The sequence below is a fragment of the Squalius cephalus genome (genome assembly GCF_949319135.1).
Source record: "Squalius cephalus genome assembly, chromosome: 24".
NCBI classification, from domain to species: domain Eukaryota; kingdom Metazoa; phylum Chordata; class Actinopteri; order Cypriniformes; family Leuciscidae; genus Squalius; species Squalius cephalus.
The window spans coordinates 6,031,645-6,097,614 of NC_137145.1; the positions used below are offsets into that span (position 1 = coordinate 6,031,645).

Genomic DNA, 65,970 nt, shown 5'->3' on the forward strand with positions numbered 1-65,970 from the left:
TTAGCACCCGGACTCTTCTACGACGAAGCCATGCTGTTGTTATAGCTGCAGTATGTGGTTTTGTATTGTCCTGCTGAAATAAACAAGGCCTTCCCTGAAATAGACGTTGTTTGGAGGGAAGCATATGTTGCTCTAAAACCTTTATATACCTTTCAGCATTCACAGAGCCTTCCAAAACATGCAAGCTGCCCATACCGTATGCACTTATGCACCCCCATACCATCAGAGATGCTGGCTTTTGAACTGAACGCTGATGACACGCTGGAAGGTCTCCCTCCTCTTTAGCCCGGAGGACACGGCGTCCGTCATTTCCAACAAGAATGTCAAATTTGGACTCGTCTGACCATAAAACACTATTCCACTTTGAAATAGTCCATTTTAAATGAGCCTTGGCCCACAGGACACAACGGCGCTTCTGGACCATGTTCACATATGGCTTCCTTTTTGCATGATAGAGCTTTAGTTGGCATCTGCTGATGGCACGGCGGATTGTGTTTACCGACAGTGGTTTCTGAAAGTATTCCTGGGCCCATTTAGTAATGTCATTGACACAATCATGCCGATGAGTGATGCAGTGTCGTCTGAGAGCCCGAAGACCACGGGCATCCAATAAAGGTCTCCGGCCTTGTCCCTTACGCACAGAGATTTCTCCAGTTTCTCTGAATCTTTTGATGATGTTATGCACTGTAGATGATGAGATTTGCAAAGCCTTTGCAATTTGACGTTGAGGAACATTGTTTTTAAAGTTTTCCACAATTTTTTTACGCAGTCTTTCACAGATTGGAGAGCCTCTGCCCATCTTTACTTCTGAGAGACTCTGCTTCTCTAAGACAAAGCTTTTATAGCTAATCATGTTACAGACCTGATAATTAATCACTAGATGTTCTCCCAGCTTAATCTTTTCAAAACTGCTTGCTTTTTTAGGCATTTGTTGCCCCCGTGCCAACTTTTTTGAGACCTGTAGCAGGCATTAAATTTTAAATGAGCTAATTAAGTGGATAAAAGTGTATAATTTCTCAGTTTAAACATTTGCTACGTTATCTATGTTCTATTGTGAATAAAATATTGGCTCATGTGATTTGAAATTCCTTTAGTTTTCATTTTATTAAAATTTAAAAAACGTCCAAACTTTTCCGGAATTCGGGTTGTATCTAATAAGATATTAAACAGTACTGTTAGACAGATCGCTAACTAATAAACACAGAGAATGCGAGCATTGTTTGCTCTGGCGTTCTCAGCGCCGCCAAAATAAAGGTCCGTCGGACCGTCGCGCCGTCAAAATAAAAGTCACCGTGCTTGCGTCACTCCCTTACCCCTCCTACCAGTTCCTATGGCCACTTGACCAGTGCGAACGCAAACAGCAAAACCGAGTTTGGGGGAGAGTAGTTCTTAGAACTGTTTAGAAGTGGACAGTTCCTAGAACTAAGTTCCTAGAACTACTTGGTCGGAAAGCGGCTTATGAGGGAGGCTGGGCTACGAGTAAGGCCAAATTTTAGTCGCTTTACCGTCGCCTCGAGAACCTTCATGGAGGTGTGGTGACAAACAAAATTCTATCACTGAATAAGAGACAAACATTTCCAATAGTCTTTGATGAGGTGTATTTTCTTGCAAGAAAAGGCCAGCAGTCGTACAGTCACACAGAGTGTTTATATAGTGTGACAGTGAAGGGAGGGCATCCTTTCTCCTTTATAGTCTTGACTCCCAGAATGTTATCTTTCTAGGCCAATGATGGTATTTCAACCATATGTGGAACATTCTTAGACATGTCCATCATATTGTCTTCTTGAGTGTAGGCCCTCCTGTTACGTCCCAACACTCTTTACCATTCCAATACAATTCCATATTAGAATAAGATTTGTGTGTGCTCTTTTACTGTGATATGATGGTCACACACATCTTACTGTAAGTAAATAAAAAAAAAATAGAGGAGAGAGTAAAAAATATATATATATATTTGTGTGTGTGTGTGTTGTACTGTGTAGTATGAATAAAAATGTGCAATGTATCCATTGGTTGTGTCTTTTGTGTTCATCATGTGAAAAGGTTTGTGATGGGAGGAACCACAAGCAACATAACTTACCAGTTTTGGAAATGTTGTTTTGAATTTATTGACTATGTTGTAGTGTGTGTGATTTTGAGGGCTTGTGTGTCCTGTCTGAGGGCAAAGTTTGGTTTTTCAGCAAGAGTGAATGGTTTTGAGTGTAGAGCTTCATTTTGACCTGAAAATAGGATGTTTGGAGAATTGGGTGAGACGTTATGGATTTGTGTTTACAGTTTTGAGAATACGAGGCATAGTTTCAAGAAATGTGTTTAAGCAATCGAGAAAAACTGTAATACTAAAATGGGACTTTCATGGGACATTGCATCAAGCTTTTGCATCATGCTTTTATATTTAAATGACAAAAACCCTTTTAAAGCCATTACATATTTTTATTAATTAAAAAATCTAAAGATTCTTTCATAGTGTGTGCATGTCATATTCTGGTTTGCAGTCCAGTTCTGAAAACCATCTTGAATATGGTCAGCAATGAACTTCATGTTCAGGGTGTCGTCTATGTACTCATTCTCTTATTTCTAAACTAATCATGAAGATTTGTTAATATCAACTAGCAGTTCTCTTATGAGCTGTGTTCACTGTTCAGAGCAAATGACAAACAATCTGTTAACATGGTCTTTAAAAGACCTTTATGTTACTAATGATGTGTTTATTGTTAATACAACCATCTACAATAGGAAACGAGTTCCCAGTGCACATCATCAATATTTATGCTGAACTGTGCTTTACACTCAGTCAAATAAATGAATAATTTGTGAGGGTTGTTATACTAAACATTATTCTCATCTCAGTGGAGCGAGCAAGCCGTGGCATCCCTCAGGGCTGGATTCATGCCCAACAAACTGATTAGCATTGCATTCCCCATCCTGCCTGCAGTAATTATTCGTTTCAAAGGGAAACAATTGATTTTCAGAACGTGCTTATATTAGAAACCTTCACATTTCTGTGTATTAAAAATTCCCTTGAAATCAAAAATCGAGATGTTTAGTCCATATCTGTTTGTTGGGAGGCCATATGCATATTAGTGTACTAAATTGACTTTTAAAGAGGCCATATTATGTCTTGATTTTGTTTTTGGTCAACTAGAATAGGTTTTCATACTTGAATGTTCAAAAAGATTATTTAAAAAAAAAACTTATTTTTCCAGTCTGTCAGTAAGCAAAATCAAAGAACGAAACTGATGTGACATCATTTCGAACAAAATAAGGCCAAAACGAAGTTTGTTTTGTGTTGGTTTCGGAAGTTCGAAACAGCTTGCCAAAGCGAACTTTCCGGAAAAGTTCTCTCTGGGATGTATTTTCCCGAAAGCACCGTTATGGTCACAAGTTCTGTCGTTATCAGCATAGTTCTCAGCATAGTTTCAATGAACATTCGCAAACAGCATCGCAAACTTGTGTGGTTGGACTTGGAACGACAGCTCTCGACCTGTGGTTAGAAGCTTATAGTTTCTTGTTTGCATGATATGTCGACTTAATAAATCCTTATCTTGATCAAAATAAGCATCTTTTATTTTGAATATATACAAATGTCATTTACATCTTTTAGTTTGTCAAGAGATTTAAAGTGCCATTTTTTGAAGAGTGTGCATGTGCGAAAAAGTGCTCTAGTACAAAAGAACAAAGCCTACGATTGAATCTGCAAATAAAGCAAAATACGGAGAAAAATGAGAATTTGTGCTCAGATGCCATGTCTGTAATTTATAGCAAAACATCTAGCATTAATTCGATCTCAAACGGATTCATTAAAAAAAGTTATTACTCTATCACCTGCGTGACATCATTAACCAGCGTGGTTGAACGACAAATTTGCAACAATATGTTTCAATATTGTGACGAGCTAGTTGATTCCTTCAATTATGCGTTGTACTCATAAGCCGCGTTTCCACCGCAGGAACTTTCCCCAGGAACTAGGAACTTTGGGCTGGTACTCGATGTGTTTACACCGCAGGAACCAGGGTCTAAATGAAGTTCCGGGTAAATATTTGCCCCTCCGATAGTCCCTGCTCACGAGGTAGTACTTTTTCAAAGTTCAGGAACTTTCAGGGGTGGGACTTGTGCGCTGCACAAGCTGATTGGTTGTGTTCACGCCGCATTTTGGTTGGATGACTCCACGCAGCATTTTCTTTATTTTTAACCTCCCTTTTAAAAAGTGGCTTCATGCAGTAAAGTTGTCTGTCTGCAAATATGGAATTTAATAAAAAAAACTGGGGGACTGGCGACGAGTTTCAGGCTTTATTATTTGGGTATTTGTGGAAGAGGAAACTTTCTGCGCGTTCGTCACAGCCATCTCACGGCCAATGTCCGCAATAGCTGATAACATACAATTTTATATCTAACGTTAGCATTACGAGCTCTGAACACGCTTTATCAGTGCTCGTCTCTTTTCTGCCACAGCTTTTAATATTAAGTCATTATGTTTACACATTGTCATCTATTGCAAGGCAAACCATGTTACAAATTTACTATAACAGGATTGAAATAGCGCATTGAGGTTGGTAACAAACAACTATTTACAAGACTGTCACTATTTATGATTGATAGACGGGGTTCAGGCTTTTTTTAAGAGTATTTGCGCAAAAGGAAATTTTTGCGCGTTCGTCCCAGTCATCTCACAACGTAGCCTACCCTTGTCTAATTTTATACGCATACGAGCTTTCTGAACACGCTTTAGTATCAGTGCTCGTCTATTTTGTTATGTTAATTAGCCTACCTCGTTAGTAAACCAATAACTGCAGCACAGTTTGAATCTCCTCCATACTTATAAATGTGGCGCTCAAAACTGATTACTGTCCGTCGCAGACTGGGAGGAGCAGTTGCGCGCAGTTTACCTTCCCGGTACTTTAGACCGCGGTGTAAACGCAGAAAGCAACCGGTCTGGGGCAAAAAAGGTTCCTGGGAAAAAAGTTCCTGGGACAAATTGTTCCGGGTAATTTCGGTGGAAAAGCGGCTATAGACTGTAAAAAAATAGGTTGTACTATGGTAGTGAAGCAGCGAGTTACATCGTTGTACGGAAAACAACGTTTGAAAACAAACCTTTGAACTACCATTGGTCCATGGCGATAATGTAATAGGTAGGTGTGGCTCTCAGACTCCGCCTTCTTTGATGTGGAAATCTTCTCTGCTTCATTTCTTCTGTTCAGTTCATCGAGGGTCAGACGTCCGCGAGTAAAAACATGAATACACAGCAGAGTTGCTTAAATGAAGATTGTAGAAGTTGTAATTTTGAAAGAGAAACTGACCCAGTTTTTTCATGTTTAATACTGTAAAGCTGCTTGCTTTAAAGCATCTATTGCATAACATGTTATATAAATAAACGTGACTGTACTTGAGTACTGAATTGCAGAGCTGGTGCAGACAGATACACATCGCTATTATCAGATGTTTACTTAACTGCTGTTTTCTTTTTGCATATAAACTAACTAAATGCTAAACGCCATTCTCAGGAGGATGGACAGCATCATGGAGGTTCGCTATCTGTTCACTTATTTTGAACTTCTTTTTACCCGTACAAGCTTACGAGTATATCGGGGCCTTAACTCTCTTTAGTTCCTGTCTCTCTGAAGCCCTTCCTTCCTATAAGCGCATTGTGCTCTGATTGGTCAGCCGGACCAGAGTGTTGTGATTGGTTTCAGAAATGTCACGCCTCTCACTAAGTTTCAAGTTCAACACACTACTAACGTAACTCAACCAGGAATTATCTAATGAGGAATACTATGATGTGTTCGTTCACTGAAGAAAACTCAAGTCTACAATGGAGGCGTTTCAGGGAGTTCAGAAACAGTGCGCACTGATATAGAGAATAACTCCTTTTGGAGTGACTTTGCAGACCTTTTTATGCTCAAATAGCAACATTACACACTAAAGAAAGTGAATGTAAAAAAGTAAGAAATCATAATAGGTCCTCTTTATCAGAGTCTTTAACATGAGGTGCACTACAAAAGAGTCTGGCTCCTCATAATTCACCCTTATTTCTATTTATGGTCATTCCCACAGATTTACAGTCTCTTTTTGATAACAACACAGGAGGACACTGACGCACAGTGTTCTTTCCATTATCACTCTGGATAATTGCCTTGGGCCTGTTTCTTTAAACTTAAATTTTTGCAAGCAAAACCCTGTGGAGTCAAGCGATCTTAAGGAGCTTCTTTCAGTTGGAGTGTAATGTTTGATGAAGCACATATTCATGGACCATTGTGCACGAGGTTCTGTTATAAACCAACTTTTATTTCGAACTATGCGCTGCTTCATTTGTTTTAATTAACTTGTTTACAATTTGTGTGGTAGATTTTTCTGCTGCTTGAATCTGAATGCAAAACAGCTGCTGCCATCGTAATGTGATGACATGATAATATTTCTGTTGTTGAATTATGCATTAAAACCGTCCGCATTATGGTCATCAAAACCAATTTGGTGTGAAAATGTATGAACTCTTGGTGGTCTGAAAAAAAAAACATTAGTTCACAGTGGAATTGGAAAATCTGGAGGAGTACAAAGCCAGCATATGTGCTACAGGTAATTTATGAATAGAAAATTTGAATAGGCTAGAACAGACAGTAGCCTAGCCTATAGGCTACTGCAGAAATAGTAAGAGATGAAGATTAGTATGGTATTTCGAACAGCTTTTGAGTATGTTAAATAAACCATTTGAACTTATCCACCTTATTTTGCAACACATAAGCTATTTTCTGTGAATGTGTGTGAACTTCTGATTCATTAGCTGCTATATAGCCTATTCTTATGCTAAATAACCAGAAGAATAACAAATGCAGTAGCTTATGGTAAAATCATTTACAAACCAGTGTGTTTAAACTTTATGATTACGAATACGATAGTAAATGAATAAATAAATGAATAAATTTCAAACAATACCGTTTTGGCGCTCTTAAATGTCACGTGACAGATCGCTGTCGCGCACCCTATGCGCGCACCACAGTTCAAGCGGGGCGTGAACCGTTTGGTCATCTCTTCAGCTTTACTGGTTAATAGTAAATAAACATGAATGAACGTAAGATGAAAGATACAATACAACTTACCAAAATTAATCATGTCTCATATAATCGCCCAATCAGTGTTTCAACCGCAGAAAGACGTCAACAATACAGCTTGTAAACAATAAGTCACTTCATGTTACATTTACCTAAAGCCATTTAATGACCATAGTATGCTACTGTTTTTAGCTAGAAAAAATATAACTATAGAGAGGAATATTTTGCCTAATATATGCACTATAGGCTACATATTTATTATATTTTTACTCATATCATTAAAAATATAATAATGTTATTATTATAAAAAACACATTAATTTGAGTTGTTCATTTTAACCTTTAAAAATAACAGCAGCTGGCAGGACTCCATGTATGTTTTATTTGGGGGAGTTTTTTCCTTGAACATGCAACATGCATCTACTGTAGCCTAGCCTACTGATATTTATCCAAACGAATCTAGGCTACATTGAATTAAGCTCGGAATCAAATCGCAAGCTTATGAATTGAAATCGTGGAATTTGTGTCAAGCACTAATACAAACAGTAGTTGTTTCGTTACCAGATGTTTTTACAATTACACTTAGACTTACACAAATACACTTATTTTAATGCAAGGTGTGGGGTGGGGTTACAATTTGTTAGCATCTAGCTAAATTTATTAGCATATCACTTAATGTTTAGGTTCATACAAATAAAATCTCAATTAAAAGCCCTGATTTGATCATTCTTATTTTACACTCTATTTAGTTAATACAATATGAATGTTTTGTGATGGGAATAAGTGCACTAAAGTCAGTTTTGTTTTCTCTCAGCAGTTGGTAATAGAAATGAGCCTGTGGTTGCAATTAAATCAGTTTTCAGTGTCTTTTAATGTTCAAAATGATATAAACACAAGGGAAAAATTACTGCGATTTCAGTCAAATCTGAGAAAATGTCTTAGTTTATGGCTGGCCAGATTTCCTCTTGTCTCTTCAGACTTTATAGAAGCGCATTATCATTATCAGTACAATAGCTGCTTCTGGCAACATCTCTGTTTGTCTATTCCAGTCTAGACAGGATAAACGACAAACAAAGTAGACAGAAAAGCGTAATGGAAATAAATCTGATCATTTGTTGCCGCACAGAATAAACTGCCTGAACTTTGAGAGGGTTTGTAAAAGGGCAGATGCTTAAACCCACTTGCGTCATGAACTTTTCTCTTTGATTCGAGTAGCTACTTTATTCAGCAGAAATGTACCAGAATGTTAATTAAAATGTGTGGATTAAGCCACAAAGTTGTATATTTAATCATTAAATAACAACAGAAAGTATCTTTACAGCGCCACCTGCTGGCCTCATTAATCACAACCTCGGTTTGAATGTAATTTGTGCTAGAAAGTACTGTGCTGATCAGCTGTCTCCAGTGTTTACAGATATATTTAACACCTCACTGGAGATACGCCATGTGCCAGCCTGCTTCAAGAACTCCACCATCACAAGTCTTAATGACTACAAACCTGTCCCTCTGACATCTGGTAATGAAGTCCTTTAAGCGCCTCTTTCTGTCCGACTTCAAATCCATCACAGACCCTCTCCTGGACCCCATGCAGTTTGCCTACAGGTCTGTAGATGACTCCATTAACATGGTCTTCCACTTCATCCTCCAGCACCTTGATTCACCTGGAACCTACGCCAGGATCCTGTTTGTGGATTTCAGCTCTGCTTTTAACACAATCATTCCGGCTCTGCTACTGAGAGTGCCTGATTCTACTTGAAGGTGGTTCACTGACTTTCAGACTGACATGAGGCAACACATGATAATGGGAAAAGATGCTAACCCTTCTCACCCTGGACAGAAACTCTCTGAGATACTCTCCTCTGGCAGGAGGCTGCGGTCAATCAAAACTAAAACCATAGCACTTAAACTTAAAACCACAAAAACAGATTCTTTCCATCCGTAATTGGCCTCATCAGCAATACTGCAGGACCCATTTTCTCTTATCTGCCTCCATGGACGAACTCTGGGTTTTTTATATCTATTACAGTAATACACACAACTCATACACATTAATGCACACATAAAGTGCACTTTCTGCACTAATGTACAGCTAATGTGTACATTTTTATTCTTCCTGTTTATGTTTACTTCATATTTATATATTTTTTTCATTTCTTTATAGTTATTTATGCTTCTCTTTCATAACTTTGTTTTTGACCTTCCTATCTTACCTTACAGATGTCTATCTTATTAATATTATTTTATTCCTTGTTTTTTTTTTTAAACTATTTTTAAGCACCAGTACACCAAGACAAATTCCTTATACATGTAAACCCACGGTACTTGGTAATAAAGGTGATACTGATTCTGAAATTATGACTTAAAATGTCATAAATATGGCAGAAAAGTCATAATTTCTTTTTTCACAATTATGTTATAAAAAGTCATAATGATGATTTGGTATGTAATAATTTCTACTTTTGTGTAATCATAACTTTTTAATCTCATAATTAGAATGTCACAATTTCAGCTTTATCTCAGTTTCAACTTATAATGTCATAACTTCGACTTTTATGTCATAATTTAGACTGTCATGGCAAAAAGTCAAAATTATTATAGTGTCATAATTGACTTTTTAAATCTCATAATTATGATTTAGTATATTATAATTATGACTGTCACAGTTTCGACTTTATTACATAATTTTGACTGTCTTAGTTCTGGCAAAAAGTCTAAATTAATCATAATTTTGACTTTTTAAATTAAGACAGCATGATTTTTTTCTTCTTATGTGGCAGAAATTGCCTTCCATATGAATCAGATTTTCAAACTACAAATACCATAAACATCGGGGGACCACCATAAGGGGATGTGTCAAAAAATATGGGTTTCAACTGGCCGATTCTTAAAATATTACCCCAATCCATAGTCAATATGTGGTTAAAGCCTCGGAAAAGTACCAATGGCTGTTGTTTTAACCTTAACACCATTTGCATTATTAACCCATGTTACAGTAATACTTGTAGTGTCATTACACATAATTGTGAAAAAAAAAATCACTTTTCACATTCAAAACTTGTTTTGTTACATTCAAAATGTTTTAGTGTTGAATCTTATCCAACATACATAAATTATGTTATAGTGATTTTAAGGGAACTCACTCAGTTTCAAACAGATTGGTTTTCTTCTCAAAAAATACCATCAGGCGTCTTCACAAAACCTTATTTGTTCTCAATTAATAAAACAAATTCGCCAGCTGGACTGAGAACTAAATCAAAGGTTGAGTTGAAATGGCCGTTTGTTCAAAACGATACTCATATGATGTGACCCACCAAGAAAATGATCTGGAGTGGTCGAGATAACATCAAAGCCATTAGTTGCCCATTAAAGGGGTGGTTGAATATGATTTCACTTCTCTAACTTTAGTTAGTGTGTAATGTTGCTGTTTGAGTATAAACAACATCTGCAAAGTTACAACACTCAAAAGTTCAAAGCAAAGGGAGATATTTGCTTTTAAAGAAATTGCTTTTTAAGGACTACAACAAACGGCTGGTTGGGACTACACAACATTCCTCCAGGGTCAGTGACATCACTAACTCTAAAATTTACGTAAACATTTACATAAATGTATAGATTATCAAGACAGAATATGCTAATCAATGACAAAGATAAGTCAAGTCAAGTCACCTTTATTTATATAGCACTTTTTACAATACAGATTGTATCAAAGCAGCTTCACATTGATAACATGAAAATAATACAACAAAGTTTGTTTCTTGAAGAAAATTAAATAAGGCAGATCAATAATATTGTTGAATATTAAATAACTACACATAAGCTCCATAAATTCACCAACTAACCATTCAGAAATGTTGTCTACATATTGTCACTTCTTCTTGAGTCTCTCCATCTTTCTGACTTCGGTTTGAAATTTTCAGTGTATGTATGTGTGTGAGGTAAAAGGACACAAGCTGTTGAAGCTCCGCCCTCTGCGCCGGGAGCAGCAGCTGATTTGCATTTAAAGGAACAGACAAAAACGGTACGTTTTTGCTCACCCTCAAAAAGTGACAATTTTAACATGCTATATAAAAATATCTGTGGGGTATTTTGAGCTAAAACTTCACATACACATCAAAGACTTATTTTACATCTTGTGAAAAGGACATTATACCACCCCTTTAAGCTTGATGCAAACACTTATGTGATCCTGTAGACGGCAAACTATTGTGTAAATGTAGTATATTGTGTATAACAGGTTTTTCCAGCCAAGTTTTGTTTATCATGTTGATAATTTAGAGGCCTTATAAATTTGTGTATCAAATATTATGCAGTCTTTAGGGTTAAGACTTGTGATTAGATGTGTTTTCATGCATGCACTAATTAAATAGTCGCCTTTGCACCATTATTAAAAATGCATATATGCTAAACATCATGTTTCCAAAGGGATCTATCTATATAGTGCCCTTGTCTTGAGGTCAACCACTGTTTAACTTGAAATGCATCATGTAGTGCCTGTCATATCTTAGCACTCTCATTCACAGAATACCTCATCCGGTTTTATAATTCAGTACATCTTTCTTTCTGAGCAAGCATTTATCAGTCTGACAACGTGAAGCAACTCACCCAATATGTTTGTGTACGAAATATATGAAAGTGTATGTAAAACAAAATGTTACCATTCACAGCACAAAACCAAGAAAAGACACATACTTTCGAAATCTAGCTGCATTCTTTAAAATGTGCGTCTGGATGGCAAATAGCTCAGAGACCTGTTTTATGAGCTATGCAGACGTTTTAATTGTGTAACTGAGAAACAGAATCACTCAGGAGACAGCCTGTCTTTGTTTTCTTTACGGCCCTGTTGTGTTGTCCACAGCATATATATTATTTTTAATATGGTCATTTTAAGACACTGCTGAGAAGGTGGACCCTCTTGCAAACAGACAGACATCGTAAAGGCCGTCATTACCTTTGTGTCGTTTCAGTAATTACAGTTTTTCTTGATTGCAAACACACTATAACTGATTCAAGTGCATGGCCCAATCTCCCAAACCATCCCAAACTCCTGTTTTCAATTTTCACATGTTCCAGTTTTCTGCAAAACTCTACTCAAAAATGTCCTGATTTTGTACAGGTTTAACCATTTTCTCATTCAGAAAACACAAGTACACAATATAGTTAACTCAAGTGTCACACTGTGAACTCAGATAGCACACATTGATTTATCCGTGTGTAAACATTAAGTAGCAAAACTGATGACACTTTCAGAATCTTAGGATATTGTGTTGTACACCCTAACTCGTATTGTCAAACTGATTTGTATCCAAGTACTTCTTATATTTGGTATTTTTGTAGCACTGAGAGACGACTGCCTGGGGAGGGAGAGAAAATCTTGTTAGAAGACTAAGAAACTGGTTTAGTATGAAAAATATGGTCCTTACCTTACCCAATGTTATTTTTACAATTGTAATTGACAGTAGCCTGCATGTACTGTATTGTATTGCATTGCATACCAAGTTCATGTTAAATTCTTTGGTGTTTAAAGTTTTCTTTTCATCCACTGCAAGATCTCTTTACAGAAGTGCAAGGAAAATTAACATATATTAAAGCTTATTGTTGAATTTCACTGTATCTGCACCCCTCTATTCATGCTGTATAGCCTACTGTAATAGACATTGAGCTGTAAAATGATTCCTGGTTGCCAAAGGGAGGTTTTTGTAACAGTATTTTGAACTGATCTCACTAGTGTTCTCTAGGCATCGTCTGTGTATTTGTAGGTTTTGTGTGCCATATGAGGCCAATGTTTGATTCTGATAAAAGAGGATAGGCTATGTTTTTGACTAAAATATTTGAATTTGAAGTGGAAGTTTGAGGTTTGTAAAAAGCTCTTGTGTAGTTTTGTATGGATATTATGTTTAAAGTTGTGAGAAAATGGTGAATTGTTTCATTAATTGTGTGTTAGCGATCAAGATAAACTGCAAACGAATGAGTGTTATTATTGAAGAGACCGTCTTTAGGTACTTGCTGACACCTGTTGGACAGAAAAGTGAATTACATGAATACGTTTCAGTGCTTTTTAGACTGCACATTACAAATTTAGTAAATAAATAACTTTGGGATATTCAATATTATGATGCCATGCAATTTATGTATGTCTAAATTATCATCCTTTATTATTATTATTATTGTTATTATTAGCCTATTAGGGTTATTGGATTTTTAAAAAAAAAAATTGTTTAATATGTGTGTCATTTTGTCATGTTTAACTGTAATTGCTATATATATAGGTGTGTGTGTGTGTGTGTGTGTGTGTGTGTGTGTGTGTGTGTGTGTGTGTGTGTGTGTGTGTGTGTGTGTGTGTGTGTGTGTGTGTGTGTGTTAAAGGAATCCATAGTATCCAATTGTATGAATGGCTTGGGTTACACGGAAATAAAAGTAAGAATTCTCCGTTGATGCCCATTCAAATGTAAGGACGGAATTTTTTTTTTATTTATTTTTTTTTTTTTTTTGGGACTAATTTTTGCACTAAAAAGTGTCTTTTAAGATCTATTAATTACAATGATTTGTATCTGACATACAACCGCTACATTGAATGATTTGTTGGCCTACGAACTGCATTATCCAATTGACTGTGATTGGTCCGTTCTGACCAGCGCGGAGAAAGGTTACAGGAACCACAAGAAAAATGGAAACGGGCCGGGCCTCTAAGCTCCGCCCATTTAGGTCCCTGTTTTTCGTTTCTGTGGAAAAGGCTTTCTCTGTACGGCACTTGTGTCGTCCTCCAGTCCAAAGGGGGCAGTAATGCTCCGTTAACAGTCCCGTATCATCATAGAGGAAGACAGCAGCGACAAAACAACAACAGCGTTTGCCAGCTGTGTAGTTATTGCCTAATGTGCGATATCAAATTAACATCAAACATTATAAACTCACTTTGATGTATTTGTCCACCCCCTCGTTGTGTCTTTTAATAGTTAATGGTGAGTGAGATGTTATGACAACCTGATTATATTATAAAAGGAAGTTGTTTACATGTGTTGACTTTTGGAGCTCGTAGTATGTTGTGATTGCAGCTTTAACATGTTAAACCGCTGTCTCCTGCTCATCCAGGATGATCAGATCTAGACCATATTACTGCTGAAGATATCAGAAAAGCAGCGGTCAACTCTTCTGTCACATCATGGCCCAGCAGAGAGGAGTCAACAGCCTTCAGTTCAACCAGGACCAGAGTGAGTCTTAACACACTTCCTTTCAGAATCATTCTGCTTTATAATAACTAATGCTGCTAGACTATCTATCTATCTATGTTGAGTACATTTAATAAAGGTATTCATTAACATATAAGTAGTGATTGACCATTTTTAATTTTGATATTTTAGTGAGCACAGTAATACCAGCATATTTCATGATTGCAATTATGTAACCTACATTTTTTTTTAATCAAATGAACACAGTACAGGTCAAAAGTTTGGACACATTACTATTTTTAATGTTTTTGAAAGAGGTTTCTTCTGCTCATCAAGCCTGCATTTATTTGATCAAAAATACAGAAAAAAATGTAATATTGTGATATATTATTACAATTTAAAATGAACTGTTTCCAACACTCATAATAAATCATAATATTAGAATGATTTCTAAAGGATCATGTGATAGACTGGAGTAATGATCCTGAAAATTCAGCTTTGCATCACAGGAATAAATTATAATTTAAAGTATAATAAATTGAAAACCAATTATTTTAAATTGTAATAATATATAATATAAAAATTTCTGTATTTTTGATCAAATAAATGCAGCCTTGATGAGCAGAAGAAACCTCTTTCAAAAATATTAAAAATAGTAATGTGTCCAAACTTTTGGCCTGTACTGTATGCTTACACAATGTTTACTCCTGGTTCACATTTTTGAAAACATTAAAAACTGCATTAATTATTGACAAGGTAGATTTTGAAACCAACTAAAGGGGAAATAAAGCCAATAATCTAAAAAATAAAACATATCAGCCAAAATACTATTAATGATATACTAATGATCTGTACTGTATTCATGTTCTGATTTCCATGTTATTTAGGTTGTTTCTGCTGTGCCATGGAAACAGGTGTCCGCATTTATAATGTAGAACCTTTAATGGAAAAGGGCCATTTAGGTAAAATATTTTTTATTATTTTTTTATATATTTTTTTTTTAACAAAACCTATGTGTAGAGTTATCTATTAAAGCTAGTTTACCAAAAAAATGAAAATTCTGTCATTAATTACCCACCCTCATGTCGTTCCAAACCCGTACGACTTTCTTTCATCTTCAGAACACAAATGTAGATCTTTGTGATGAAATCTGAGAGCTTTCTGTCCTTCCATTAACAGCTACGCAACTGAAACTTTGACGCTTCAAAAAGTTCATAAAGAGATGTGAATAAAAGCTTAAATTCAATCGTTTCATCATATAAATTGATCGAGTCTCTTCAGAAACTAAACCGCTCGATTCATATGGATTCATTTTACAATCTCTCTATGAACTGAAGCGTCAAACTGGTAGTTGTGTAGCTGTCAATGGAGGGACAGAAATTTTCATCAAAAAGATCTTCATTTGCGTTCCAAAGATGAATGAAAGTCTTACGGGTTTTAAACACGAGGGTGAGTAATTAATGACAGAATTTTCATTTTTGGGTGAGCTATCCCTCTAACCGTCTGTGATTTGATTGTATATAGATCACGAGCAGGTGGGCAGCATTGCCTTGTGTTCAATGCTTCATCGATCGAACCTCTTGGCTGTAGTGGGAGGCGGCGTCAACCCCAAATTCTCTGAAATATCAGGTACACTGAGCACTTTAATTCTTGGACTTCCCTCTTTTGAAGCTGGAATAAACAGTTTTCCTCAACATTATCCAATGTTTCATCACATCTTTGGCAGTATTAATATGGGATGATGCTCAGGAAGTGCGAGACCCTAAGGACAAATTAGTTCTTGAGTTCACGTTCACCAAACCGGTCCTCGCTGTGCGCATGAGACATGACAAGTAAGATACACGGCCATCAAGACAATAGTGCTTCAAATGTTGTTTGTGTTAATAACATCATATTTCCTGTCCTTGTATGTGAAGAATCATCATTGTCCTGAAAAACAGGATCTACGTTTACAGTTTCCCCGAAAACCCTGTCAAGCTTTTTGAGTTTGACACTCGAGATAACCCAAAAGGTATTGAGAGCATTGCTTGTGAGAGGCTTTACTTGTTTTTGATGTATGGATTATTTTTAATCACTGTATTTTGGGGTTTGCAGGTTTGTGTGACCTTTGTCCTAGTTTGGAAAAGCAGTTGCTGGTTTTCCCTGGACACAAATGTGGCAGTCTACAATTAGTGGTAAGATTTATGTGAAACTTATATAATATCATATTACAGTGGTAAATATTATATATATATAATATGTTGCAAACTAAATTTTGCATACTAAAGGGATAGTGATGAAATTGAAAATGCTCTCATTATTTATTCACCCTCATGCCCTCCCTGATGCATATGACTGTCTTTCTTCAGATAAACACAAACAAAGATTTTTAGGAAAATAATCAATCTAAGAAAGTAAGTCATATACATTGGAATGGCTTGAGGGTTTAATTTTTGGGTCAACTATCCCTTTAAAACTTTACTAGTATTATTACCATTATTTAACTATGTTTATGACTCTTTGACAGGAACTTTCCAACACAAAACCTGGCACCTCTTCTGCCCCTTTCACCATCAACGCCCACCAAAGTGAAATCGCGTGCCTGGCACTGAACCAGCTGGGCAGTGTGGTTGCGTCGGCCTCCAGAAAGGGCACGTTGATCCGTCTGTTCGACACTACAACACGAGACAAGCTAGTGGAACTACGAAGAGGAACTGACCCTGCTACGCTCTACTGGTAAAGTGTTCGTGAACTAGCTCTGCTCGCTCTGGACGGTCTCTCAACTTCCTGGGACGCTTTCTAAACCGTATCGAAGGAGTTCACATATATGCTGCTTTTCCTTCACTGGCCCATCAAACTATCTATTTAAAGAAATTAATATAATCAATTTATATTTATCTTTTGATTTATATTTTGTATTCATAATTAGTGATTGACTGATATGAATTTAATATAGATATCTAGACAGCAGAGTGGCCAATATTTCAGATCAAAAGGAAACATAATTGGGTTGTGTTTAACTTCATTATTGTTATTGTATTGCTGTTTTTATTTTTTTGTAAAAGAAAAACAACTCCAATTCTGCTTATAATTTAATTTAATTATATTTATTGACAATATTTATTGATTTATATATATACATATAATATTTATTATATTTATTATATATATAAATAATATATATATTATTTATTGAATTCTATTGTTTTCCGGTATTAATTTCAGACATGACTAAAACAATTTTTTATTTTTTTTATTTTAGTAATTAATTGACTAATTTAGTTTATATTAAAATGATAATTAATTATTGAATTCTGTTGTTTTCCAGTATTAATTTCAGACATGACTAAATTTTATTTGATTATTTTATTTATTTGATTAATTTATTTTATATTAAAATAATAATAAATTATTTAATTCTGTTGTTTTCCAGTCTTAATTTTTCAGCTAAGACTAATATTTTTTATTATTATTAATTTAGTTTATATTAAAATAAGTATTTATTGAATTCTGTGTTTTTCCAGTTTTAATTTCAGCCATGACTAAATTTTATTAATTTTGTTTATTAATTATTTGATTCATTTAGTTTATATTAAAATGAGAATTAATTATTGAATTCTGTTGTTTTCCAGTATTAATTTCAGCCACGACTCATCCTTTCTGTGTGCGTCAAGCGACAAGGGAACTGTGCACATATTTGCTCTGAAAGACACCAAACTGAACCGTCGCTCTGCGTAAGATTTTCACAAACATTTCTAGTTGAACATGTTACTAATAAACACTCCATTCATTTCATTAGTGTTCGCAGTGTTTTTTAGAAATATCCTAGTAGTTGTAGTTAGAGAGTCACTGGCATTTCTGGCTGGCTTCTTGTCTTCTGTAGTTTGGCACGCGTAGGAAAGGTGGGTCCGGTCATCGGACAGTACGTGGACAGTCAGTGGTCTCTGGCTAACTTCACGGTGCCGGCTGAGTGCGCTTGCATCTGTGCCTTTGGGAAGAACACCTCCAAAAACGTCAACTCTGTTATTGGTATGTTGTGTTTTGGTTTTTTTCCAAGACCTTTGATTGAAACATTATTGATCTGTCAGGTTTTCTTATCACATGTATCTCTCTTTTAAAGCCATATGTGTTGATGGGACATTCCACAAGTACGTCTTCACCCCTGATGGAAACTGCAACCGCGAGGCTTTTGACGTGTATCTGGACATTTGTGATGATGATGATTTCTAAGGCTGGAGATTGAGCATCTTATGTAAAATAGTAGTCACTTTAACAGTGAACTCTGCTGGTTGAAATCTTCCTGTTGCTTGTTTCTGTGAGTTTGTCTTACTGCAATGTATAATCAAATGTATATAAAATCAGTCTGTGTGAATAAATGTCTTGTAAACTTTGATCTTATCGTTATCACTCCACATGCAGACGTTTCAAAGTCTGTGATCATTTGTTAGTCCTTCAGAAGTACCCAACCTTTGAACACTTTTTAATGATTTCTCATCATTCTTTGTCTTCTTGGTTTGCTGTTACTCTAGAGGAATAAGGTCACTTACACTTTAAGGAACTTTACTCATGAGATCAATACATCCTTTTGGAAGTGGATTTTGGGCTGTGCTGTTGTTATTTAATAGATGGAACTTCTAAAATGATAGATCATAGGTTTTACAAATGATCAATTCAACTTATGCATTTATTATACACTGTTATATAAAGACAAAATATGACTAGTTTTCAGTGCATATACTACAGTTCAAAAGTTTGGGGTCTGTAAGATTGTGTAATGTTTTGGAAAGTATTATCTTGTGCCCAACAAGGCTGCATATATTTGATCAATAATATTACAATTTAAAATGAATATATTTTAAAATAAATTAGATAGAAGATAGATCTATCTGCACTAAAATATTAAGCAGCACAACTGTTGTCAACATTGATGATGATAATAAATGTTTCTTGATGATAGATAGATAGATAGATAGATAGCAGACATAAACATCACAGATATGCATAATACACGTCTGCATTTTATTCTCAGTGGTTATGCTCGCAGACATACAGACATAAACATGAGTGTTGGGTATTGAGCTGAGTCAAAGGGAGGGAGCGTTTGCTGCTCATTACTACACACGGATGTGCTGAACTGTCCGTGACAACCATACAAAAACACGCAACACGACCCAAAGAGTGTGTCCAGAGTCATCAGAGACGGTGGAGGTGTCGTGTTTGCTTGTTTGTGTTGTATGACAGCTGAAGATTGTTGCACCGAAGGTGGGATTTCTCCTCAGAAAGTGAGTTTTTGTCACGCTAGCATGCTAGCCGTCTACGCTAACACAGCAGAAGTGACAAGTGAAAAATATTGAAACTGTCTTTTACTGAAAAGCTCTAAAATATTTTTAATCTGAGATTTAAACATTTTAATTGAAAAAAAACAAACGTGCTTATTTATACAGATAGAATGTGTAAATATGTTAAATTTACGGGATGTTTACTAGCTTTTATTAGCTCTTCATAGCTTTAGCACAAATCTGAGATGCTAAATTGATTATTGAAAAACATTGGGCGGGCTTTGGATTATTTCGTTAGGTTAATCTAAATCAGAAATGTCTTGTAAACTTCAATACTGACATTTTAATATTTTACAGGACATTTGCAGCTGCTTAGCATGGATTGAAAGCTAATATTGACGTTTGCTCCAAGCATCAAAATTATTTTGGCACCAAGCATATTTTTAATGTCAATAAATGAAAAACATTCCACGGCTTATATATTACAAGCAGTGTGGCAGATTTAACACTTAGGCACATGACTTGACATCTTGCAACCTTCCCTTTTCAACATGTGTGTGTTTGGCAATCACAGCCACTGCATGTCATTTGCATAGACGTTGCATACTGAAAGACTTAATTACATATTAAATTGAGTTGTACAGTTATTCTTTTTATTTTACTATTCAGGCACAATTTAGTCCACAAGGATGGCTTCTCGTAAAAAGGTGCTCCTGAAGGTGATCATTCTTGGGGATTCTGGGTAAGTGATGGTCTTCTGAAACAATCATGCCTGACAATGTTATCTAATTAGGTTTTGAGACATAAACTTTTAGATTATACAATAATTGCTCTTCTACTTATGTCCAACAGTGTTGGGAAGACCTCTCTGATGAACCAATATGTCAATAAGAAGTTCAGCAATCAGTATAAAGCCACTATCGGTGCAGATTTTCTTACCAAGGAGGTGATGGTGGATGACAGGCTGGTGACAATGCAGGTATGACTCTTTAAATGTTACATTTTGGTTTAGCACATTTTATTTATATATAATTATGTTTTGTTTTATTACCAGAGGTCCATGTACAATAGTCAAGAAGACTTTTTACAGGAAAAATAAATAAATGTAGGCTAATATAATACTTTATAGTATAATTATATTATATGAAGTATTTTTGGTGTAAAAAGGCTTGACTAACATTGTAAGTGGACCTCATATATATATATATATATATATATATATATATATATATATATATATATATATATATATATATATATAGTGATTCAAAGTGTCCCTATTATGGATTTTTGAAAATGACCTTTCATGTAGTGTGTAACAGCTCTAAGTGAATGAAAACATCCTGCAATGTTTTAAATCTGAAAGTGCACCGTATATAAAGTTATTGTCTTTCAAAAGTAAGAGTCAACTCTGGGTCAATGAAATTAATTCGTAAGCCGTTTCGCTGTGACGTCAAGACGAAAAACATTAGCATATTGCCTGCCCACTTATTGCGCACGCAGACACCAGGGAAAACTTGAACCTCAAACCTGCAGCTGATTCCTGTGGATGCTGGATAGCATCATGTTGAGAAGACACTGTGCTCTACAATGTGAAGGTAAAGCCAGTTTTTTTCACTGCCCAAGGATGAGCATGAGAAGAATCAGTGGTTAAAATTCATCTTTACCACGATATCACAGCAGCATAATCCTAAACTTTTGCTGTGTTCGCTTTATTTTACTGACGACTGCTTCTCAAATCTCAGAGTTCAATGCAGGATTCGCAAACCGCTTGCTCTTGAAAGATGGTGTTCAAAATACTTAGGCTAGTTTTGAGTTTTATATTGTGTAGGTCTCCTGCTAACTGGCTAACTCACATTATTACCATCTTACTGAAAGACTTCTGCTAATCAATTGTGGACCACTATTACCTAAAACTGTGTCTATTAAAGGGGACATATCATGCTAAATCCACTTTTTTAGCCCTTAAATACATTTTGTTGTATATTTTTAGTGTTTAGAAGTGTAGAAAATTTGAAATTAGTCTCTTCAGGTGCTTCGTTGATATCTTTATATTCTGTTTTGGCCTTATTTTTCAACCTCTTCCGATTTTTCTGTTATCTATGACGTTTTGTGAACTATTATGTCACAGTATTTGCAGCGGAACTGCCAAATAAGGACATTGACTTCCAGCCCAACACTTCGAGCAATCCGCCATTTTTATTTCTCGCTGCAATTTTGTAGTCCAAGCTAAAAAATGCAGAAGTTACGAGAGGGTAAGTTAAAATGTTCGGTTGTTGGATGTAGTAACCCACGCGCTTCATTACACCGTCTAATGTAGATAAACTGCTGCGCTTGTGACAGGGCGCATGTTTAACTGAAAGAACGAGCAGAGAGAGAGAGACCCGGTCGCGCGCACGCACTCTCTCTCTCTCTTCCGAGCCAGGCGAAAATGTAAACAAGACACTGTCTCCAAACTAGACGCTGTCTTGCTCTCTCTCCCTCGCACATATTAATCAAAATAAATCGAGACGGCGGTAAAAGGTCGGAAGACCAAAGTTTCATGTGTAAATACAGTAACACACCATTGCGATACATCCATATGAAGACGTTGTTCTGCAGGTTCGTCGTCTTCATTTTCATCTCGCTCCGGCTCCGACTCTGGCTCGAACATGAAAGGCTGGCTGGACAAGTCTTCCGTTGTTGACATTTTGTTAATAACGTGTGAATAAAAAGTTTCTGTGCCGCTAGATAATCGTATCTCTGCTATCAAACTACAAAAATGGTCGAACGGGGTGGAGTTGAACCTCTGCAACCTGGAGAGGGGGCGGGGTATGAAGTGTCTCAATTGTATTTAAAGAGACCGCACCAAAACGAGTTGCTCTCAGATGCACATTAGAAAAGGGGCCTGTGGAGCTATAATAATGAGGAATTCAGACCCAAGCATTGCAGTTCCGCTTTATATAGACTACAAATGTATGAGTTATATGTAAAAATGAACGATTTAAATGCATGATATGTCTCCTTTAATGCAGATTGTCTGTCGTTCTCACTACTTTGAGGAAAGATTAAGCATGGAGCAAGATTTGTCTTACCGCATTGGTTCTTGCACTTGCGCGCACGTTTGAGCTTACCGAATCAGCCTAAATCATATGGATTTCTTTTATGTCTTTCAATAAATCGACAGAAATGATGAGTGAATATTAAAAATGTCTATATTTGTGTGTAAAGATGAATGAAAGTCTTGTGGGTTTTGGACTGACATGAGGGTGAGTATGATGACAGAATTTTCAATATTTGAGTAAATTATCAATTTGAGTTTCGTTTCGTCTGGCCCTTCTCTTTCATATTTGGTTTTCATTTTTGTGTTATGCTGTTTTCTGTGAAACGCACCGCTCTCTGCATTAACAAATAACTTGTCCATGGCAGCAATCGAATTTTATAACGGCAAAACCTGGGTCGCTGTCGTGAAACACTTAACGGTTTCCCTTACCTTTATTATTTTTATGCAGGATTATATGCAACATCCTTAAGTTATTCCCTTATCTGAGGGGAAATCACGCCTTAAGTCTTGTACTTAAGAGAAAAACTTCAAGTGCTTTATGCAACCGGGCACAGGCATTTATACGATGCTGTTACTTTAAGACCTAATGCACGGATCCAATATAATAATACACATCCGATTTCTTTTTCAACTCTTTACGTTCACTTTAGACATAACTGACTGTGTTTACGGGAATACTTGCCGAGACTGGTATTTTGACTTACTTTTGTTTTGTTTCAAAATAAAATTCTCATTATATTCTGCCCTGTAATATTCTCATGGCCGTTTCAGATCTGGGACACGGCAGGACAGGAGCGCTTCCAGTCGTTGGGTGTGGCTTTTTACCGTGGAGCGGACTGCTGCGTGCTGGTGTACGACGTCACAGCGCCCAACACCTTCAAAACCCTGGACAGCTGGAGGGACGAGTTCCTCATTCAGGCCAGCCCACGAGACCCGGAGAACTTCCCCTTTGTAGTGCTCGGCAACAAAATCGACTTGGAGAACAGACAGGTCTGTCTCCATTCAATCATATTTGACATCAAAATCTGAAAAGAAAACCACCAGATGATTTCAAAATCATCTAAACACAATTTTCTTGCGTTGTTTTTACAAATTTGGAATAATTAAGATTTTTTAATGTCTTTGAAAGAAGTTTCCTCTGCTCACCAAAGCTGCCGTAATTTGATCAAAAATACAGGAATAAAAAGAAATATTATTACAATTAGAAATAATTGTTTTTATTTGAATATACAGTATTTTAAAATGTAATTTATCCCTGTGATCAAAGCTGAATTTTTAGCATCATTACTCCAGTCTTCAGTGTCACATGATTCTTCAGAAATCATTCGAATATGTTGATTTGCTGCTCAGAAAACATTTACAATTAGTATTATCAATGTTGAAAACAGTTGTGCTGCCTCATATTTTTGGTCAGAGACATCTTTCAAAACCATTAAAAAAGTTTAATTCACAACTTTTCCAAACTGGTTTTATAAAATGGATAGTGTTATTGAAGTATCATTTAGATACTATTATGTTTGTTTTTCCATTTTCATCTTAAAGTTGTAGTTATTGTTTTTGACCTTTTTATTCGATTTTGCTTTTTTAAATGTATTTTTTTTATCAATTTTATTTCAGTCTGTTAATTATTTTAGTACATAATGTTAAACGAAATGAAAATGAGAGATGTTGTCTTGCTAATTATCTGAAATAAAATAAATACGTTTATTTATATTTTATTTCGTTTCAACTAATGAAAATGTTTGTTAACCATAATAGTATTATTATAGTAATTATTACCATAATATCATTCGGATTCCGGAAGTAAAAATTCGTTTTCTCCATAGAAAAATCGATTTTTAACCATAACTTATAAAGACAGCTTTACTGTGAGCTATGAGATGTTAATCACTAGTATTTACTTCTGCTGAAGCTGTCAGTCTGAATTATTTCAACTTAGTTTTACAATAATCTTGTTTAACAGCAGAATTTGTGATGGAAAGCTACATTACCTATGATGCTGTACTGAAAATTCCACCAATCAGGGAGGGTAAAGAAGCTCCGCCCACTCCCATGAAGCACTGCAAATGACGTAATCGAGTCAGTCTTCCTATGCTCTCAATATACTTAATTTGAATATATGCAAATTTGTCTATAAACTTAAAATATGTTGCAAATACATCAACATTTTAAATGAGTAGTTTTATACTTAATTTTTAATTCGATTATGCTGTTTGCGATGCTTCATGGGATTGTAGTTCTTTCCCTCAGTAAAGCCGTTAAGTACACCGTCTTTGTATTCTCGTCTGATTTTCAAATACTTTTTGATTTCAAATCAAAGTTTGTAATGTTGTGATTCACCTCATATAGAGCTGGTAAGTCCCGCCCATCCGTAAAACCCCAAGTGGACCTCTAGGTTGAAAAATCGTCAATGCAAGTGAATGGGAGAAAATAATTATTTTCTGATCCCGTTTGAATTGTGCCATGAATGTGAACATATGTTGTATGTGAATTTTTTATATAATGTTTGTTTCATGTTACGAGTTTGACAGTATATGGTATGATTCTTTGGCTAGCAGTTGTGGAAAAGACATAACGAGAAAGACTACATGTCGCCTATGTGACATCACCCTTATAACACATTTCCCTCCACTTTTCAAATCACGGCGCTAATGCTGCGATAATATATGGAGACAGATCGAGATGCCTGTGTGTTTTGTACCCAAATGTCACCATTCAAACCAAATGGGCTGTTCTTTCTTCAGATTCGCGTCGAAAGCAGTGAAGAGTTGTAGTCCACAAAGTGCTCTCACACAAAGTCTAACTGTATCAAACTTCTACCAGCTAAATTGTAGCATTCTTTACACGAAAAATTATATAAAAAATTCACAGACAACATATGTTCACATTCATGGCAAAATTCAAACGGGACCAGAAAATAATTATTTTCTCCCATTCACTTGCATTGACGATTTTTCAACCTAGAGGTCCAGTGGGGTTAGCGGAAGGGGCGGGACTTACCAGCTCTATGTGATTGGCTTGGTTCATGGCATGTAACGCTTTAACAAAGACTGTTTTGAAATCCCCATGGGAGAAATGAACCAACACTGGGACCAACACCGCTGAAAAGTGGGCTGGCACTGTTGTCATATATCAATTTACTGTATTAATTGACCAATTGACCGTCTTGTGCAGGTGACAACGAAACGAGCCCAGGCGTGGTGTCAGAGCAAAAGCAATATCCCATACTTTGAGACCAGCGCAAAAGAGGCCATCAACGTGGACCAAGCTTTCCAAACGATCGCTCGCAACGCCCTCAAACAGGTACGCACCGTTTGACGTGTCCAATAACAGCACCTCAACTCTGATACTAACAGCTGTTCACGTCACAGGAGTCCGAGGTGGAGACGTACGACTTCCCAGACCAGATTAAACTGAGAGATGACAGACCCGTGTCCTCTGGTGACAGCTGCAGCTGCTGAGATGGGACGCAAGGAGAAGAGAGGACCAGAGACAGCGCGGGGCGGACCGATCCCGATAGTGCAAAGCATTCAGAAGAAAACACTTTTTTTTTTCCAAACTTGTATGTAAAGAACTGTTAGGAATTAAAGAAGCTCCCTGCCACAGTATCAGTTTTAATATAACTACATTTAAGGATATTATTTCTATGAGAAATCTATTCTATTATTTACAAGTGATTTTTTTTTTTCTTTTTGCATTGTTTTCTTTCTTCTATAGTGTATTCTTTCATCCATGCAGAATATAGTCTTTTAGACTCATCTCCTGCTTGTATGTCTGTCCGTGCCTTTTTTTTGTAGGATGTAGAAGCTGTCACACTTCCTTATAATTCCTTTTTTTTTTTATTGCCAAATTCTTTAATGTTAACCTAAATTGATTATTTAACTAAATCTACACTGCATAAACAGCCCAACATGTCATGATATCTAAATCTTCAGCATGATTTAAGAGTTTATCATCTGCCAAGGCCAGATAGAAATAAAGAAAGGTTTGTGCCTAAAGACACTCGCATACATGATACCTTCTTCAGGATAGGAGGGCTGAATGGCTTGGTGGTGGTGTCGAATGAACATTTTGGGGGATCTGGGAGCTCACAAAGTATTAAGTGCAATCATTTTAACCATGTAACATGTTTCTTTCACTTGACTGAATGCGTTTCCCCAGCTATAGTGTATGAATGTAACAAATTAATGATTAATTCCTGTCTCCTGCAAACATGTCTCGATCTCATGCTGTTTAATTACTTGGTTTACATTTCAACGTTCATGCATTTCTAACGGGCTCATCTCATTGACCAAATTATGGGTATGATTCATGTAGGTCAATAAAGTCACAAAATGTGAAGGAAAGCAGAAAACAGTTCTATGAAACCATGTGATTTTCTTTTTAACGTCTTTATTTCGATCGACCAGTATTGTAGATGATTGTTTGAAAACTCCTAGTGATGTCTGCCAATGGAAATCAACATCTGTCCCTCTTTTATAAAACAATGACCTTTCCTTGAATACTTAAATCATCTCTCAGTATTGTTTTCTCAACAGTGCTCCAATAATAAATCTTTATTCAAATGACAAAACAGTTTTGGCTTCTGTTGCATCGCAAAACTTTAACACAAAACATTTTCTTAAGACATTATGATGAGTCGCATCTCTCAGACAGAGCAAAAGCACATTAATTGTGCTATTTGAGTCCTCGCAGTCCATACTGAACACATGGGAGCAGATGTTTTATCCTCATTACATGGTGCAAAAACAGCATCCGCATCCATATGTCTCATATTTCCATAATGAGTGTCACTGTGAAACAGGAGGTCCAAATGCATCCATGGTTTCCATCACTAGAGACAAGTGGTCCAAAAACGAGCTTACAGAAACACGAAGAATACGGGCTTCATCTGCAGTCCATCTCCTATAAAGGCATGAACACAATTCATTTTGTGTAATATTTTCAGTGTATTTCAACAACCACAGATATATAGATCTTAATATTATATCTATCACAAATAGAAAGGCTGGTGCTTTAAATAAAAAAGACTAGGTAACTGGGTCCGTGTGGGAAATGTCGACCTAAATGTAAATTAGGACAACTATTTTGAATGATAGGTTTTTAGGTGATCGTTGATTGGGTATTACCAGAGACAATTTATATAAAAGGACTGGTATTACTCACACAGACAGTGTTTGTCCTGAAACGTCCAGATTTTTACTGATTCCTCCTTTCCTGGGCTCAGGATCAGGAGATAAAGACTGCAGGGCAATAACTGCCTCTCTCTCAGACGGGAAAGGGACCTTTAAAAAGCTGATGTTTTGTAGAGTTAAAGAAATCAGGACCTGGAAATATTTCTTAAGCACAGCTCTACTGTGTTATTTGGCTGCTGTTGCACGTGGTGTCTGATCATACGTGCAAGCAGGTAAGAGCTGAATAAGTCGGAATAAATCCTGCGATACATAAGAAAAGTTTAACAATGAATGTTTTGGACATTTAGAAACGACAATAAAAGGATACAATTCAAGTTTTCTTTCTGAACCGTTTTCACTCATGCAAGTCGCCATCTTGACATGTTTTGTTGGCGTTTAGATTGAAAGCGGCATTTTCGTCAAGTTTTGATTAAACGTTACCTTAATTTCATAAAATCACATTCGACAAATTTTGATTTACATCACAGTCATATCAATATGTTTTTTAAAATGTATATTTAATATATTTTTTTACTGATTATTGTACTCTTTGTTTATATTATCACGTGTAATTCATATTTTTTTAAGATGATTTTTATATTTTAAATTGAAAGTCTGCGTCTGGGACAAAACGTCTACATACAATTGCCTACATTTGGAAAAAGTAGTAAAAATAATTAATTAAGTGAAGATAAGTTATTATTTATATAAATGTGTGAAATGGCTACATTTAAATTGTAAATTATTGCAATATTATAGCTATTATCATTTTGTATTTCCCCTTGAAATAACCAACAACATAAATGCCGTCAACATAAATAAGTAGCTCATTAGTGAAAAATCTACTTAGCCGAGCAACTGTCACTCTACTGAAAACATATTAATAGTAGCATATTAAATTTTACCTCAACAACAGTCCTCAGGTCAGTTCAAATGAATCAAACCTACATTTATTCAGTCAGTAACAGACCTAGAGCATCTTCACACTTCCATCACAAATGTTATGCTACAGAAATGGTCGTTAGCTGGGGTGGACGCGTCGATGATGTCCAAAACAATGCTGTCTAGGTAGTGTGGTTAGGTAAGGCAGCTCACTAGGTCTTGAGACACAGTCGATTCTCTCGCTGTAACCTTCTCTTGCGCTGGATCTGTTCAGTCCTCCGTGCTTCTTTATCGTAGGTAAGTCAGACACAACGGAACCTCTTTTATTGCATGCTGTAGTTAAAGCGTAAACTTTGTCCTTTTATGAAAAATCTCAAATCCTAAAAATGAGTGCTAAATATTATTTTCCATGTTTCCTTTTTGTTATGATGACACTGATATTGTAAACAGTAAAGTGATTTTTTACAAGGACCATAATAATGATAATAAAAAATAAGCCTTTCTAATTTTGTCAGTTGTTTTGCTGTTACTATTGTATCTACCGTTATGCTTGAATATTGAAAAGAAATTATGTAAATGAAATATATTCAGATATAACATTGTTACAGTGTAACTATACATTTAAGTAGGCTACTAATTAAATATTCATGCAACATTAGAGTTAGGAATAGGGTTTTGTTTTGTCGTTGCTTTTATTTATGCATAATTCACTGTTATTACTGCAGTAACAAGGACACTGTAAAAAAGAAAGTTTTGGCATTTCATCTCTATATCTTTCTCTGTGTAGTTGTTCATATTTAATTATTTTATTTTTAAATTACTTTTTTATTGAAAATCTGGGATTTAAAGACTTATTTAAAACTGAAAATAAAGTCTTAGGATTTTGAAAATATCAAACTAAGAAGTGTAACGGCATATAGGCCTATAATAAATGTTTAAGACCAAATACTAAGAGATTACGAAATGCATGTTAAATTTACACTTGAATTGTTACTTTGATAATATAATTTGTAATGAGGATAAAAACTCTATTTAATCAGAAAGCATTTACAAATGGACGTATGAACTGTGCTGTATTTACTGACTCCTGTTTTATAGGGTTTTCCATTTCTGTTTAGACTGAAGAAGAAGAAAAAAAAAAAGGTTTTCTTCTTCAGCATGTTTGTCTTGTTTTCCAGTTCAAATATCTTCTTAAATCAAGATTTACTTGAGAAGCAAAATGACTCAAGATTTTTAATATCATGTTTTCTGATAAATGTATCTCAATTAAGTGGGTTTATGCTTAAAACAAGGTCAATTATCTGCCAATAGGGTCAGAAAAATAAACATAGTTAAAAGGGAAAACAAGATATGTTTTCAGATGTTGGCAGATATTTTCTTACTTTTTTAAGCACACACACACACACACACACAAATCAGAAAACAATACTTAATATCTTAAGTCATTTTGCTTCTCAATAAATGTATATTGATTTAAAAATGTATACAGAAAAAACAAATACTCAGAAAAACTTTATTTTGCGGTATAGTTTATTCATAACCCTGTCCTCATGATCCCAGCTGCTATAACACCGTAATTTCTTTCTGGTATCAATAAAGTATCAGAAGCATGCATTGCAAACACAGTAGTTTAGCTTTTTATGGTGTGTTTGACTGAATTCTTTATTGGATTTCATTGCATTTAAAGATGCATTATCCTCCAGCGGTGACAGTTTCCCGGGGTGATGGGAACCCTCCGTGATCTCCAGTTTGCCCTGCAGACCAAGATCGAGGAGCTGCGGCAACGTGACACTCTTATTGATGAGCTAGAGCTGGAGCTGGACACTAAAGATGACCTCATCAGACAGCTACAGGGCGAGCTGGACCGTCTCCGCCTCCGCGCCGCCCCTGTCACACACAACCCCTCTGGGGCCACAGAAATCACAGGTGAGCTGGGAAGACTGTGATTAACTACATGGACACATGCTGCATTTTATTTATTGTTGCACTTTATTTTATTTTATTGGTATTGGAGCAGCGTCCCCAGATGAGCCCCAGCGCACTAAACGTCAGGCCATATCAGCCGAACCCACGGCGCTGGATCCAAATCAACTCACCCACGTCACCCTAACCAACTACAGCAAGAGCGAGGAGTGAGTTAGAGCCTGCACACACCAGAAAAACACCCTGCAGCTCATAAAAGAGGATCTATTATGCTTTTTTACATTTACAACTTTCTTTAGTGTGTAATGTTGCTGTTTGGGCATTAAAAAGGTCTAGAAAGTTACAAAGCACAAAGTCCCTCCAAAGGGAGTTATTCTCTATATCAGTGTGCACTGTTTCTGAACTCTAGTCTTGAGGTTTTCTCCAGGAACGAGGACGTCACAGTATTGCTCATAAGTCTCGCTAGACTGGGTAAACCTGTACATTTATCTCTGCTGCTTCCTTTACAAATTTGCGGCAACCAATCACAAACTGGCTTATCCACCTGGCGCTCTATTGGCGGGTTTAATCCAATCCAATTCCAGAGCCGTTACGGCTCTGTCCAATTCCTTTTAACCTCTCGACAATGCTCATTGGCTTCTTTTTAGCAAACAAATCGCTCGAGTGGGTGTAAATACCACTAACGTTCATGTTTTTTTTGCACAGCCTGCAAAAATCGCTCGATTCCATCGCTGCCTCTGCAAACCGCTGATCAACACGTTTGTTACACATTCGCGTCGCTCTGCAAAGTACGTCACCCGGATCGTTGGTCTGATTGGTTGAAGGACTATCCAATTGCGTACAGAGTCATTTGTGACCCTGGATCACAAAACCAGTCACATGTCGCACGGTTATATTTGTGGCAATAGCCAACAATACATTGTATGGGTCAAAATTATAGATTTTTCTTTTATGCCAAAAATCATTAGGATATTAAGTAAAGATCATGTTCCATGAAGATATTTTGTAAATTTTCGACCGTAAATATATAAAACATTTATTTTTGTGAGTGAATGCAGCATAATCGCGAATATAAATGGACAACTTTAAAGGCCATTTTCTCAATGTTTCGATTTTTTTTTGTACCCTCAGATTCCAGATTTTCAGATAGTTGTATATCAGCCAAATATTGTCCTATCCTAACAAACTATACATCAATTGAAAGCTTATTTATTCAGCTTTCATGTGATGTATAAATCTCAATTTCATAAAATTGCTCCATGTGACTGGTTTTGTGGTCCAGGGTCACATTTGAACTATGCCCGTTGATCACGCCTCTTGTGCAGTAGAAAATACAGAGCAGACTAATGTTCAATCTTAAAAGATTGAGCTTGTTCTGGTGATAGCCAGACTAAATTCTCGCCCATGGCATACGCTAAAATGGAGAAGGCCTGGTTGACTTGCGTTAGTAGTGTGTTGTTGCCATGTCCAAGAGACGTTGTATTTCCCACCCCAATCTATTGAATTGATAAGGCAAAACTGATGGCATTGTTAGCGTTTGCCCATTCTGTGTCCAAAAAGTATGCGAAAAACAGTACGTCAGCAGAGTAGTATGTCCGGAATACATACAGTACATTTTTTTTTGGCAAAAAGTACCAGAGTACGTATTCAATGGACACTTTACTATCCCATGAGGCCACGGGAGAGGATTTATGAATGTCTGTATACACATTTCCATTACAGATTTGTGATTTTTATTATTATTTTTTACTTTTGGGATATTTTCTAAATTTTGATAAAAAAGCTATTGCGAAATGACAGCGTTTCCATTAACCGATGTTATACGACCAAAAAAGTCATTTTTCCCTCTCGCGATAAGTCATTCAAAAATCATGGCAACTGATGTTGGTAGGTTTATGTAGGTTTCTCCCTCCTTGAAAAATAATGTTTTTTGAACATTCAAGCATGAAAGCCTATTCTAGTAGACCCCAAGAGCATAATATGGCTCTTGGGGTCACCCTGTGCTCATCCCAGGTCTCGGGAGTTGATCCAGAGGGCTCTGCTGGAGAATGATTTCATGAAGCATCTGGAGGCCAGCCAGATCCTCACCATCATGGATTGCATGAATCCCACAACTCTGGCACAGGGCAGCTGCGTCATCCAGGAGGGCGACGACGGCTCTACCGTCTATGTCCTGGAAGGTGAGGAGCATCTTCCTCAAATCTACAAGATTTGTTTTAAAGGAGACATATCATGCTTTTAAATCGTTCCTTTTTACATATAAATCATACATTTGTAGTCTATATAAAGCGGAACTGCAATGCTTGGGTCTGAATTCCTCATTATTATAGCTCCACAGGCCCCTTTTCTACCCCTTTTCTGATGTGCGTCTGAGAGCAACTCGTTTTGGTGCGGTCTTCTTAAATGCAAATGAGACACGTCATACCCCGCCCCCTCTCCAGGTTGTAGAGGTGACAACTCCACCCCGTTCGGACATTTTTGTAGTTTGATAGCAGAGATACGATTATCTAGCGGCACAGAAACTTTTGGACATCCAAGATTTGTGTCAACACAGAAAACATTTCATCATTGGATAGTTTTTTCGTTTTATTAAAGTGTTGTTTTATGTCAGCTTAATGCCCGGAACGCTTTTCAGAAAAGATAAGGCAACTTATTTAGCACAGTTCACACGGTAATTCAGGAAAAAAATATCTCCGAATGCTCCACATGAAACTTTGGTCTTCCGACCTTTTACCACCGTGTCGATTTATTTTGATTAATATGTGCGAGGGAGAGAGAGCAAGACAGCGCCTAGTTTGGAGACGGTGAAGTCTTGTTTACACTTTCGCCTGGCTCGGAAGAGAAAGAGAGAGCACGCGCGCGACCGGGTCTCTCTCTCTGCTCGTTTTTTTCAGTTAAACATGCGCCCTGTCACAAGCGCAGCAGTTAATCTACATTACTCACCGATCAAATAAGACTTTGGCGGGACAAAAAAATCGCTTTGGCGGCGCTAAAACAAGTTCAATGCAGGAAAAACCCTGTTGTTGCTGAAGTAGTTATCCTTGAAGTGCTTCGCGTTCGCGCACACAAAAATTACTTTATGGGTACATTTCAACTCAACCAGGCACTTCGAAGAGGTTCTGATGCTGGGAGACGGTGTAATGAAGCGTGTGGGTTACTACATCCAACAACCGAACATTCTGACTTACCCTCTAGTTCTGCATCTTTGAGCTTGGACTACAAAATCGTAGCGAGAAATAAAAATGGCGGATTGCTCTAAGTGTTGAGCCGGTAGTCGATGTCCTTATTTGGCAGTTCCGCTGCAAATACTGTGACGTAATTGTTCACAAAACGTCATAGAGAATAGAAAAATCGGAACAGGTTGAAAAATAAGGCCAAAACAGAATATAAAGATATCAACGAAACACCTGAAGAGACTAATTTCAAATTTTCTACACTTCTAAACACTAAAAATATACAACAAAATGTATTTAAGGGCTAAAAAAGTGGATTTAGCATGATATGTCCCCTTTAAGAAATTATCGCATGTGCTATTAAAACTATTTTGAGAAACAGTACATGTAAAACTGTACTAAAAACACTAAGTGTTTTTGTTTTTATGCTTGGCTCTGTGAAGTGGGCAGTTGAAATTGCTGCTGTTCATCATGTGTTTTTGACAGTGATCCTCTGTGCAAAGAAAACACTTCACATGATGGGTCCTATTATTCCACGGCTTTGCACTGACTGTTAAAGGAATAGGTCAGGCAAAAAAAAAAAAAAAAAAAAAATTCCAACAAATCATTTCCTCAACCTCATGTCATTCAAAACAAGCACTTTTTCTTTGGAACATTCAAGTTCAAGTTCAAGTTCCGTTTATTTCTAAAGCACATTTACTACCGGCCACCGGCCGACCAAAGTGCTGTACAATAATTACAATATAGATACACAAGAAAGAAACAATCAATAATCACTCAAAAACAATAAAAACAGGATAAATTACTTGTTAAAAGCCAAGACAAGCAGATGAGTTTTGAGAGCAACTTTAAACTCAGATAAAGTGGAAGCCATTTTAATTTGGGTCGGGAGATTATTCCACAGAGTGGGGCCAGACACTTCAAAGGCTCTATTTCCCCTTTTTTTTTCAAGCGGGTTCTGGGAATGTGAAGGAGGAATTTGTTTCCCGCTCTAAGTCCTCGCTTAGGAGTGTACGGGTGAAGTAAGTCCGTCAGATAAGATGGTGCAAGATTATTTAAAGATTTGTAGACAAGTAATAGAATTTTATATTCAATTCTATACTGGGGCCGGTTTCACAAAGATAGACTTTGACTATGGCTTAGATATAGTAGATAGTCAGACTTCAGATAGACATCTAAATCAGACCGTTGCACAAAGCACTTAAGACTCTGACTATCTTAAGTAGGACTACACTGCAATGCATTCTGGGTAAAATAAGACGCTTTTCAAAACAAAAAACATGGCGGATCGAGTAAGCGCATTCAACCGCTCGGTGCAGTTTACCCCAGCAGAAAATATGTGTTTGTTGGAGGAGTATAACAGTTACAAGGACATTTTACTTGGGAAATTTAGCGGAGAATGTAGTAACAAAAAGAAATATTTAAAATATGAGCCATTTTCCCTTTTCTTTTGGCTGTTTGTAATGTAACTGATTGTTACAGCTGGTTGCCAAGGTAACAGAGTCTTAGACCTAAGGTGTCTAATTTTTTTGGTCTAAATTAAGTCAGTCTTTATTTTTGTGAAACAGTCTAACTTGCATTAGACTAGTCTATGAGCAAATTTTAGACTTGTCTAACACTATAGACCGGTCTAAAATAGCTTTGTGAAACCGGCCCCTGAACAGGTAACCAATGTAGAGATCTCAGAAGGGGTGTAACATGATCAAATTTTTTACATCCCTTCAGGAATCTAGCTGCTGCATTTTGAACGACTTGTAAACGGGAATATTTGAAGAATTGCAGCTCTTTTACACACACCGCCTTTCAAAAGTTTGGGGTTGGAAAGATTTAAATGATTTTGAAAGAAGTCTCTTGCGCTCACCAAGACTGCATTCATTTGATTAAATTGTAATAATATTTCACATATATTTTTTTTAAAGTAGCTTTTTTTATCTCTATTTTAATGTTTTCAAATGTAATTTATTCCTGTGGTTTTCAGCATCATTACTCCAGTCTTCAGTGTCACGTGATCCTTCAGAAATCATTCTAATGTGCTGATTCGCTGCTCAAGAAACGTTTCTTTATATGTTGTGTAATATTTTTGTGGAAACCATGATACATTTATTTCCAGAATTCTTTGATGAATAGAGATCTCAAAAGATCACCATTTATTTGAATAGAACTTCCCTTTTCATCAGTTTAATGCATCCTTGCTATTTGAAAGTGTTTTAACGGTTCTCCTACGCACGTTGATCTCGTTCACAGACTCAAGGTTGTTGGTTTTGTTTGTGTGTGTTCTGTGCAGAGGGGTTGGTGGAGGTTACTAAAGGAGGGCAGAAGCTGTGCACCATCGAGCCGGGGAAGGTGTTCGGCGAGCTCGCGATACTCTACAACTGCACGCGCACGGCCACCGTCACGGGTGAGGTTCACTCCTCCTGTGTATTTCACATAGACCGTATATAAACGGTATTTCAGAACTAAATATTTGTTCCACCGGGTACTGAAGGGCATTGAATGTTTAATGTTTATGTCTTTCGATTCAGTTGAGTTTTAATTTGGTTTGCTTTATTAGCCAACTACATTTACTAATGCTAACATGTTTGCAGCTTGGCGTATAATGAAAAAAGTCAAACAAAAGATAAAGTAATAAAAGTAATAGGCTATAAAATAATAAAAAGTAATAGAGTAAACAACAGAGCAAATGTAGTAGATAAGAATAATTTAAAAAAAAATTAATTACTTTTATTTAGTTTAGTTTAATTTAACTTAATTTATTTTAGTTCAAAGTTAAGTTAAATTTAAAATTAAATTGGAACAGGATGGATCATTCTATCACACAATAATTAATTAAAATATAGAAATGTTAATAGTAACAAGATAATAAATGTAATATGTAGTAAAATGGGTGGATGGATTAAATAAGTATTATTAATAAAAATATATATATTAAATTAAATTAAATTTCAGAGAAAGTAACAATCAGCCAGTTTACCAAAAAGAAACAGGATGTGTCAAAGAATAATTAATGCTATAGTAATATAATATTAAATATAATACATAGTCAAATAACAATAGAGCAAGTGGATCAATGTATTATTAATATGAACAAAATAATTAAATGAAATTATTAAATGAAATTGGGAATAGGATGTAACATACCTTTGTCTCTCTAATTCTGACAAACACAAAATGTACAAACCTGAACTAATAAGATCACGAATGCACAGTTTGTAGTCTTGAGTCTGAATTCCTGTTCATCTGTCAGGGCTTTGGGCTATCGACCGTCTGCCTTGGCTTCTGAGATTGAGTTCATCCCTATAAACGGCTCTTTCCTGCGGAGTGAACATGGAGGAATTGTCAGTGTGTAATTGCTGGGATGTTTGGCCATATGGTTTTTCTATTATACCCTCACCTTATACTTTGCCCTTTTTATGACACATCGGTTTAGTGTGATGGATTGGGGTGAAATGAGTTGACTCAGGTGGTGTCTATTTAATCACAATAATAAAAATGCAATTAAAATGGGGCCTTTGGCTGTCCCTGTTCATGCAGAGATCTCCCTGTAACAATCTCGCCTGTGAACCCGGACCAGATTTGCAGGATTGGAACAAATAGTACTACAAATTTGCTTTCTTTCTCAATGCAGCCCACAAATTAGTACAATTTAAGATGGATTTACACTATGTAGGATTGAGATTTTGCGTGTTTCATGTCAACTAACCTCTGCCACTCCCACATGCGTCAAAGTAACCAGAGCAACTTTTCAATATTTAAAGATATGACGACATATGCACAGGCGAGTGACGTATGTACACAATTTCCCCTGATAGGTCTAAAATATAAACGCTTATAATGGGCTTACCAAAAGGAATCAGAGTAAGACCAAAAAATTTGGGAGGATTGATGATTGGCTAATCATCTTTATTGGCTAATTATTAAAATTTTGAACAAAAAATATACATAGTGTTCATTTAATTAGATAATAATATTAAGAACCATGTTTCTCAACTTTAGACATGTTCATGACCAAATCAATGCATACAACATAATGTGGAGTATATAATGCATACTACATACAGTAGTGTTTAAGATAGAATGTGAAACGTTGTATGCATTGATTTAGCAACGTTTGAACATTTCAGACAGCATGCAATGTCAGACGTCATAGTTGCATATTGTCACGTCTCTCTTTTGTGTTGATGGTAGATGAGGTCTGGTGTTCAGGGTCAGCTAAATGAATAGCTTTACAATTTCTTAAAGCTCATTGTCTGCTCTCACGCCATCAGCATTTCTGAGCTTTCTCATTTTTCTTGCCATTTTTGTGAATGTGTTTGGTTCGATCCATTTTCAAGGTACATCTGTCATCACTAACTGACAATTACTGTTGTGCATTAGACAGCGGCAAAATAGAACGATGTGAAGGTCTTTATGAAATGTCTTCAGCTTCTTAAAGTCTAAAGGACTTTACTTCACTTTCACCAAAGTTGATCAGCAGTCACTGTAATCTTTTGAATACATGCCAGATTGAGTCATTTAAGTGGTTTATCATGGGGAAAAAAGTGTTTCCTAATCTCGGCTGCGTCCGAAAGCTGTAAAATGCTGCCAATGCAGGGAGCATACAGAGCTTGGAAAGCAACAAGGCATGTCCGAATCCAATGATTGTGTCTCCCGAGATACCTTCATCCGATCGTTTTTTGATGTATCCATCGCTGCCTTTGATATCCTACAATCCTGTGCATTCTATTCCGTGACAGTTGAGCTAAAAATGTAAATGGGTGTCTGCAAGTTGCGGTTGGTGGTCGGTTTGTGTGTAAATGTAATTTTTCTTTACCAACTTTTCACTTTTGATTGTTTTAATCAGTGAGTGGCATCCAGTAATCATCTCATGAATCCAATGATATTTAATTAAAGCCTTGGAAATTTGAAGGAAATGTTAAAAATCTCAACAGTTCATTTCTCATACTGGAAGTGGAAGGTCAGGTTGAAAGCATTGCATGGTGGGATACAGTATTGTGCAGTGTGCACTGTTGTATCCAGCAATTTTTTGTCATCCAAGTACCTGTGCATACTAATAATTTGCATACTTTACACAATGTACTTATTGCATACAGTAAAAAATAGTACAATTAATGGGGTAGAAAGCTATTCTGCACATCATGGAAGAATAACCTTGGAAGATAAAGCAGGTAGGATATTCATTCATACAATTATGCCATCAAATAACCTATAATGATGGTGTTGTATTTATCAGGAATGTATTTATTGGTTTTGCAGGTGTTAATAAAATGTCTCTAAATGTCTACAAACATTCTACATGAAATTGACTTGAGAGTTTAGAGAGGAATGTTAACAGTAGGTGAAAGTGTTTGTGTGGGGTGGGCTGGCCGAGTAATTACATTGAGTGGGACGTGAAGAGCTCTCAATGCAGCAGCTGTCAGTCATGTTGAGATGAAGTACAGAACAAAAGTGTTTAGGTGAAGAGATTGTGGCCAGAGTTTTATTTGCACATGTCCTTGTTTATGGATTCTGAAGCAGAGAATCACAGCTAATCTGTTTTAAATGTTGTTAGAAAAGTCATAGATTCCATGAATTCCATGATTAAATGCAGTAATAATAAAGTAAATTATACATTTTATTTATTATTTTTGGAGGCTTTTTGACTTTACTTGAAAGGACAGTTTAGGAAACTAAATGATCTGGAATTTGGAATCTAGTAGCGGCAATTATTTGCATGTAAAGCCTTCATTAGAAATAAAATATTGAATAATTTCCTCCTTCCTCACCATTGTCATCTTCTTTCCTCTCAGCCCTGACTGATATCAAACTATGGGCCATAGACCGACAGGGTTTTCAAACCATCATGATGAGAACTGGCCTTCTCAAGCATTCAAACTACATGGAGTTCTTGAGGAGGTAACACAATTTTGCATTAAATCAAATTCAACATTTGATTTTTTGACAGTGTTTGAGATTGGTACTAGTAATACTATCAACTGAATTGTGTTGTCAGCGTGCCCTCCTTCAAGACTCTCACTGAAGATGTGCTGAGTAAAGTAGCAGATGTTCTGGAAGAGGTGAGGTGTTTTGATCTCTGCACATTAATTCTGAAAACAATTCCAAATTGATTTATGTGACCATCTTGTTTTGTTCTCCCTCTCTCTTTACTCTTTAGACTCACTACAGTGATGGTGACTACATCATTCGTCAGGGTGCCACTGGAGACACATTCTTCATCATCAGTGAGGGGCAGGTGAGTAAAGAGCCTTTCTGAGGTTTTCTGCTGGATTTATTATGAATTTTGTGGCTGTTCTGGCCCACAGGTGAGGGTCACCCAGCAGAAATCAGCCAATGAGGAGCCAGTGTTCCTGTCCACACTGTCTAGAGGGGATTGGTTTGGAGAACAGGCTCTCAAAGGGTCAGTGAGGAACTTTAAGGCTTTAAGGTTATAATTCTCATTCTAACCGTTGTGGTTAAGTTTAAGAATAACCTTTTGCATTCTTCATTTCTCTTCCCAGGGAAGATGTGCGTTCAGCAAATGTAACCGCTGTTGGAGATGTGACATGTCTTGTTGTGGACAGAGAGTGAGCAGCTTGCAGAACAGTCACAGTCACCATTAAAAAGCAGCATAACATCATAATTTCTCAATCATTCAAAATCATTAATATTACAATCAATATCACAACCATCACAATCAAAATCATAACCTTCAAATCAATATCACAACCATCTCAATCAAAATAATCACATTTACTCAAAAGTTATTGTCATAAGTGTATTGTGATTGTCAAAACATTTTAGTAACTAAACTGAATTTTATTAGGTTTAGTGACAACATGTTACAATGTTTACATGGTACAATTTCTGGTAAGCTACGTTTTTTTTAGTTATTGCTTGACACAAATTTCAATTCAGTTAAATTCTTGTGATTTGATTTAATATTGACTCATTTGGATAAATATTAGGTACTTAGGTATTAGGTTTCTTTCTCAAGAAAAAACAAACTCACCTAATGGAGCCCTATCAGCTGGTAGCAAATATGTGTTTTTTTATTATACAACTTTAGTAAAAGTAAAATAAAATATGTCAAGTAAAAATATAATACATTTGTAATATAGTAGGCCTACACATATTTAGCAAAATACTCTCTATAGCCAACTAACGTGCTAGCCTATATTATAGTCATTAAATGGCTTTCCTGAGGTAAATGTTATGTGAATTGTTCTCCAGCTGTTTTATTGACCCCTTTCCGCGGATGAAAAAAACATTGATTGATCAATATCATGTATGAGGAAAATACATTTCGGTAAGTTGCACTGCAGTATCTTTCAACAGTGTTCGTGTTTATTTACTATTAGCTAGAGATGATCGGTTCACGTGCCGCTAAGGATCTGTCACGTCACATTTACAAGCGTCAAAACAGTATTTATTGTTTGAATTTCGTAATAAAATTGATAGAATCTGAGAGCTGAGATTTTTTTTATATCATAAGTAACCTGCTCTGTCTAGTCTGTCGGTCTCCGTGTCCTCTTTGCTTCGCGATTTTTCTGTGCGTGAGAAAATGGATGTGTGGCGTGAGAGCGTGTGAAACGTGTCAAAGTGAGTCTCACGGTGAATGAGTGAGAGTTGGCAGCTCTGTGATTCAAACAATAATTATCAGAATCACTATCATCACATTTAATCAGAATCATAACCATCACAATCAGTATCACACCCCTAATTAGTCAAAATCAGAATCTACTCAAAAACAAACCATCCCAATGTATCAAAATCATAACTATCACAATAAATATCTCAATCAGAATCCCAATCATCATATTTACTAAAAATCATGACATTACAATCAATATCACAATCAATCAAAATCATAGCCATCTAAATCATTACCATTGAAATGAATCTCTTAAAATCATAACTATCATATTCACTAATCAGTATCACAACCATCATCAGTCAAAATGAGAACCTGTGCAATCACAGTATCAGAACAGTTAGTAAACTAATAACATAATTTCTCCATCTTGTCACATGTACTGACTGCTTATAAAACTCTACATTTTAACAGGTCTTTCAAGCAGCTAATCGGTGGACTGGACAATATGAGCAATAAAATGTACGAGAGCGAAGAGGTGAAGGCCAAGTAAGCACGCGATGAGCTCCTTCACATTCATTGTTCAGAAATGAGAAGCATTCTGGGTAATGAGAATAACTGATATTTCTCGTAGGTTAGAGGCAGAAGCCGTGTTCTTCTCTCAGATGTCTCTCAGTGACATCAGTGTGATCCGTACGCTGGGGGTGGGTGGATTCAGTCGGGTACAGCTGGTACGATAGGTTTCACATCATGAAAGTAGCATTTAGATGTTACTTCAGGAATGAGAGTATGTTTAAATCGACTCTTTACAGGTGCAGCTGAAGAACGATCACAGTCGCTCCTTTGCCATGAAGGTCCTGAAAAAGCGTCACATCCTGGACATGAGTCAACAGGGTCACATCCTCTCTGAGAGACGCATCATGATGGAAGCCCACAGTCCTTTCACTGTCAGGTCAGAGTCCCCGTGATCACTTAATCACATGATTTGATTGATTTAACTGTAATGCATTACATTTTAATGAGTTATGTAGAATTAAAGCTGCAATATGTAAGATTTTTGTAATAAAAGATTCAAAAATCACTTGCGCAGTGTGATATATTTCCTGCAGTTGTGCATTTACAATATCCCAAAAGTTCCCAAAGATTTTTTAATTTCAGAGAAATTCCAATTTTAAATAATGGCTCATCCCTGTCGCCCTGTCCCACTTGTCGCCTGTCAATTACATAATATAATCCCATAATATCCGCGTTATACCTGGTTTCCGCTCGTACTGCCATAGTAACCATGGCGACAGATGTGGACAACTGCGTTACGTCTAGCGGCACGCTCACGCTGTTGTTGTTTTGTTCAAACATTATGGACCATGGCAAGCAGACTTTGGGACAAAAGGAGAACTAAAACGAGGATCAATGTCAGCGTGGCGTTTTCGAGATGCCGAGAGCTCCGCGTCCGTGACAAACTTCCACTTGACAGAGACGCGCAAATGTACATCAAACTAATCAATGTTATATAGCTCAACATGATGAAATGTTAGAATATGATCAGTATGTTATTCTAATGTTGATCTAGCTTACTGCTAGTCTCATACAGATAAACTAACACACAGAATAACATAACTTTCAACACACTCAAATGCAGTTTAATTCAGCACTTGCGTGTAGTTCGGAAGAATGAAATGTCCTTATTCCTTTATATCTGTGGGACTCGCGTGTGGCGCTGATATCTGTCTCTCATTAGCAATCGCGATCTGCTTCATACCACAATCATGTTAAAAACACCAATGTATTCACTCATCCATAAACATTAGATCCTTCGGCATGACTGCAAGTTCCATAATTCCGCTTATGCGTCATCAACATACGCCTTTGTTATCGTAAGAGGTTAGCGACCCCTAGCGGCGAATTTTTTTTACATATTGTAGCTTTAAACTCATGACTACATTTTAAGGATTTTCTCTTTAAGTCTTCTCTTAAAGTATTGATTCATTACGTTATATTTTTTATGAAAAGCATGCGATAATAAGCCCATACTGGTTTTATGCTTCAGACTGTATCGGACATTCAGAGATTCTAAATTCTTGTACATGCTATTGGAAGCGTGTTTGGGTGGCGAGCTGTGGACTCTGCTCAGAGACAGGTATCAAGAACCCTCTCAGTGTTTTGTTATGCTCATCTGAATGGGTTGAGTAACTGACTGGGAGTTCTGGGACTGTTTCAGGGGGATGTTTGATGACAGCACCACACGCTTCTACACTGGATGTGTGGTGGAAGCTCTCGCTTTTCTCCACTGCCGAGGCATCATCTACAGAGACCTGAAGCCTGAGAACATCATATTGGACCACCGTGGATATGCCAAGCTGGTAAAAAAAAAAGCAGTGTTATTTTAGTATTATGTATTTAATATTAGAGTATGTATTCATATTTTGAAATTCAGCTTTGTTTTAATTAACATAAATGGTTTATAATAGTTTGAGTTTTTGTTAAGGTGCCCCTATTATGCTATTTTAAAGGTTCCTAGTTTTGTTTGGGGTGTCTCCTACAGTGTTTACATTAATCCAAGGTCAAAAAACACTTTAATATTCTCATAACCAATCGCAGCATCAGCTCTTTTCTCACAGTGTCTGGAACGGTTTGATAAAGGATTTGGTCTCTTCAAACCCCTCCTTTCCCAGAGCCTGCTCTTATTGGTCAGATGGCCCAGTCTGTTGTGATTGGTCTACTCTGCTCTGATTGGTCAGATCGTCCAGTCTGTTGTGATTGGTCTACTTTGCTCTGATTGGTCAGATGGCTCAGTCTGTTGTGATTGGTCTACTCTGCTCTGATTGGTCAGATGGCCCAGTCTATTGTGATTGGTCTACTCTGCTCTGATTGGTCAGATCGTCCAGTCTGTTGTGATTGGTCTACTCTGCTCTGATTGGTCAGACGGCTCAGTCTGTTGTGATTGGTCTACTCTGCTCTGATTGGTCAGATGGCCTAGTCTGTTGTGATTGGTCTGGTCTGGTCTGCTCTGATTGGTCTGCTCTGCTCTGATTGGTCAGACAACCAAGTCTGTTGTGATTGGTCTACTCTGATTGGTCAGACGGTCCAGCCTGTTGGTCTACTCTGCTCTGATTGTTCAGATGGTCCAATCTGTTGTGATTGGTCTACTCTGCTCTGATTGTTCAGATGGTCCAGTCTGTTGTGATTGGTCTACTCTGCTCTGATTGGTCAGATGGTTCAGTCTGTTGTGATTGGTCTACTCTGCTCTGATTGGTCAGATGGCCCAGTCTGTTGTGTTTGGTCTACTCTGCTCTAATTGGTCAGATGTTCCAGTTGGTTGTGATTGTGACATGTAGTGATATTACACACTACATGAAAGGTAATATCCCAAAAAGCATAATGTGAGCACTTTAACAATAACACCGAACCAAATCTGAAGGCTGTAACCAGAAGGTTCTATGTTTGAACTCTGTTAATTAAATTGCTGTACATGTGTTTCTGCTACATTTATTATCCATTTAAAAAGAAAAGTTTTTAAATAAAATTTTTACTTTGTAAATAAATGTATTTATAGGCACACATTATATTAGTCTACAAAGCTAATTTTAAGCATTATATCCTTAGATTTCTTATCAGACGAGAAACATAAATTCAGTCAAGTGTTCCTAAATTTGTGTACATTTACCAAACAAAAGATTCAAAAAGCAAAGAATAGTCATTGTTTTTTAGACAGACTTTGGTTTTGCTAAAAAAGTTGGCTTGGGGATGAAGACGTGGACATTTTGTGGAACTCCAGAGTACGTGGCCCCTGAGATCATCCTAAATAAAGGTCATGACGTGTCGGCCGACTACTGGTCTCTTGGAATCCTCATCTTTGAGCTGCTGAGTGGAAGGTTGGCGATTTACTAATGACATTATTAACCAGTTTCAAGTTTTCTGTTCCCAGAATCCCAGGAAGTGAAATTCACACTCTGCCTCTACTAATTATTAACATTCAACACCATTTTCCTCTTTCCATCCAAGCCCACCTTTCTCAGGGTCAGATCCCATGAAGACTTATAACATTATTCTTCGAGGAATCGATATGGTGGAGTTTCCCAAGAAAATCACCAAGAGTGCTGCGAACTTAATCAAGAGACTGTGCAGGTACAGAGATGGAGTGAGCACATTTATTCAAAAAGCCTGTGTTTAAAAGCCAAGGGAGGTGCTTAACTATACAGCATTTATTGCCCTATAACAAATATTTTGTTTGGCACTATATCTATACTCTCTTTGTGCACTGCTCACTAGAAGCGTTAATGTTAACAGAGACATAATCTTTTTTTTTTTTCTGTCGAAAAATCCAGCAGCCATGTAAGTTTGACATGGAAGATGTCAGTAATTTTAGTCAATTTTACACTGACTGCAATGGCATTAATTTTAGTCTAAAATTATATATTATATTAAAACATTTTATAGGATAATTTAGACAATTAAATTCAATTATTTTGTCTTGGAAAAACTGAGCTCCTGAAATAACATTATTCCTATATTATTTTGTTATACGAATACTACGACAACGTAACTACGGCATGAAACGGAAGATGCGATATTCTTTTCTTTCCTATTTTATGACGTATATCCGAGTAAAAGCTTCTCGAACAAGAAAAAAATGTAGGGTGGGGCTTGATTTTGTCCATGGGGAATTGATTGGATAGTTGTGGTTTGCTTTCGCTGTAATGTCATTTGTACGGCATTGCTTACGTTGCATGAGTGCCCCCTACTGGCCCAACCCTTGAAATGTGTTTAAATGGAACGGCCTTATTATGTTGTTGACGAGATTAGCACTCCTTACTAGATTTTGAAAAACAGCCTTTAAGTGTGTCATGTTTGCATGTGTGTTTATTCTGACAGGGACAATCCATCCGAGCGACTCGGCAACCAGAAGAACGGCGTGAAGGACATCCAGAAACACAAGTATAGAGGACATGCTCTGACATTTTCGCTACATTTGCACAATACTGCATTTATTTTAAGACTTAGTCATGATAATGGGTCTGTGCTGGTTTTGATGTCTCTTGCAGATGGTTTGAGGGGTTTAACTGGGATGGTGTTCGTGAAGGAACCTTGACTCCTCCATTTATACCAAATGTAAGAGAGATTCTTCAGCCAATTACACATTAATAATTTCATGGACTGTATTTATTTGAAAATTAACTATCCCAGACATAATCCTACTTTGATCTGAGATATTACTAGACAAGTGTTGCTGTCTTGAGTGAATACATTTCTTTGCTGTATGTTGCTTTTGGTACAGAGAAAATGAGTTTGGGAAAGTAATAAACATATACTGTTTGTTTGCTGCAGGTGGATGGGCCTTTGGACACAAGTAATTTCGACTGTTTCTCTGAGGACACAGACGAGCCGCCACCTGATGAAGAGTCTGGCTGGGACATTGAGTTCTGATTGGATGGACCAAATGTTATGAACGGACACATAAACTGTAGCCTGAATCCAGAATAGAACACCCACAACAGACCTGTTAGTACCTGAATGTCATGTGCAAATAAAACTTTTTCTTCATTAGATTTTATTTATTTATTTTTTGCTATTGCAGTAGAATATATACTGTGTATATTTTTTTTCTAATGTTACACACATTTATATATTCTATACAGTATATATATAACTGTATAAATAGAATATATTTATGGAAAAATATATTTATATATATTTATGAGAGAGAGAGAAAGTAAAACATACACAAAACAATAAATAGTAATTAAAGTAATTTAGAAAATGTCAATTCAAAATATTGGAATCTATACTCCATATTCAACTTTACTGTGAAAACAACATCATTAATAACAGAGTGGTGTTGTAAAAGCTCTCTCTCTTTTTCACACACACACAGCAAAACAAAGGTATACAGAAATTTTAAGCAGAGACATTTTTAAATAAATGTATTAAAACTATTTTTGTTCTATTATAATTATATTTTTAATATTGACAAGCATTTCCTTTCATTGCAGTTTAGTTTTACAGAACCACTATTGATATTGTGATATTATGTATTCAGTATCAAGACAAAATTACATCTAAAAGACAGGATTATCACAAGACCTAGATCTCACACAAAACTCAAGTGAATCATTAAAGGGATTGTGCACTCCGAAACACATTCTGTCATTTACTCGCCCTCATGAGAACTCCAAACCTGTAATTTGTGGAAACCTTGTGACGTCTGTGGAAAACAAACTTTTTTTTTAAATTTCCTCCACGGAAGAAAAAGTCGTACAGGTTTAGAACGACATGAGGATGAGTAAACAATGTCAAGATGTTCACTTTTTCGTGAACCTTTATTCACATGAAATTCAAGAAAACTTCTGCCTTTATTAAATGTGTAGCCACTCAATTCAATATCCAAACTACGCTGTAGTGAAAAATAGAAGCTTGATGACCGTCTAGTGAGGAACTCGCACAGGAAGACTCTGCCAGCAGAATCTCGCCATGACGTCTCAGAACAACAGGACTAGGCACAATTACGTGGCAAACTCACAATTTCCACTATAATTTCAGCACTAGTGTCTAGTGATCACCTGACGGTCATGCCTGTTATAATCAGGAGAATATATATATATATGATATGATTCAGGGGATGAATCACAAAGATTCATTGTAGATACAATGCTAAAAATTACGAATATTATTATTGGCTAAAAATGCACAGCGATTTGTACAAACAGGTTTAGTTTTGTTCTTCGTGTGACTGTTTAGTGTTCCCACTACTCTGCTTTGAGGCGAAACAGTTTTAGATCAGTGGTTATCAATTGGTGTGTGAGGGAAAAACAGCGTGAGTGTGGCTAATATTTCAAAATATTTGAAATCTTAATATTTGAAACATTAAAAATCTGTTTTGGTCTTGATGTCGAATCGCCCAAACCAGCGATGTTATTTTAACTAAAACTTATTCATATGTTTCTGGTAACTAAAATAAAGCTGAAATAAAACATAAATATCAGTTAACAAACTTATTCCAGTTAGAATGTGTATATATATATATATATATATGTATTATATATATAAAACGGTAACATTTTACAATAAAGTCCCATCAGTTAATGCATTAACTAACATTATTATTAATCTTTGTTAACAGTTTAAAAAACAAAAATTTATTTTCATATGATGAACAATTTTGGCACAATGCTGCGTCACCATTTGTTGTCCAATGTAAAATCTGATTTGTAAAGCAAAATCAAGTTGGGAACCACTGATCTAGAATCTAGATCACTGAAATACACCAAGGGTTTCTTCATTGTTTTAAGATGAGATGCCTACCTGTTTTACGCACCAGCAGAACGACTATAGTCACATTTGGTAAACATTTCACATTTAGACCTGTTTGGCGGCCATGCCCTACATGATGCCTTACAGGACTTGAAGCACCAAGAACTTTAAAGCACGGTTGATGAGATGTTGATCTGAAACCAGCTGTGATTTCAACCCTGTGGAAAACTCGTCTCTTCAGATGATAGCAGAGGAGGATGAGGACGAAGAGGAAGATGAAGAGGGGTTCGAAGGGGAGGGCGGAAGATTCCACAGCACCCACTTCCGCTTGCTCTGCCGCTTCTGCAACAGGTAGTCCTCCTTTTCCCGCTCCTTCCGTGCTCTCTGGTAGTGGTCGTCCTCCTTCAGGTACCAGACCGGAGGCCAGCGGTGCTTCTCGAAGTATTCTTGGTTCTCTGAAAATGCATCCAAAACAAAAACATGTCAAAAACTGAATTCTGGACAGGTTAAAAGACAAAAGACAACGTTTTCATGTGCTTACCTGCTGATTTGGCCCTCATGTCCCTGGGGAATTTGCGGCACACGTTGTTGTAGTTGGTGCAGATGTGGTGAAGGCACCAGTCGGTGAGCTGGTAGGCACAGTGGAACTGAAATCACATGACAACATGTACATTGAGTGTTCTTTAAAGGAATAATTCACCCAAAAATCATCATTTAGTCGCCATTATGTTTTTTCAAACACATATGACTGTGGGTTGGTCCGATTTTTATTTTTATTTCTCTTCCTGGTTTTCTTGTGTCCCATTGCCAAAAACCAGTGCCATGAAGCACTAATGGGATTTGAAAGCTACAGTAATGAAAACAGCTATCAAAGCTATCGTATGGCTTCAGAAGACGTGAAATATAACCTTATGGATGTCTTAACGACTTTTCATGGTGTTTCTTTTGGTCCTGTGAACAATATGATAAATATCTCCATTTGTGTTCCATGGAAGAGTTTGTAATAACATTAGGGTGAGTTAGCTCATTTTTCACTGTCAGTCTATACCAGTTTACCAATGAAACTCAAGCTCTGTTAAATGCATTTTATAAATCATACTGTTTAGTTTCAGAGTCAAATACAGGAACACATTTTACTCACAGAGTGCCTGAGACACTAAAGTGAAGAAATGTTTAGCGTTCCTAAGAGTCTTTAGTAAATCAAGTGACTCAGCTTGACCACTCAGGCATGACAGAATGAACCATGTGAACATTCACAGGAATGCAGCAAAAATGTGTCTGACTTCACCTAAAATCCTAGAGCAAGACACGGGTTACTGTACTGTTTGCAGGAAACCCATTATTTCCTTAGTCAAGCAGATTCCTTCTTAGTTTACTTGTAACATAATCACAGGCAAGTACAACAGTCTCAGCTTTTGCTGCACAACAGCTCGGTTAATCAATAAAGGAAATGCTAACTTGAAAACTTCACTTAAATAACCTATGCACTAAACCTTAAAGGTAGGGTGGGCAATATTCGTAAAGGTTAACAATAGCAAGCTAGCTTTGAAAGCATAAGATCCCACCCTCCATTCATAGCACCTCCAAACCCACGCCTCCTCAAACACATGAACGCGTACAGCAGAGAGCAGACAGAAGCGTCACGAGAGACGGCGTTAAACTACCTCATGTCTCAAAGCACATAACATTACAATAATAATGAACATAACTTAAAGAGCACTGACCTGTTCCACCTGACTGCTGCAGATTCATTTAGCCGTTGATAGTCTTGACATTGAAACGCATAAATTCGAGTCACAAACCGTGAACGCAGCATAAGCTCATTGTTTTGGTTCAGGAGGAACTGTAAAAGGCGGCTGCTGTTTCGTTTGTGGCGCTCAGTGACTGACGTCTGTCTAACATGAAACACGCTGATGAAGTGTGATGTCTGCGCAAGCAGGTGCGCGGAGGTAGGACATCGGACCCAATGCAATGATTGGACAAACATTTTATGGTCCTACGCCTTCCATAGACGATATATAGTATACATATAAATACATTTAGACCGCCTAACTTAGTGATTTCTATCAGGATGTAAAGAGACTTTCAACCGGCATAACAAAAAAAAAAAATCTAGACCAAATCACCTATCACCTCAAATCTCAAATCACCAAATCACCTACTCACACTAAATCACCTAATCACCTACTCTGCCTTTAAACTTTACCTGAGCCATCTCCAGATATACCAGCACATCTCCGTCAATGTCCGTGCCCATGGCGGCAGACTCCTTCAGAACAGTCACGGTATGGAGCTCTGCAGCAAAACACAATTAATACACAATTACATAATTTATTCACCCTGTATGACTTTTTTCTTCAGTGAAACACAAAAGGAGAAGTTTAGCACAATGTTCATGCTGCTCTTTCAATGCATGAGAAGAGTGAGTGATGTTCATTATTAGTTCATTTAAAATGGACGATAACATATAAACATGATATTTACACTATCGTTCAAAGCTTTGGGGACAGACTCTATAAACTCTAGAATCCTTGTTAGTTCTTATGTACATTATTGACATGATAATCAAGCGTCAGACCTGTGAGGGCGACCAGGTGAGGCAAGCAGAGGCGATTGGCCAAGATAATGAGCTCCATGGCGTCCAGGTCAGGTCTGGAGCAGAAGCGTCCCGTGTAGAGATACTCCAGCACAGCCTGCATACTACTACGGGTCGTATTTGGGAACAACACCTGTGAAACCACAACACGTCTTTGAAGATAACATGAACTTCTACACAAATGTCAATGTAACACTGTCTGAAATCTTCTCTCAGAGGACACAGGAAAAAGTGAAACAAAATTTCCACAGTGATGTTTATAAATGTTGTGCATGAATGGGTCACTTCTGTAAAATGCAGCATTTACCTCTTTAGTACAGCTCTCGACAAAAGGCCCACCAAACATGGCTGCCATCCAATCGCAGCTAGAGATGAGCAGGGGTTTGTGGGCCTGAACGGTACCATCATCCAGTTTAAACACCACATCTGGGATACAAAGAAAGAAATCTTTGATGCAGCAAAAACAGACAGCATTAGGATCTTACGATAGGGATGCACGGTGAACTGTAATCGCGATATCGCTAATGCGCTGCATGTTTCAGATGGAAGCGTGGCACTGTGTTCTTTTACACATGCGCAGCTCATGATCCACCAATTGCTTCAACGCCACACACTGGTGACACCTGCAGGTCAGAAGGCTGAAACGCAACGAAAACTCCACCCAACATGCATAAAAACATCTGTTACAAACCAGTTGTTGAAAGTGTAATATATTAAATTCAATTAATAAATCATCTAATACCATTACATTATTTGTTATTTTATTAAATTGTAGGGCTTGTTTTGTTTATTTTATGGAGAGCTTGGTTAATCAGACCAATAAGAGAGACTATTAACAACAACCAAAGGCTTTAAGATGGTGCAGTCGTATTACTATGAATGGGAGAAAGTGCAATGAGCAATATTGCAGAATAAGTCCCAGCTTCTAAATAAAAGCCAATCGCCAATTGTTAAAAGCCATTGTGCCACTTGCTATAGAAATTGTCAGTGTTGTGAGATGCGCGCTTATGACAGCGCATGATTTCATTGGTGATTTCAAATATGAAATTTAATTGTAAGCTTGGTGAACAGCTTTAGAGAATTTGATGTTTCCCCTTTCAAAGAGATAGGAGCTGCATGAAAAATAGCTGCCAAGTTAACTTGCCTTAAAGGGACTTTGCTACAACTCTTCCTTTTTATAATAAAACTGTCATTAAAATGACAACAAACTTATAAAACTGATCCAAGATCAGGCAAAAACGACATAGACACTAGTTCATTGGTTCACAGAGACCTAGTGGCGAACCATTGAAATTCTGAAACAGCATTGACGTAACGAATCCTCTTTACTAAAATCATGTGACCAGCCTGAAAACGCTGGTTCGAAACAAATGATTTGCAAAGGCTTTGAATCTTCACAAAGCAGTGTTTCGAAAGCACCCATCACTATTTTACAGAGAAATTATACAATAGTTAATAAAGAAAAAATTAAACTAATTCGGAATTCAATTATATCCCCAAATTGTGCCCTACTTTACTACATGAGATAAAAACAACTTTAACCTGAGAAAGTTCCTTTAGCCAAGCATTCCTTCACCCGATTGGTCCGTCGCACATGGAAAGCCTTTGTGATCTCCTGGTTCATGAAGGCCTCGTCGTTGAGGATGTTGGCGACCATCATGCGCAAGTCAAACACTTCCAGCAGCTCGGCGATGTGGGCGATGTGCATCAGGTCCTTCTCGTGCTCGTCCAACTGTCCAGTGTATAGGTAACGCATGACCACGCGAAACGGCCCGAGCAACACCGACGGGTCCATGTGCACCACTGTCATTGGCCGGGAGATGAACGTGACAGGGTCCTGGACCGTTTCTCTCCTGATGCCGACGAAAGCCCGACCCAAAGACGACAGAAGTCGCCCCCCGCGCCCACCCTCCAGGATCCCATCAGACTCTGCACCGGTCAGAGTCCCGTCACTGATGCAGGCCCTGAGGTTGACCTTGCTTTCTTCATCACTGCTCTCGCACATGTCAAAGCTGGCGGCCCGTGTAGGGAGCTCCCGACCGGGAGGTTGCTTGTCGTCAGCCTCTGCCTTCAAATCCTGAATAAAAATGTCGTAGAATTTCGAAGAGGCCGTGGCGAGGTAGACTTTATGAGCGAAAACTCGCTGGTGCTCTTGGAGGACCAGAACCACATCAGCACACAGCGGCTCCTCCAGCAGCCGGGCCGGGTGCTCCTCAGTGGTGGAAGGAGGTGGCGGGATGACTATAGCGGGCGGAGGAGGCTTTGGAGGCAGGAAAGGCGCCTGCAAAAGAGGCCGTTGGACGTCCCTCAAGTGAGACTTCCAGAACTGCAGGTGGCGCCGTGAGATGAGAGCAGCGCGAATGGCATTGTCAAACACGTCCTTCACTCCAAACTGAGCCACAACGCTGGTCTCGAAGTACGGCACACCCAGTTCTTTGGCCACCTCGCGACCCTTCTCAGGAGGAAGAATCTCATTTGCTTTGATGGGTCTGTAAAGTTGGTTGATGGAGAAATGTCAACAAAAAGTTTGTACTACAATATCTTTAATGTGAATGCTACATATTTGTTACATTCTTGCATTAATCATAAACACCATTAATACATGATGCTCAATTTAGCCAATTAAATAGTCTGAAATAAAGCAAGCCAAAGACACACAGACCGACCAATGCTTATTTCTTGCTATTCCTAATCAGAACCAGGTAAGTATAAGTATATACTAAGTATTTTTATACTCATAATTTAGAGAAGCAATTGATACTTATAACATAAAGACATGTATAATTATTAGTATTTTTAATATTTATAATATAAATAACATTGTATGTTTTAAGTTAGAAAAGCATGTGGTATTTGAAATATAGAGATGTTTACATTTGTTTTTGTTTTTTTATGCAGTATAATTACTTTTTTTAAATACAGATTTTGTTTTTTGAAAGAAATTAATATTAATACTTTTAATCAGCAAAGATGCATTAAATTGATCAAAAGTGACTGTAAAGCCATTTGTAATGTTACAAAATATTTCATTTTCAAATAATTGCTGTTGTTTTGAACATTCTATTCATCAAATAATCCTAAAAAAATGATCATGCTTTCCACAAAAAAATTAAGCAGCACAACTGTTTTCAACATTGATAATAATAAGAAATGTTTCTTGAGCAGCAAATCATCATATTAGAATGATTTCTGTAATGATGCTGAAAATTCAGCTTTGAATCACAGGAATAAATTACATTTTACAATATATTCAAATTAGAAAACAGTCATTTTAAATTGTAATAATACTTCACGATATTACAATATTTACTGTATTCTTGATCAAATAACTGCAGCTTTGGTGAGCAGAAGACAATAAAAAAATCTTACCAACCCCAAGCTTTTAAATGGTAACATATAGATTTTAACAATAGATACATATACATTTTTAGACACCATTTCATTGAAAAAAATATATACATCTGCACATATTAATAAAAAAATTCCAGGAAGAGAAAGACTATCAATTTTGAGAAAGACTATCAAATTTTAATTAGCATAATGAGCACAAAAACACAAATTCTGATTTCAATGGGTCTTTAAATAACAGATTGAAAATTTTTATCGACAATTCACCTGGCAAGAGGCCTCCGTCCCCTATTAACAGCCTCCAGGTCAGCATAACGCAGGTCTAACTGGCAGCCCACCAGGATGACTGGGGCGCGAGGGCAGAAGTGCTTGATCTCTGGGTACCACATGGTCTTCACGTGAAAGAGAGAATTGGGGTTGGCGATGGAGAAGCACAGGACCACCACATCTGACCTGGTGTACAAACACAAGATAAAACATTTAAGATGTCCTCAAAAGAATATTTCAGATGTTGTTTCATTTCCAACAAAATCCACAAACACACCTGCCGTAAGCAAAGCGCCGGTCTTTGTGGTGGTCTCCGAAAGTGTCCCATAATCGAAGAGACACGCTTACATCATCCACTACATCTCTGGAGCGCTCCAGAACCTTCAAAAACAGCCACAAGAATTGGATTTATGGGTTACAATACTTATCTTATGCAAGTGTCATGAGCGGAAAGATAAAAGTCCAGACCTCTTGACAGACTCTATACTGGTCAATGGCCCAGACGGTGGGCACATGCGTGGCGAGGAGCTGGTATTGCGTAAGAGTGGCGTTACATGCACGGGCACAGATCAGCCGCGTTTTGCCCACAGCATTGTCCCCCACCACCACACATTTAATGGTCTCCACATTAGGCCTCTCATAGTCCATGTCAGTATCTGTAAACTGGGACCTAAAAGCAATGGATAAAGACACGATTAACACACATAAAACTTGAAAATACTCTGGAAAAAATTGTCAAATTTAAGAGGATAAATTCCTTACATAATCAAGCATGATACTGCAAATGATGTCTATAAATATATACTCTTTTTTTTTTTCCTCATGTTCAACGTGCAAGCAAGATTATTAATCAAAAGATTAAGTATTGCATGTGATTATGTAGACATAACATCAAAAACACAAAAAGACAATAACTTAAATGGCAATAAAAGCTTTGTGACATAACAATAATAATAGGTTATAATGCAGTATCCATATTTTGCCATCCATAATTGTTTTAGCTCATTTTCGCTCAGTCTGTAAGGCAGATGTTTGAGAAATGTAAGGAATATTTATACTTCATCCACATATTAGATGATTAGATGCACACTTTCCAAATAGGCTAAAGCCTAAATTCAATCTGTTCATCATAAAGTGATCGAGTCTCATCAGAAAATTTGGACTAAAGCGCTCAATACATATGGATTAGTTTTACAATCTCTTTATGAACTTTTTGAAGCGTCATAGTGTTAGTTGCGTAGCTGTCAATGGAGGGACAGGAAGCTCTCAGATTTCATTAAAAAGATCTTCATTTGTGTTCCGAAGATAAAGGAAAGTCTTACAGGTTTGGAACGACATGAGGGCGAGTAATTAATGACAGAATTTTTTATTTTTTGGGGTGAACTAACCCTTTAATGGGTGGGCTAGCGTGTATGAGTGGTAGAGATGGTCAAGGCAGAGAAAGAGAAATTAAAATGCTGGAAAAGTCAAGAAATTAAGCCAGGACTGTTAAAAAGACTATGTAGTCTGTACACTGTTTTCAGAACTGGTGTGCCAAGAAAGATCTGGCTACTGATTTTAAAACAATAACCAAAATTGACGTTGCCACTAGGGCTGGGCAAAAAAATCGATTTTTCGATTAATCGTTTTTTAAAATGTGGTCGATTCAAAATTGATTCTCAAAAGCCACAAATCGATTTTTTTCCATATTTGTTTATCTATCACCCAAAAGCCAGTATTAGCACTGTTACAGCTAATGCTGTGAGATTTTATGTGTGTTTTATCTTAAACTTAAAATAACCTGATCCTGTTTGATCAAGGCGTGCGAATCTTCTGACTTGTCAATTTTCAGCATCAATTTTTCATCTTGTATCAAAACCCTGTCTATTCATTGTATGCATTTGAAGCTGGGTTATATACCCAAGTGTCCCTAAAATAAAAAGAGTTTAATATACAAGTTTGTGGCTCTTAATTTCTTTTTATTAATTAACCACTTGTAAACTTATGTTCACTGTTCTTTTTTATAAATATAGGATTTGTATTAAATCTATATTCATTGAGTTGAATCGGGAATCGAAATCGAATTTAGAATCGAAATCAAATCGAGAATCGAATCGAATTTAGAGCTTGCGAATCGAAATCGAATCGAATTGGAACATTTGAATCGATACCGAGCCCTAGTTGCCACCGTGAAAAATGGGTTTCAGCAGTTATGTCGGCCTTAACCGGTACATAAGTGATCAACCGATCCTGGTGTCTGTTGAAATATCCAGAGTTTATCACTAGCAACAAAGTTTTCATTGGAGTAGTGAAAAATCTTTGCCAAGAAGCACGTGACAAAACATCCATACTGTGTTAACTTCCTTTGGCGAATTTGATGTTTCCCCATTAAAAGAGATAGGAGCTGCACATGACTAAAATAGCTGCCCGAGAGGCGTTTTAAAGATGGCCGCTGAGTGAAAAGACTTGCCTTAAAGGGACTTTGACATGGGACGTAGAGCTAAAGAGGGCAACCGCCAACTAAAGCCCAAAACATTTCATCCACCAATACGGTACAAAGATACAAAGAAAGCCTACGTACGGGGATTTATGTTTGAGCAGTCTAAATCCACTGTCCTCTCGCCTCATTGACGAAATACCACCCAATCTACATTTAATCTCCATTCAAAGCGGACAAACATTAAAACGGCACAATTAAAATCGTAATTTTCACAAAAGGGGGTCTTTTAAGTAGCCTACATTGGAGCAGCAAAAATAAATTATTATTACTCTGCAATTCCACATAGAAAAAAAAATCTTTTCTTTATGAAAAGATTAAAACTAAGGCTGATATGTAGCGGCGAAATATCCATTTTAGCGATCATTTTACAAAAACTATTTTATGCACCTAAGGCGTATTGACCAATCAGAATCAAGCATTCCAGAGCCGTAAAAAACAGGCTGCACAAATTCGCCTACGATGCCGAGCAATGCTGTCTAGGTAGGCAGCTCAGTAGGTTGAAACACAGCCTTCACACTGAACTTATGTAATAGCCTCATTTCCGTATAATGTCCTGCTCAAGAAAGCAATTAATGTAGCCTACACAATCGCATGCATTTATAAAACACACGAGACCTTACCGAAGTGAACTGAAGGGATGCATCGGGTTGGCAGTCGTTTGTGCTCTTAGAGAGGAAGGTGATAAAATGCCCGTTGTATGCGGCGTGCACCTGAAACGAACCGGGCATACACTTCATTTTCCCGGCGGAGAAGCAGAAGATACAGAATTAGGCTATGTCACCGTAGTTTACCGCATCCAGACCTAAGTTAACCCATGTTACCACCTAACGCCCTAATTCTTAAGATCATTTTATTAAAATGCACCGACTGAATGAGCAGAAAAGCGCGACGGCTGTAGGCTTCTGATTCGTGACATTCCCGGTGGTTCCTTGGTTTCTCTTCCGCATGTAGGCAGCGCCATCTGACGCACCACAGTAATGGTGTTGAGAATGGGGTGGCTGAAATGAAAGAGTCGTAAAGACTACAACAAATAATTATAGTTCACACATATAGTTACCTCAAGCTTCATAACTACCAACCTGCTGCCCTCTCCTGATAGTTATCTTAAAATATCTGCCTTTTCCACCATCCTCACCTCAATAGTGTGCGCTGCATTTGTATATCCGACACTCACTGCAAACTAGCTCTCGTTAATAAAGACTGAACATTAATAAACCTGCAGTGTATGGCAAGCCGTTTTGACTTGTATTCTTTCCCAGGATAGCCTACTGATTTTTACTAGTTGAAATTCCAATTTCACAAATCAGAAATACAATTCTTATTATCAATAATTTCTTTATCAATAATTTTTTTTATCAATAATTTCGTGGTAAATAGTGCAAAAGTCTGTTCTTGAAATCAACAATTGAATTGCTACTATTATTTTTATTTTATTTTTGATATCAATAATTCGATTGTCATTAGTGACCAAGTTAATTCCTGATATCATGAATGATTGTTATAAGAAAGCCATTTTAGATATCTGAAAGTACTCTCCTAATTATTGATATCAGAAATACATGTTCAGATATCAGAAATAACAAATGTAACATGTTGAAATATACAGATATCAAGAAATAACATTTCAACTAGTGAAAATTATTTAAATTTATATTAATACAAGATCTTTATTATAATATTAGCATTTGTATTAATATTTTTTACAGTTCTTATTTGTTAAGCCTGTTATCCCTTTTTTTTTTTATGAGGACAGCATGTGATTCAAGTGATGATGATCCATGTTATCCAGCAAAGCTTCTTGTGCTTTTATGGAAGAAAGAACGTTCACATGCTCATCGTCATTAATTTTCTTAATACTAACAATAGTAAAAGTTTTTTTTTTTGTTTACACTTTATTTTAAGGTGACTGTTTTACAGTGTATTTGTACATTTAAGTACTGAGTAATAAGAATTAACTATAGGGATAGGATTAGGGTGTGTTTTAGGGTTAGTTGCATATAATTATGCACAATTTATAGTAATTACTACTAACTACATGTAACGTGTAAGAAGGACACTGTAAAATAAAGTGTTACTCCTTTTTTACTCTTCAAAATCTACAACTTTCGGATTATTTCCAGGTTTAAATTGGAGAAAAAATACCCTTTCCAATATCATCTCAGACTTTTGGGGCCCACTTTCTTAGATGAAGAGTCTTCCTCATTTTATGGGGGGAAAAAAAAGGTTGAATGGTGATGAATTCTCATGAATTCTACTGAAGGTGTGCTAAACATAAATTTACATTTTCTGCTTAACCCCAACTTGATATAGTACCTACTAAAGGCATTTATGGCACAATCATCACATTCAGCTTTTTTGTTGTTGTTGTTGTTGTTGTTGAAAAATCGATTTATGACTTCAATGTCATGTAGCCTGAGATTCAACAGATTATTGGAAAATTAAAGGCTGTGTGTGTGTTTGTTCCTACTCAATCATGTTATTTAGTAAAGATGTGGGTGTGAGTTTTCCTGCCCTATTCAGTAACAAACTGCAGGCATTTGTGTGAACAAAGGTAATAAAACCAAAATAGCAGCGTCTCCAGCCCCCCTCTAAGAAACCAGTGAGTGCTTTGATCATTATCAGTAATTAACCCTTTAGGGGAGGAAATTTCTTTAGGCTAATGAAGTTCATCATGGAAAACACATCACTTATAACCTTTGCAAGATCCACTGATTAGACACTTACAAACTGATCCTGTGGGAACGGATGTTCAGTCAACCACATGACCAGTTCTGACAAGCTACATTTGTCTGTTTTGATGAAGCTTGTATCTTTAGCACAATTACCTGTGCCAGGTGTCAAAAAACTCCCTGAACCCTCTTTGAGAACAACAGCAAAGAGCATCAAATAAGAGAGATGGGCATACAGTAGACTTGTAGTCAAGACCGCCTAAACCGAGACCAAGACACTACCAAGACCAGAGGGTATCGAGACCAAGACAAGACCAAGACCAAGACCAAGACAGACCAAGTCGAGACCAAGACCAAGTCGAGACCAAAACCGAGACCAAGTCGAGACCGGAGGGGAAAAAAACAGACTAGTTGAAGCTAAGCAATAACTTGTGAATTCAAGAACAGCAGCATAGGGTTCAGCCGCAGTTTACATTCAATACATATTAGATGGTATTACTTCAACTACACAGGCAGAACAATACAGAGACAGACCATGTCATGTGTGTGACTGTGAGCTCATTGTAATCTGTATCTCTAGAGATATCAAAGACACAAATTCATCCAAGCAAATGCCTGCCTATCTCTGCCGATTTCGGAGTCTCAGACTCCAAATGAACCCATTCTGCAACTTTTAAATACATAATTACATTTTTAAAAACGAAATTATAGGCTTAAGTGCGGGATCCGAAAGTTGGTCGTTTTGTCGCTATGGTTACACACACAACACACACACCGTTGGCGGTGCGCTCAAAGTCATCTGTCAGTTGTGTAGTTGTGCAGTTACCCAAAATGAATGACTCCTGAATGAAGTTAATACCCATCATGTCACTGATATGTGTTTTTTAAACCAAGTGATCAAAGTGCTCGTTGCCGCTGCGATCAGTGGCGCGGATAAAATGTTTTCTCGTGTGGCTCGCGCACACACCGCACTGTCATCAATCCGGCGCGCGCTTCAATCCGTTCCGTTGCGGATAATAATGTTGCATTATCGAACGTTGTGTCGTCGTGGATACTGTAGTATTGTATTTCTAAATCCCCCGACCACTATGTCGGTCTGAGACAGCGAGACCAGACAAGACCGAGAGGTCCGAGACCAAGACCAAGAGGTCCGAGACCAAGACCAAAGACCGTCAAGGCCGTGACAAGACCGAGACCACGTAAAAGTGGTCTCGAGACCGGTCTCGAGACCAAGACCGGTCTCGAGACATACATCACTAGCATACAGTAAATCACAGTGAAATTAAATCCAAACCAAACAAGTTTTTTCTACAAAGAAGCCATTGAGCGTGACTTGCTTGAGAGGGATTTCATTGGGGATATCATAATATTGTTACAGAACAGGGTAAATCATCATGATCCTCCAGATGAGAATGTGAAGCAAACATCATTTAGGATCATAAGGAGTTTTTTTATGATAGTTTGTGTTTAATTAATTACATATGCTAAGGTGCAATTTTAAGAAATGGAATAAAAAATAAAAATTAAGTTGGCATGAAATGCAAGTGCCCTATTGTGACGTATATTGGAGTAAAACGGCTTTTCGAACAAGAAAAAAATGTAGCAATATGATTCTCTCAAGTATCTGAAATAATTTAAATGTCTAAATGGAGATAAAATCATAGCAGGTGGGTCTGCATTAACATCAGCCCATGAATATTTACAAAGAGATGGAAAGTTTGAGCTTTCGGATCCTGCGTTCTGATTGGTGATGGTGGGGATTTATGAGCCGTCAAGCTCAGCTGAAGATCTGTATAAAGCTGAGGCTGTCATCAACCTGAAACACAAACCCACAGAATCAGCAAAGGTCTCTTGTTTTCATCCCTTGTTTAAGGTTCTAGGTGCAGACATGCTTCTGAAAAGCGGATTTCTTTTGCTCCTCGTTTTGGTTACATCTGCGTTTGCAACAGATCAGGAACCTGCACAACCAAGACGAGCACGATTCTCATCCAACAGCCCTAGTAAGTATTATTTTCTTTACTGAATGGTCACTTTGATTTTGTTTTAAGAGTAGCCAATGCATGGGCAAATGTTCAAATCCTTAATGGTTATAAGGTTGTAGGTTCAATTCCAGAAGAACTTCCCAACGAACGTAGGCCTACTTTTTTTTTGGTTAGCCAGGAAAGTTTTCTTAATGGATTGTAGAACATTATTCCCCTAACCTTATAAGTTATTTTTAGGTTATTTAAAAATACTACAACGTTCTATTATGGTTTAAAAAAATAAAACCTAAAAAGAACGTTCCTAGAACGTTATCATTTGGTTCTCAAAAAAATAACCAAACGCTACTAACGTTAGTCCTGTGTTTGCTGGGTTTCACCTTTGAGCAAAATATATTACACCTTCAGGACTGTCTCTGTAGAAAAAAGGCCTACTTTTACACTGCTCTGAATAAAACTGTTTCTCAAAAAAGTATTTTTCCTTCCTCCTCCAGCTGAGGTTGCCCGGTGCCTGAACGGAGCTCTACAGGTCGGCTGCTCCACCTTCGCATGTCTGGAAAACTCGACCTGCGACACTGACGGCATGCACGAGATCTGTAACGTCTTCTTCCACACTGCTGCTATGTTCAACACAGAGGTACAAAACATCATTAATCAGAACTATTTATTTACTGCTCTAAGTAAAGGCCCGTTCACACCAAGAACGATAAGCGTTCACACCAGCAGACGATATAGTTCTGTTTAATCTACGCGCGTGCTTGTCTGCTGCTTTAAATACTCGAGCTCGTTACAGCAGGATGGATTCTGATTGGCTGTCAATGTTTGTATCGTTCATCAGCTGGATACAATTCTGAAAGTGATTCAAGTTATATCGTTTCGCTGGGCCGTTATCGTTATAGATGTGGTGTGAACTCTGCTATTCTTTAATGCTGAGAACGATTTTTAAAACTATATCTTTATCGTTATCTTTATTATAGTTATCGTCATTAGTGTGTGAACGGGCCTTATTGCATTTCCCCCGTTTGCTTGTATAGCAATTTAAGTCATTTTCGATGTATCCCCCCCCCCCAGGGTAAGACTTTTGTGAAAGAGAGCATCAAGTGCATCGCCAACGGTATCACCTCTAAGGTCTTCCAGACCATCAAACGCTGTTCCACCTTCCAGAAGATGATTGCTGAAGTGCAAGAGGAATGTTATAAGAAGCTTGACATCTGCGAAGTGGCCCGATCCAACCCTGAGGCCATTGGTGACGTGGTCCAAGTGCCCAGCCACTTCCCGAACAGGTAATATAGCGTGTGAACTTGTTTTGGAGTGAGTGATGATTGGTCTACCGTACTTAAATTGATAAAACACAAGAAAGAAAAAAAAAATATCAAAATTTTGTCATCATTTACTCATCCTTATGTTGTTCCAAACCTGAATGAGTTTCTTCTGTTGAACAGAAAAGAAGATATTTTGAAGAATGTTGGTAACCAGACAGTTCATGGCACCCATTGACTTCCATAGTAGGTTTTTTTCTACTATGGAAGTCAATGGCTACTGTCTGGTTACCAACATTCTTCGAAATATCATCTTTTTAGTTCAACAGAAGAAACTCATTCAGGTTTGGAACAACATTTTCACTTTTTAAGTGAACTAATTCAGATTTTCATTTTAGACCACATTTACACTGGCAGCCCAAATCATATTATTTGTGTATTCGATTGGAATATTATGTGATAATTTACTCACCCTCATGTTTTTCACTGGGGTTTAGTCACTGCATGGGGTTTAGTCTTCGGTGAAACAAAAAAGTGATTTTTTTTTATATCCATATAAGGCAGGTCATAGCGATAGATAGATTTTTTTCAGTTTACCTTTTTTTATTTTTGCTTTACATACAATATTGCCTAATCAACAACACACACAACAAAATAAACAGTGAAAAAAGAAAAATATTAAAAGAAAAATAATGATTATGAGCCAAATTAATGATAAATTATTATAAGGTGTTAAAATAAGGTTCCAATATAATTTAAAACACAATACAATATACAGTAGATTTTAAAGTTAAAATGAAATAAAAAATGCCATTTTGTACTATACTGTATACAAGTCTTCTGAAGCCATATGAAAAGTGAGGAACAGACCAAAATGTTTTGTTGTTGTTGGACCTTTTGGAGCTTGATCAACATTGGTCACTGGTTTATAAAATGAGCTCACTCGACGGTACACACTAATCCCTCGTACTTTTGTGTCGCAGGTACTACAGCACGCTTCTGCAGAGCTTAATGGAGTGTGAGGAAGACACCGTGGAGGTGGTGCGATCCGGGCTGGTGTCCAGACTGGGACCTGACATGGCCACGCTTTTCCAGCTGCTTCAGAACAAGCCCTGCCCATCCGAACCTGCTGCCCCTGGGACTTCTGGGATGGAGGGCCACACCGGCTTCCGCTGGCCCCCCATGTTCAAGATCCAGCCCAACCTGCGCAACAGGGACCCCACTCACCTCTTCGCCAGGAAACGCTCAGTCGAAGGAAGCTCTTAGAGTCGCACACGGCTCTCCATTTGATGTGTGTAAGCGGAAGATGGTTATTAGTGATTAGTGCATTAAAAATGTAGTTTTATAATGGGACACAACGGAAATCTTTGCTTAGTTCACAATAACCAACAACAACTTGATTTTTTAACTGCATTACATTGAATATACAAGCCAATGTCATGTTTTAGACTCTTAATATTGAATTTTGGTTAATGGCCTTATGCAAGAGGAGCTAAATTATGATGCACAGGATATTATCATGAAAAAGGAAACCTGTCACCTTGAACAACTTGTAGTGGCAGGGCAGAAATATTTATTAGTGTACTCTGAAAATAATTTATATTTATTTTTCCTACCAAATGTAATTTATATAGTTTATTATTGTTGTGATCTGAGTCTGAAAAAAAAGTCTTTATTCTTTAAGTGAGAGAGAAAACTACATATTTCTGGATATGTTTCCTATGCTGGCCATGGGAAATATTATACGTGATTAAGAAGGGCATTCTTTGTTCATGTTGGTGATATTGTGTAGTTGAATGTGCTTGGATAGAAATAAAAATGTAAAACTGCCTGATATACTAAATAGTTTCATCTTTCATTCTTTCATTGCTTACTGTCTGACATTTGTCCATTGATGTTGCCAATAACATCCATACAAATCATGTTCCAAATTCCAATAGAATCTAATGAACACATTAAACTGCAATGTATTTCTGTATTCACAAGGGGGCGCTGCTTTCAAACACATTACGTTCTTACAATTTTTACCAGACAAAACAATTTTGCTGGATAAGTTGATACCCCACAATCACACATTTCACCTAATGAGCTGAGAGCTAAGCGTATATACATATTCGTTTGTACATTTTTGCATATTACATTAGGAAATCTTCTCATATCAAAACTACACAACTTGACTAACGCAATGAAATGTGCTAGAGAGGTTTTGACCCAACCCAAATGCTATGTTATACAAATATTAAGATTGGTTTCTCCCTGTGTTTCACTATATTATAATGCTGCTCAATGATCAAGTTGCAGTTAAATATTATTTAAAAGTCCTACTGTGTAGCCTACTGTGTTTAGGATAGGCCAACCTATAGGCTAATGCTAGCTATTAAATTAGCCTGGAATTACTTTTTTACGTCGTTTAAGAAAGATTAATTTCTCCACAGAGGACAAAAGTGTCCATGGAAACATCAAATCCAAATGTACATAAATGGAAAACATTAGTTGTGTTCAACTAAGCCCATTTCCACCACATTAGAAAAAAATATCATGTTTTGGTAAATCATAATTAAGACATACAAAGTCAGAATTATGACATACAAAGTCATATTTTATGAGATAAAAAGTCAGAATTATGACAATGGTCAATTATGAGATAAACTCATAATTATGACAGTCTTCTAAATGATGACATTAAGTCAAATTTATTGTCATAAGTAGGACCTTTCATGTCATAATTTTGACTTTTTATCTCATAGTTATGACTTGATATCTTAATGTAGACTCTCCCCCGGTTTCACAGATGAGGCCTAAACTAGTCCCAGACTAAAAATGCATGTTTGAGCTGTTTTAACTCTAAGCAACTTACACTGATGTAGGCTATATCTTAAAATGTCAGTGCCATTGTTTTTCTC

General features: G+C 37.0%; 6 protein-coding genes across 14 annotated transcripts; 4 read left to right on the plus strand and 2 right to left on the minus strand.

Annotated features, from left to right (window-relative positions):
• The first annotated feature begins 13,780 nt into the window (after positions 1-13,780).
• wdr45 (WD repeat domain 45) lies at positions 13,781-18,776 on the plus strand. The gene is made up of 11 exons (XM_079860788.1): positions 13,781-13,995; positions 14,126-14,244; positions 15,090-15,164; positions 15,727-15,831; positions 15,929-16,034; positions 16,119-16,213; positions 16,297-16,376; positions 16,709-16,917; positions 17,814-17,915; positions 18,065-18,210; positions 18,302-18,776. Exons 2-11 carry the CDS (start codon positions 14,196-14,198, stop codon positions 18,409-18,411), a joined length of 1,077 nt encoding a protein of 358 aa, XP_079716914.1. The 5' UTR covers positions 13,781-13,995; positions 14,126-14,195; the 3' UTR covers positions 18,412-18,776.
• A 458-nt stretch (positions 18,777-19,234) lies between these two features.
• Positions 19,235-26,483, plus strand: LOC307152612 (ras-related protein rab7). 2 transcript variants are annotated; one of them, XM_079861409.1, is made up of 6 exons: positions 19,235-19,463; positions 20,130-20,202; positions 20,313-20,439; positions 23,275-23,493; positions 25,678-25,806; positions 25,875-26,483. In XM_079861409.1, exons 2-6 carry the CDS (start codon positions 20,150-20,152, stop codon positions 25,962-25,964), a joined length of 618 nt encoding a protein of 205 aa, XP_079717535.1. In that variant the 5' UTR covers positions 19,235-19,463; positions 20,130-20,149; the 3' UTR covers positions 25,965-26,483. The 2 variants fall into 2 exon arrangements, with proteins under 2 accessions (XP_079717535.1, XP_079717536.1); XM_079861410.1 differs by having other exon boundaries at positions 19,235-19,443.
• Positions 26,334-28,087, minus strand: lage3 (L antigen family member 3). Its single transcript, XM_079861411.1, has 3 exons — positions 28,006-28,087; positions 27,670-27,798; positions 26,334-27,408 (listed from the first exon to the last, which is right to left on the minus strand). Exons 1-3 carry the CDS (start codon positions 28,050-28,052, stop codon positions 27,294-27,296), a joined length of 291 nt encoding a protein of 96 aa, XP_079717537.1. The 5' UTR covers positions 28,053-28,087; the 3' UTR covers positions 26,334-27,293.
• LOC307152611 (cGMP-dependent protein kinase 1-like) lies at positions 27,805-46,765 on the plus strand. Of its 5 annotated transcripts, none has more exons than XM_079861404.1 (20): positions 27,805-27,910; positions 30,247-30,485; positions 30,577-30,691; positions 32,496-32,662; positions 35,940-36,053; positions 39,442-39,547; positions 39,645-39,708; positions 39,807-39,884; positions 39,955-40,049; positions 40,150-40,215; positions 41,697-41,771; positions 41,857-41,953; positions 42,035-42,174; positions 43,270-43,359; positions 43,441-43,582; positions 44,931-45,094; positions 45,225-45,347; positions 46,095-46,157; positions 46,265-46,331; positions 46,548-46,765. In XM_079861404.1, the coding sequence occupies exons 2-20, from the start codon at positions 30,284-30,286 to the stop codon at positions 46,644-46,646; spliced, it is 2,067 nt and encodes a 688-aa protein (XP_079717530.1). In that variant the 5' UTR covers positions 27,805-27,910; positions 30,247-30,283; the 3' UTR covers positions 46,647-46,765. The 5 variants fall into 5 exon arrangements, with proteins under 5 accessions (XP_079717530.1, XP_079717531.1, XP_079717532.1 ...); XM_079861405.1 differs by having other exon boundaries at positions 30,263-30,485; XM_079861406.1 differs by lacking the exon at positions 27,805-27,910 and adding an exon at positions 28,584-28,856.
• Positions 46,766-48,554: 1,789 nt separating this feature from the next.
• rhobtb2b (Rho related BTB domain containing 2b) lies at positions 48,555-58,355 on the minus strand. Of its 4 annotated transcripts, none has more exons than XM_079861335.1 (11): positions 58,296-58,348; positions 57,781-58,158; positions 55,150-55,351; positions 54,959-55,062; positions 54,682-54,867; positions 52,609-53,555; positions 51,374-51,492; positions 51,049-51,199; positions 50,677-50,765; positions 49,012-49,117; positions 48,555-48,925 (listed from the first exon to the last, which is right to left on the minus strand). In XM_079861335.1, the coding sequence occupies exons 2-11, from the start codon at positions 57,801-57,803 to the stop codon at positions 48,708-48,710; spliced, it is 2,145 nt and encodes a 714-aa protein (XP_079717461.1). In that variant the 5' UTR covers positions 57,804-58,158; positions 58,296-58,348; the 3' UTR covers positions 48,555-48,707. The 4 variants fall into 4 exon arrangements, with proteins under 4 accessions (XP_079717461.1, XP_079717460.1, XP_079717462.1 ...); XM_079861334.1 differs by lacking the exon at positions 58,296-58,348 and adding an exon at positions 58,240-58,256; XM_079861336.1 differs by lacking the exon at positions 57,781-58,158 and having other exon boundaries at positions 58,296-58,355.
• Positions 58,356-61,552: 3,197 nt separating this feature from the next.
• Positions 61,553-64,823, plus strand: stc1l (stanniocalcin 1, like). Its single transcript, XM_079861347.1, has 4 exons — positions 61,553-61,829; positions 62,303-62,445; positions 62,880-63,091; positions 64,051-64,823. The coding sequence occupies exons 1-4, from the start codon at positions 61,580-61,582 to the stop codon at positions 64,331-64,333; spliced, it is 888 nt and encodes a 295-aa protein (XP_079717473.1). The 5' UTR covers positions 61,553-61,579; the 3' UTR covers positions 64,334-64,823.
• Positions 64,824-65,970: the final 1,147 nt, after the last annotated feature.

Coding starts and splice junctions, on each gene's coding strand:
- wdr45 (XM_079860788.1), top strand. CDS start 14,196: ATGGCCCAGCAGAGAGGAGTCAACAGCCTTCAGTTCAACCAGGACCAG. Junction 16,035..16,118: donor GTGCGCATGAGACATGACAA/GTAAGATACACG, acceptor TTGTATGTGAAG/AATCATCATTGTCCTGAAAA. Junction 17,916..18,064: donor AAACTGAACCGTCGCTCTGC/GTAAGATTTTCA, acceptor TGTCTTCTGTAG/TTTGGCACGCGTAGGAAAGG.
- LOC307152612 (XM_079861409.1), top strand. CDS start 20,150: ATGGCTTCTCGTAAAAAGGTGCTCCTGAAGGTGATCATTCTTGGGGAT. Junction 23,494..25,677: donor TCGACTTGGAGAACAGACAG/GTCTGTCTCCAT, acceptor CGTCTTGTGCAG/GTGACAACGAAACGAGCCCA. Junction 25,807..25,874: donor CTCGCAACGCCCTCAAACAG/GTACGCACCGTT, acceptor TTCACGTCACAG/GAGTCCGAGGTGGAGACGTA.
- lage3 (XM_079861411.1), bottom strand. CDS start 28,052: ATGGCGACTTGCATGAGTGAAAACGGTTCAGAAAGAAAACTTGAATT. Junction 27,799..28,005: donor TCAGAAAGAAAACTTGAATT/GTATCCTTTTAT, acceptor ACAAAACATCAG/CTTTTTAAAGGTCCCTTTCC. Junction 27,409..27,669: donor TCAGGACAAACACTGTCTGT/GTGAGTAATACC, acceptor ATGCCTTTATAG/GAGATGGACTGCAGATGAAG.
- LOC307152611 (XM_079861404.1), top strand. CDS start 30,284: ATGGGAACCCTCCGTGATCTCCAGTTTGCCCTGCAGACCAAGATCGAG. Junction 36,054..39,441: donor GCGCACGGCCACCGTCACGG/GTGAGGTTCACT, acceptor CTTTCCTCTCAG/CCCTGACTGATATCAAACTA. Junction 43,583..44,930: donor ACCGTGGATATGCCAAGCTG/GTAAAAAAAAAA, acceptor ATTGTTTTTTAG/ACAGACTTTGGTTTTGCTAA.
- rhobtb2b (XM_079861335.1), bottom strand. CDS start 57,803: ATGCATCCCTTCAGTTCACTTCG. Junction 51,493..52,608: donor GGCTAAAGGAACTTTCTCAG/GTTAAAGTTGTT, acceptor TTTGTATCCCAG/ATGTGGTGTTTAAACTGGAT. Junction 50,766..51,048: donor TCACCTGGTCGCCCTCACAG/GTCTGACGCTTG, acceptor GTTTTGCTGCAG/AGCTCCATACCGTGACTGTT.
- stc1l (XM_079861347.1), top strand. CDS start 61,580: ATGGTGGGGATTTATGAGCCGTCAAGCTCAGCTGAAGATCTGTATAAA. Junction 62,446..62,879: donor CTGCTATGTTCAACACAGAG/GTACAAAACATC, acceptor CCCCCCCCCCAG/GGTAAGACTTTTGTGAAAGA. Junction 63,092..64,050: donor CCCAGCCACTTCCCGAACAG/GTAATATAGCGT, acceptor TTTGTGTCGCAG/GTACTACAGCACGCTTCTGC.